The following is a 72089-nucleotide window of genomic DNA, read 5'->3' on the forward strand; positions in this document are numbered from 1 at the left end:
TTGGTGCGTTTTTTATACTGAAATTCAAGGGGATTGGTCAAAAAACCTACAATACTACAGTGATTATTTGACATCATTCCCAAGAACAAATCCCTGATCCCCATTGTTCCCATCAACTAATTAATGATGACCATTTTTCTTACTGACCGAACTCTGATCACTTTATTCTTTGCTTTTAAATGCTCTTCTTGCATACATTAACACAAAACTAAAAGTTATTCAATTCCTAACAATTTTCCTCACTACTTTCTACCAGTACTTTATTTTGTCTGCTTTCTTATAGCTGAATTAAATATATTTTGTGTAAATAAAGTGTAAATAAATGATTTGACAGTAGGCTACTTTTTATATAAGAAAAAAATAAATACATTATAATATACTACTAAGCTCTATTCTAATAAAACTATGTGTCCTCAGAAAGTGTCTTCCACTGTATGTGGCACAGCTGAGCACGAGCATTCTGGGAAAAGAAAAATATCAATTTATCAGTACAATAAACATTAATTCAACAGTCTTTTGTTTTTTTGGTATATAAAATGCTCGTTGGGAGCACTTATAAACAGTTGTAAACAAATAAAATAGGGAAAATCCGCCATGCTCTGTGTGGCAGTGCGCGCGTTCACACTGGTTGAAGCTGGCCGTGCGCGCGGAATCCGGATGTGATGAAAAAAGAAGAAGAAAAAAAAGTTTCGATTCGAATTTTCTTCAACTAACTCACGACTCCGAATCGACTCAGAGCAGTGCAGCTCACTGGAAATGTTTGTTTTAACGGAGTTTTCGTTTATCCTGAAAAGATCCTGAGCTGTTTTCTATCTATTTTTTGAACGGGGGATGAGATTTATTTTGTCACAGGATGATAAACAGGAGGCACCGTTGAAATGAAGCGGTGGAGTTTAAAACGTGTTTAAAAGGTAACTTTTTTAATGTATCATTCGTTTAAAGTAGCTTTGTGCGAAATGTTGTTAACTTGTTAACTATTTCGGCTGTTTGAGTGAGTGAATCGGCTACATGTTTAGCTTAAAGAAGTTGGGGGGGGGGGGGCAAAAAAATTTCCACTTGAGTTTAACGACGTCTTGCTGGCTGACGTCACTTTTCTCCTCAAAAGAGCACGAACGCTGAAGCTCTATGGCAATGTTTCATCTGTGGACACGCTTTACTTGTTTGCGTCTTTTCTGACAGGGTTGACGGCTGATACAAAAGGGTGGCTTGTGTATTTGTTTCGGGTGTGTTCAGTATCTCAACAAGAGGTCTGGCTCATGTCCGCGGAGACAGTGTTACCTCCGGAGGGGCCTGTAGGTCCGGACAAGCAACAGCATGAGACGAGTCTTCTGCTGGCTAACTCCCAAGGTGAGGGATGGCTGATTCACTGCTACTGACAGCTTTTCCATCAGCTTTTATTTACACACCTTCTAACAGAGATCAAACCTCATCTCTGCACTTTGCACATTCCGTCGCCCTTTCAAAAGCATGGACTGACATAGCAGAAGTAGGCCATAACATGTTGGCTGTATTCATGCACATTGTGTCAATTGTGTATCTATAGATTGTGTGTCTATAGTTAAGCTTTGTGCCTATAGATATAACAGAAGTTAAGCTTTCGTTATGCAAAGTACACAATGCTCATCCTTATAAGTGAAATGATCCTGAAGCTGTAGGAGCTGAAAGCAGTCGTAGAAGACAACTTTCTACTGTTTCTATTCGACTGAAGTGCCTTTCTGCTTTAAATAAACACTTTTTTTTAATTATTCTTTAATTGTGCAGTTACCTCAGAAGTATAATAGAGATCCCTAAGAAATGAGTTTTATATTATATAAACTGTGTATGGCCAAATGTATTTGGACACCTGACCATCACAGACGCACATGATTCTTCACCAAACCGAAAAAGTTGGAAGGAACACGATTGTATACGTTTTCTACAAACGTCTTTGTAGCTGTATGTAACATTAGGATTTACCCTCATTGGAACTAAGGGTCCCGATCCTGTTTCAGCATGACTGTGGTCATTTACACAAAGCGAGGTCTGTGAAAACATGGCTTGTTAAAGTTTAAGTGGACGAACTCGAGTGTCCTCCAGAAAACTCTAAACTCAAATCTATGGGATGAACTGGAACATTAACTGTACGTCAAACATCCTCACCTGACATCAGTGCCTGAACTTACTAACAGCTCTTACTGTAGCAGAGTGTACAAATCTATTGGAAAACCTTTCCAGAACATGAACATGGAGTGAAGGTCAGGTACCCGCATACTTATATAATATTTAATGTGACACACTATATAATCGCTGTCACTTTAAAATCTGAATATTCAGTGCTACTGCAAGTGTGCCCTAAATCAGTTATAGCTGTGCTAGATACGTAGCTACTGTAGGTAGCCACTGTATGGTACAACTGCCAGGGATTTCTCAGTTTAGCTGAAGTTTGTTGTTTTATCTGATATCGATTTATCCTCCCTATAATTTTTAATCTGATAAAACACACTGGGATTTTTTACATAGGCAAATGGGGTGTGTATAAGATAAATACCTGTATTAATGTTTTCTCCTGTTGTGTTTAGACTTTAACTGGTTTTAGCAATTTTGGGAAAGGATTAGTGACTGTTTCATCAAATTGAAAACTCGATTTTAGCTACATTTGTGTCATGCAGGAAACCAGAAATTCACTTCCAAATATATTATTATTATTATTATTATTATTATTATTATTATTATTATTATTATTATTATTATTATTATTATATATACTTAATAGGGGTTTCCATTAAGAATGCTAATGTTTTCATTCTTTTTCAAATTAAGGCTTGAGGGAGTGTTTCCAGGAACCACTACCAATTATAGTTTTTAATTAATTTCTAGTTGCTGGTGAGATGATCACATATAAAATAAGCTTTGTCTCATTTTTTTAGCCACTGAACCGTTAACCAGTCTATTTATAAAAAAGCATCATTGCATTACTGTCAAAAATAGCAAAGTAGGACAAAGTAAGCAATCACAGGCTTAGCCTGCAAATGGATAATCACAGGACCTTGAAAGCCTCACAGCTAACACTGGATTTCCCTTTTAGGTGTAGAGAATGGAACAATTTATTTCCAACTGTAATCACTAAATACTGTGATGCATTACAAGCTGGCCATATTGCAAGTGTGCATCGATTCATGAAATCATTGTCTGAATAAAGGCTTCCCATAAATCAGCTCTAGGCGCTGGTAACACCATATTCATTTACCTTAGTCTTGTATAATAAGCAGAACTCTGGGAAACACAGAACTAAAAAAAAAGTTGATGTTCCAGGAAAGGAGACATGTGCTCCTGATGACTCATACTGCATTCTCCGCACTGGGAGCTTTACATATGTGTCCATAATCTGAAACTCAAGAGAAATGGGAGCATCTCCAGAATATATGTGATGTAGTTTTAAAGTTAAAGTAATGAGGAATTGTCTCAGAATAGTGGGATTATAATTTAATATACGAGCCTACTTTTTTGTTGACGAACAGTTATTCTGAATAATCAGACATTTCTAGTTTCCGTGTTAAAATATGTAAACATTTAAGCAAGTCATTAGGTTCAATGTCATGTCAATGTTATGCTATTCGGGAAGGTGTATAAAAATGTAAAATTCACTTGTTCCTTTTATATTACAGTCGGTCATGGTTTTTGCTGACTTTTTGCTTGTGTTTTTCCTAGTTTAGATGAATACTGTCTTCATGCCTTTAAAAACTTTGGCAGGTATTGCATGCCTTGGAGCAAAGTTGAGAAAATTGGATCCAGAGGTCTGGCTTGGGCTTTAACTCATCGCCTACAATGTTGTGCAACAGTTCATCAAATAAATCTATTTTATCTGGCAATTTTATGTGGATTTTTTTTTGTATTCCTGATTCTGAAACAAATCATTGTTCATCTGTTTTTTGCTACTTTGGCTACCTTAAAAAGGGTGGATATAAGTTTAATGTGTTTTCAGATGGATTGTATGGAAGTCTCTGTAATATATTTTTTGTTTGTTTACGTAGACACATGCCAAACTGATGCCAAAGGATTGTCTGATACCACAGAAAAGAGCACAAATCCATCTCCCAGAGACCGCTGTATTGATGTGCAGGAGGACATGAGCACAGAGAGCCCTGCTCATGGTGACCCTATAAGAAGTAAGTGTTCATTTGTCGATTAAACACTGAGGTAGCAAATACAGTGCAAAATATTGCAACATTTACCTGCTTTCAGTCAGTTTTCTAAGTAAAAACTGCATTGGTGCATTGTTTTATTTTAACTTATATTGTAGCCCATGTGAACTGTAGTGGTGGAGAAACTGATTCAACCTTGCTGGAAAGATAAAGAGGTAGTAAAATGTGCAGTTATCTGCTGACTATTTAAACAACTCTCACTATTTCTTTTTTTTTACATTTGCAGCCATACATTGTATTCTGTTTGTCATACATTGTATTCTGTCATCACTTGCATCATAATGACTGTAATGGGGTCTGCTGCTTCACCCCCAACCTCTCAGCCTTCGCGAACTCACCTGTCAGTTAGACTCCTGAAACCGACACTCCCAATTAAAACGTTTCTCATTCTTTTCTCTTGATTTCTATTCTTGTCTATGATAGCAATTAACATCAAATTAAAATGGACATTATCATTTTTGGAATTGCTATTTTTCACTTGTATGTCTTTACCAACACATTTTATTTATTTTTATTTTCTGATGATTTATGTGTTGAATCACGTTGTTCTAGCTTTATTAAAAGTTATTAAAAATTCTTCACATACAATAGCGTAGTACATAATAGTGCTGCTTAAACAATAGGTTTAATTTCACATTGTGACAAAATTTATTATGATATCAAATATTATTTAGTCATATATTCCAGAACTAAATGTGTTTCTGATACAAAAACACACAGTTATGGGTAACGCCCTTGTCATGCAGTGAGATGAAATGATCACGCAGACAAAATACATCCTAAATATCGTGAGCAACAAAAAGCATGTACAGTAGTCTGATTAAGTGCTTCAGTTTGATTTATAGTCCATGCAAGCGTAATAGGACTGTTCATGGCTCTCTTTGACACTCTCTGAATAAATCACCATACCAGTCTTTTTAGGTGCTTTGTTTTATTAGTTCCTTTGTAAAGATCAGTGACATGTTTTAGCTCCTTGATGATCCTTCTGATGTGTCTGTCAAGGTTTTTGGTCACCTGGTGTCTTACTGTATTAATGTCACAATTTTGGTTTGAAAAAAGGTTTCCAGGAAAAGCAAATGCATATTTTATGTATCCCAGTCTCTGATCAATAGTGCACATAGCTTTTCTTCTATATATTCCTCAAATAACTTGTTGCAAAAATGTAGTTCAGGAGGAACACTTTAATCGTTATGCCTTGAGGAAGAAAAGTCAAGACTGGGATTACAAACATTGCACTGAGAAACAAGACAAGAAAGACCGGCAGACACAGAGATAGACAGGCAAAGAACAATATTATTATTATATACAAATAATTATTTTTTGACTAAATTGACATATAAACAACTTTTATACAAAATTGTATGATGTGTATATGGAATTGTATAAATGTATAAATATAGCTTCATGAATTGCATCTAGTCAAAATAAAGGCTAACCTTTTGTCTTGTTGCTAGGTTAAAGGCAGAAGTAAGTGTATGTCACACCTCCTTTAGTTCATTTGATGTAGTTTATTTTTATTATAATAGTATAATATAATTTAAAGTGATGGTGTGCTTCTTCCTTAAATGATGTGTATGATATATATCTAGATTGATAGGAGGCAAAATTCACTGCTAAAGCTACAGTGTTTTAGATCGAACTTATTCAATAAACTTATACAATACTATTTTAGTATTGAAAACAAAATGGTGTCTTTTTTTAATTTAACACTGCATTTCTAATGCATTGATTGATTGGATAAATTAATGAATCAGTTTGCAAGTTTATGTGGTGTTTAAAATCTTTTTTTAGATGCATAGACAGAGAAATGTTTTATAATTAATCAGATACACAATATTCAGCAGACTCTGATAAGCGATACTGCAGCATAAACTACAAAGCCTATAAAGCGTGCATGCTTAGAGCACATCTTGTAAAGAATCATTAGCATGTATATTAAGGTTTCTCAGAATCCATACACCGAATCCTATCACTACACATTAAATTAGTTGTAATTGTTACACTGTTTGCTGACAAACATTTTTGCATATATTCACTTCAACTCTGATATTCTTGTCTGTTATCTGCAGCGCTTAAGTTTAATTATGCAAATGGTGGATGTGAGTTAAGCGCCATAGTCTTTATGAGTAAAATGGTTGCAAAAAGAATGGCCTAATTCTTTATACAAAAAAAATCGGATGAAATTCGTAAGCAATTGATTTGAAGTTAATGTTTTTCTATATACAGCAATTTAATTGTATCATGCTTGATCATTTTAGATGTGGTTTCCTTTGCAAAGCCTCCTCTTTGAGAGCTGTATGAGTCAGGAAATCCCATTGTGGTTTGACATTGGCTTTGGCTGCCCTGGATCTGGGAAATACAGCTAAGGATTTGAGCTTGGTGAATTCAAAAGCCTTTCACATTGAGTAGCAATGATATGTTAAATAAAACCCAGTGTGCTCAGAGCCTGATAGTTTATGTGTGGTATGTAAAGTTGTATGTCGATTTTCTACCAATGAATTCACATCGATAAGTTTGGATGGAAAAGATGTTTAATTCCTGAATTCCCCTGCACTAGTAGGAAATAATTATGGAAAGAGATTTGAAACAGAGGTTGTGATTGGAAATTTCTCAACACTTGTTTATGGAGGGGAAAATTACTAACACACCCTCTTCCTACAGTTCCATTGTGTGGAGTACAAAAAAAATAGTTTGAAGAGTTTTTTTGCTGGATGTCGTCTAAAGCACTATTCGGACGGGACTAGTTTTACGTGGGGACGTGGAGTAATGCAATTTTACCTCAGGACGTCTGTAATATTAATTGGCCAATTCGCACGGGACAAGACATCTCAGTAAAACTAGCAGAAGTGGGAGGGGTAACTCGCTTTATGCACCACAGTAACCTCCTTGTCGTCATGTGCGTATGACGTTGCTTCCTGTTTCAAGCGCCTCCATGCTTGCAAAATGCGCCAAAAACTACTTTTAAACAGGAAATGACGGAATTTTACCGTACATATTTACAGCGGGTCTTTTCGGACGGGATTAGTATTACCTGAGGTAATTTTTCCGGACCTTTTTACAGAAGGTAAAAGTCGGCGTAATCTTTACTGACATTGTCCGTAATAATTACCGAGATGGCACATTCGGACGGGACTAAAATCACGAGAAGCTCTGGTAATAATTACTTTATCCCCACGTCCCCACGTAAAACTAGTCCCGTCCGAATAGTGCTTTAGAGAGTGTCTCTCTTTTCCTCTCTCTCTCTCTCTCTCTCTCTCTCTCTCTCTCTCTTGCACACGCAGACGCACACACACGCCAAAAGCATAATCTACAGTATACATCATCAGTATTATGTGACATATCCCCAAGATTTGTGTTATAGTTTTTAGATATAAAACTCAGTTGTTCACAGCACATGGCTAAGATTTTATATATATAATAGAACAGAACAGTTTAGGCTCACTAACAGCAATGAATTGCTTTCTTCTGACAAAATAGTTCATTACTTTGTATTATCATCTGCTCAACTGCACGTCTTTCTAAAACATGTTTTTATTAATAAACCTTTTACGACTGAAAGTTATGACTTAACTGTGCTGGCTCATCAAAGTGTGAAGTATTGAAGCAATATTCAGGCTAAAGTAAAGCTAAAGTCTTCCTGGGAAATTGGAGTTATTATTAAACCTGTGACAGACAAGTGTTATTGTGTCAAAATGAATTAGAGTCTATCATGTCCTAAAATAATCTGGGCCATGCAGATTGTGGGTGTGTGTAGGACACGTGGAATTTCTAAGCTTTGATTATTGGAAGCGGTGTATTTTTGTCAATTGCTTTGTTGCATTAGCTTTGCTGTATTAAAAGGTAGAGATTTTGCATATGTTTTCTGTCGTGTGATGAAATTTTTGTGACAGTGATATTTTAGCATTCTAGCATTTTATAAAATCTAAATTTTGTTTAATGTGCAGTGGGTTTGGGGCGAATGACAATAGCAGCGGGAAATAGGCTCATGTTGGCTATCGGGTCAGGTATTTTCAAATGTCTGTGGGGAGAATATAGTGTCTGCAGCTTTAAGATTGATGATTAATTTAAATTTGTTGCATTCAATTATGCGTTTCTTTTTGTCTGTATTATATCCTATACGAATCTTAACCTGCTGTCTGTCTTTGGAGCAGAGCAAAAAACATCTTTCTGTGCTGCATCTTATATTCCTGTGTCTGTGCTGTCAAACAGATAAAGCTGAGACTCTCAAATCAGGAACAGGGTTGAAAAAATAACGGTGTTTTCAATAGTTTCATTTAGAGCCACTTCACTAGACAAGTATCACATATATACACACATAGATACACACACACATGCATACATCATACATAAATTTACACATACAACCATACATACATACACACATACATACAACCATGCATACATACAACCATACAACCACACATACACACATACATACATACATGCATACATACATACAACCATACATGCACACTGGGCGATATGGCCTAAAATAAAAATCCCCTATTTTTTCACAAAAAATTTGATTTACGATTCGGATGGATTTTTCCTGTATTTACATATACACACCTGAGACAGATTCCAAGGGACCATCTGCAAAGTGCAAAATCCGAAAGGCGAATACTATAAAAACAGTCGTTAACTTCACTGTAATACACTGTACTGACACCAAATTCAGCTCACACACCACTGATATCCTGATAGTTATACTACAACACATATTTGGGGGGAATGTCTTTTTGTAAAATAATTTTTATGATTATTCATATAAACAAAACAGTACAGTGTATTACAGTGAAGTTATTGACTGTTTTTAAAGTATTAAAAACTTTGTGGTGTTCGCACATAGAAACTTGTGTATTTTGTCCAACGCGGAGGAAAGCTGATTTTGAGGAAAATTGGGTTGTAGCTGCCTCTCTACATTACTACGATAAAAAAGAGGTGTTATTTATGTAATAAGAGCGTTTAGCTCAGGAGTTATTGACTCGGGAATCTCGAATCTGTGAATATGTGGCCAACTTTACTTAAGTCGCAATACACAACATAAAGTATAATGTTTGTTGATGCGTATAACAGGAATTCACTGCATCCATGATCGCTTTCCAATGGGCCCCCTTCTTAGCATACTGGATACAGTTTGTAAATGTTTCTAAGACGGTAGGTTGTTTTTTGGCGCAGTGCTTGTGCTGCCGTGGTCTTTTTCATTTCGCAGGGCAGTGGGAAATTTGCTCCCACTCGACAGCATGCCTCTGTTTAAAGTGCTGCAGTAAATTAGTCATACTGCTACCTTTGCAAGCAACAGACTTTAAACACACTTTGCAGCGGGGTGTTTGTTTGTTCTGCCTCTGACGCCGCAAAACCGAACCAATTCCATATGACCGATGACACCGTGCCTTTCTTGGTAACGAGTTCTTCCCTGCTTGCTGCCATGTTGTTTGTGTATCCCTATGGCAAACGCGTGGGGGGAGGGCTGAGCCCATTCGAAACTACGGGAGCCCGGGGGGGAGTGACAGCGGATGTTAAAGAAAAAAACGATTTTCATTCAAACAAATCGATATAAACTACACATTTGAGTTAATTTATCACCCAGCCCTAGCACACATACAACCATACATGCACACATACAACCATACATACATACAGTACGTAACTCTTCAGCTGTTCAACACTGAGCATGTTCATATGTAGATTTTTCAAGCAATTCATAAAGTTGATACAGAAATCACTGGTTAAGGTAGTTAAGTGGGAATCTCACTTCTAGACTACTTTTTGACATTTCAGTCATGATAGAAGGCACATTTTTATAAAAGGTAAAGAGAGCTGTCAGACAAATTGATTGTGATTGAAATGGCTCTTTTCTGTCATGGTGCCCGATGTACAAAGACTGAGAGAAGTAGAGAGGCAGACACTGCACTGATTGGTGTAGAAACTGCATCAGTCAGTCTGCAGGATCAAATGCCCATTTGTATTAACTAATATTTAATGAGAAACACTACACTTTCTTTACTGACATTACAAGCCATTTAATGCAAAAGTTTTTAAAGCTTTTGCTTCTTTTAATCATGCCTGTGTATGACGTTAACAAATAACACCGCAGTTAAGTAATGCATTAAATGTTTAAGTGCCAGGTCATGGACAGCTTTACATATCAGAACATTTATAGTTCCCATATTTAACACATAAAAGCAGGATTTTCTTATGTTGCCTTTCATAAGGATTGTATTTAAGCGTGTATCAGGATAAAAACATGAACAAAAGCTGATAGATAGCTGATAGATAGATAGTTCTAAAACATACTTAATTTAGCATGTTTTAGAACTCTTAAGCACACCGAGATGTTTCTTAGTTTTCATAGCAAACATGCTGTCAGGCATGTTCTATCGTTTCATTAGAAAATTCTCATTTCATAATGTGTTTATTGCTGGTTTGAAAAGAAACAAGAGCAGTGTATGAAACTGTTGTTCACATGATTTTATGGTCTCCTGAATACCAGCTAGAAATAACTATGCTTCGGTGGTTATCCTCACAAGGTTACATCATTCTCCTGATAATTGTGCAATGGCTCTGGTTATGTATGTTATGTGTTTTTCACTTCATTATCAGGAATACTGCTGAATAAAAATAGTTAGAGATAGAATCAAATGTACATTGGTTGGTGTTTATGATTTCTGTGGTTATGAAAGAATGAAGTGGACTAAAATTTAATCTCGAGAACACGAATTTGATACATGTGTACTTTTGATGGTGCACTCCTTTTGGAAAAAGAAACAGCAGTCTAATGGACCTGATGAGACCTCAATATGGTGCTCATGACTACTTAAGCTCCGATTGCGTACAAAATGTATTCATTTGACAACCCATTTTCATCGCATAAATGGCAGGCACTAATCTTTTAGGATCTTTGTGGTTATTTTTTTCATTTCTTCACGCTAAGAAAGGTAATTGTAAAGAATTTGGTTTAAAAAAGAAACGAAAGACTATAGCAGCATATGTTTTACTCACACCTGCGTGTTCTAATTACTTTAGTTTTAAAGAATGGTTTCATATCTTTCACGTTACACAGAATGCTAATTTGGTCTGATCACATGTCTCCAATGCAAGGGCCCATTAGAACAGAAGGCTAATTTTCAAGTGATTACTTCACAGTGGGTCATGAAATCAAAGCGGTATAAATAGGGTGAAATGCTAGCACAGAGGTTGATTAAAATGGCCATTGTGATTCTACCTCTGTGATAATTATTTCCTCATTGTCTTGGGTGTAGATACATTCATATGGAAAATTTCAAGCATTTTAATTAGCATTCTGCCAATGCCCAAGGCCTTTGAAAGAATTTATGTGCGTTCGATTTAGTCCAATTATCTCATGCATGCATCCATTTCTTACCATGTAATCATAGTGTGTTTGACTTTTCTTAACTTTACAATAACATTGTCATTGCGCTGAAAAAAAATAAAGAACCTCAACCTTCTTACACAAGGTAAGCTTGTTTTAAAAGGAAAGTTTACATATGGAAATATACAGTGGATATCATGGCCACTGTGGGGTTTGCCATCTACAGAAAGCCAGTATTCTGTGTGAGAATTGTGAGCTATTTTACAGCAACACAGAACAAGGCCTGCCTTAGAAGCATCCATATCAAGAAATGGTGCTTTTCAGCAAGGGGGAGGGAAAAAAACACTTCAAATGATAGTAGAGCAGTGGGATTACTGGCCTTCTAACAGGGTTTTGGCTTCAACATTAAGGTTAAACCCCTTTTCTATTACAGAGCTCTCTGGTGATGTGGCCCCCTCTGGCCCTGCATGTTTGCAGGTTCACTGGCTCTGTAGTAGGTCATTCCGTCAGGCCTCTGATCACTCAGGGGTGACCAGGGAGCCGAAGTGCACACAGCGCTAAAATCGATACAGCCGTCTCCCTTTAAATAGCCACTCAGACACACGAGCTCCTCTGTCTTTTAACCCGATTTTTAGGCTTAAGGTCTTGATTGGCACCCTAAAGCCAGAGCTCACTGACCCACAGCTGTCATATTAGTGCTGTTAATGTTAGAGATTGATACCGAGCAAATAAAGGAACCATGTCTATAGATATTTTTATGAACTGTCCAGTCTCAAGTGGATTGGAGAGAAGTGCTTCTTTCCCAGATCCCATTGTCTCTTTTTTTGGCCACTGATACAAGACACATTGTACTTGTGTCTGTTTGTAAAGCTGATATGCAGTATCATGCTATCGAACTCTTCAGCTAGTTTTTTGACGAGTCCTCAGCACTGGATGATTTTTTATTTTACTTTGTTGGAATCTGAGAGTCATCTGCTTAACTGAAACTGAAAATATATTCAATTTTCCATCCTGCACCATTCACCACTGTGTTGTTGAGTTTTTGTTTGGAGTTGTTTAGGAGGCTGGGTGGAGCATGTTGGTGCTGGCAGCTGCCTCAGCTGCCTGGTCTGAGTCATGTCATAAGTGATCATTCTGAGAAAATGTGGTAGCTGAGTAAAAAGGCTAAATCTGTACAAGATGTGCATTTTACTGCTGCACTTTTTGGTAAAGTTTTGTATTTATTGCATTTTTCTCTTTTCCCGGAGTAGACACAGATTATAAGAAAAAATGCCTTAGAGATTAGTTTAGAAAAAAGAGAAACCTACACATCATTTATTTTTAATTTTACAAGCATTATCCCAGTGTGGTAGTTGAGTCTCTACAGTTTGCATTGTCATGATGATGGCACAACAAAAAAGAGACTTTGGAGCCTGGATTCAAGTTCTTGAAAAGTGAATACGATTTTTCTCAGTGCATGTCATTTGACACAAATTGTCTCTCACTGAATGAGGTAATGATTTCTATAGCAGTCAGACATGTTAATCGCCGTAAATACAATTTTGAAATCAAAGAATGATTGATGATTGCCTTTGCTGTCCCTGGAGCTGCAAAAGATTTTTTCCATAACACTCCCCACTCTTGTCTTTCAAGTTGCCTTCTCCACTGTAAAATGTAATTAAGCAGAACAAGGTCCGAAGGGGCTGTTTTTTTCCACTCAATCAGCAGCCAAATTACCAAATTTGAAATTAGTAATTCCCAGATGCCTGGCTTTCCTAGTCATTATTAAAGAAGGAAAACGAGAGAGGCAGACACACAAGTGGATAAGTGTGAATGGGGGTGATTTGGAGTATCAAACACTTGTCAAGAGTCTGGTTTATACAGCAGGTGTATATAGCACCTCCACATTATGGGCAATTTATTTGAAATTTTTATCAGTTTATTTGACGGGATAAATTTCAATGATTGTCACAAAATATAAAAAGGTAGTATGACAAAACAATTAGGAAATTTGGCCTTGTTTCATTGTCTGACTCAATGTTGGAGGCACTTTATTTTGATCATGCACAGAAAAATACAAAAGGTGTACAAATCGATAGTGCAAGAAAATCTTGGTAATGATTTTCGTTTTTAGAGTGACCATGCAAATTTAATAAAACACTCGATAGATTATTTTTGAGAGAGTTGGAGTAGATTAGCAACCGTCACCAGAATAAAGCAGTTACTCCCAGTTTACGCACACCAGGCATAACATACGTACTTGCTTAGGTGTCCAAATGCTTTCGTGTGGCTTTTTTTTTTATTTGCTTCATTTCAGCTTCATATCTGATATCCCACTTTATGATTTCCCACTATGTTCTGCATTACCTTAAGTTTAATGCCCACCTCCAATGTGATCTGAGAACACTATTTTTAAACCCCAGTAGTCAGTAAAGGAAGTCCTTGCAGTAGAGTTGGAAGGTCAGCTCATGTATTAGCTTTGATGTGCCAAAAGAAATTTGAAGCCTCAATCCTTTGTAATAATATTCATTATAAAATATTTTTTTATTATTTACATAATCCCATTGTTTTCGAGTTTGAAAACAATGGGATTATCTATAGTTTTATAGAATCTATAGTTTTTAATGAAAATAATGTTGCTGTGGATGGAATAGAATGAGCACGTGGAATGTTTGGAGGAAATAATGCCCCTCCAGGCTGTTTTTATAGAGGACAGAAGCTTGGCTAGTAAGTCACTGCATATTTGCAATTGAGACTTTCATTTGTGGGCAGATGCAGGAAGATAAAGTATTTCTATTTGGTTATATTATGGAAAAGAGATCATGATAAATTATATAGAAATTAGAAAATGAAAATTTGTGTTGGTTTATTTGATTTATCCTTAATATACAGCACTTCAGTCAGGAGAAATTAAGGGACTGTACATACAGTTTTAGTTAGAGATTCTAGAAATACATGCAGCATTGTGTATATTTTCCGTTGGTAGAGCCTTAATTGTTGCTACACATTTTTAGGAGACAATTAGATATTTGTTATTTGTTTGTTTATTTAGCTAGATGACTTCAGTGAGGTGACTGATGATTTACTGAATATTAACGATGGAATTTTCTGTAAACAAATCTAAATACAGGATAGAAATCTAATGCTATTTGTCATTTGTATATGTGTGTGTACCTGTTGGTGCCTTAATGCTCACCCACAACCTCCCACATGACACTTTTTTCTTTTTTTTTCTTCTTTTTTAAAAGCAGTCTTTGTTTGTGTTGATCCTAGTCATTGATATTCACACACGTTTTGTTCTTGGGAGGTCTGTGATGCTCTGGCTCTGTGTCTTTGGGGTACAATTTTAAATTCTTTCAATGGAGCCATTTTCTGCGACACAAAAACGGTGGTGTTTATATACAGTTTTACATAGAGAGCGGCACAGCAGCAGTGCCGGTTCACTCCAGGCACCTTCCGCACGGTCCCTGTGTGGGGTATTCGCCAAACACATGGTGACAAATGGCAATTATATTTGTGTGTTCTTCATGAATCCATCAAACATTGGCCTTTTAAAAATGCTCCCAAGATATTTCAGCCTGTCAGATGCAGGGGACCAAATTGGGATGCTGCTTAGACAGTCAAGAAGCACTCGCCCCCAGTTTGCCCGTGATGTGTTTGACAGAGTGAGCAGAGGAATACCATGTATTATTCAACTACAAATGTACACTCTCAACAGTTGTTGATGTGTTTGAAGCAGAGCAGTTAGAAGTCCAATTTGAGCTGTCCCCCCATTCCCTTTTCTGAACATGTTGTTATAATGCATCTTGTCAGCTTGCATACAACAGTAGTCAGTATGTTTTTCTGTTTACCTGCATCTGTTTGAGTTAGCCATGTTTAGGGCTCTTTACTTTGCGTTTGGATGTTGTAAACGCAATACTGTCCTGCATTAGACTACGTCCTTTGCTGCTGTTCAAAATTCTTTTGAGTATTTTGACTAACTCTGCTAAAGCTGAGTCTGTGTCCATTTTGACTTCTGAAGAATTGAAAATGTAACCTGACATTTTTTTCTTTTCTTTTTTTTTTTCCCACGGCTTCCTTATAGTGGTAAGGAATGTGCCTTATCTGGAATGGAAAACATCTTAGATGGCAACAAAACAAAAGTTGACTTAAGTCCATAATAATGTTGGCTCATGCACACATACAGTACATACATACATACATAATAATGTTGGCTTATACCTCCTAAAATGTACAATATATATTTTTGTGATGCTCTGTGTTAATAAGATCCTGGTTGCAGCCATGGTGCTATCTGAAGAATATTCTATTGAGAATTTAGTATTATTTCTCAGTTTTTTTTTATTGTGCTCCCAATTCATTAACACTCGGAAGTTCATTTAAAATTTGACTAACAGCTGTGTGGACTAATAGGCAGGAGCTTATTGGGCATGCCTGCTGTTGGATAGCTCTGCTATGAAGATGCATGTAGATGGTTGGCCCTCAAATGTCTATACTTGTTTAGGAGTACTTGCATGTAGATTGGCGAGAAGATAAAGATCCAGGCTCGGCCTGAGTTTAATTGCATTGTTTTACATTTGCATTCCTGTCAGAGATCTCCCTCGGTGATGTGTTGTTAAAAAGCAGTGGGCTGCATTATTTTGCCCCCTCTTGTTAACCGTAATTGCACTTGTTGGTGTTCTGATGATTCAGAAAATACAAGGAAAAAGCTCTTCCCTGGCTGACTTCATTGAAAATTTCAGTTGTATTTCAAATCAATGTTTTGATGCAAGCTGTCAAAAAAAGTTGCCTTATGATTACTGCTGTGTAGACTTGCACAAAGAAAATGCAAAGTGAAATTCCAGAATGTACAGGAGCAAAAGAAGATGAATAATTCAGAGCTCAATAAGTGTCTGTGGTGTGACTCCTTCACTGATACAAATAGTGAGGAAGGCAGAGCTCCCAGGAGAGCTAAATACACAGGAGATCTTCCTGCTGAAGATGCTCCTGTTTCATCAGGTAGATCAGCTCATTCCAGCACCTACTTATGCCTGTAACACATGTGTAGGCTGTAAGTAAATGAACATCATGGCAGCGTGGACCTTATTATGAGCAGAGACAGCATGAAACTCACATTCTCAGTCACACATTCTCAGGCTGCTGTTCTGGATTAACAGACCTCTGATAATGGATCACAGCGAGTGTTTTCTTTACCCGGACAAATCCAAATTTTGTGTTTTTTAAGCTGACACAAGTAGAATAAGCTTTTTCTCTATTACAGTAGCACCTCTTCACAAATGGGCTGCGTCACCCAAATATTGACTTGGAAACGGCTCATTTGAGGTTTGCTGAAGTTTACACCTGAATGCTTTTTTTAATCATGTATTCCAGTGTATATACCAATATATGCCATTTTTAGGTCTAGGCCATCACAAAAAGAGCTCTAGATGTGTTAATTAGGGACTGAAGTTAGGGATTGAATCATTTGTTTTGGCTTGTTAACCACTACATTGATTTTGACGAAGCTTAGAGCATTAGGTGTGAAATTAGCACATGCTACTGTGTTTGCTAATAAGAGGCCAAATGGGTAAAATATTTTGAATATTTAATAGCTGAAATGTCTTTAGATATAAGGCCAAGGACGCTAATATACATGGTACAGTATATGATATACACATTCTTGTATCTGCAATTTGACACCCACAGTCTAATTTTTTTTTGTATTATTATCTCTCTCTCTCTCCCTCTCTCTCTCTCACCCTCCTATATGTGCACACGTGTTTGTGTGCATGTGTGCAGCCCAGCCTCAGCCCAGTGATGGAGAGGCCACACGGCTGCACAATGGCCTCCACCCAGGCATGAGCAATGGCCATAGGACTCCACCAGGAGCCACACAGCCTGCAGCCCCTTCTGCCTCCTTTTCTGAGATGAGGAAACCACCACCTCCTGTGTCTCAGCGTGTGCAGAAAAAACTGCGCTCTAGCCTGTCCGTCAACAGTGACAGCAGCAGGAGGAGCAAAGGCAGTTCCACAGGCTCCCACAAACCTGGCTCCTCTCCAGAAGGTAAGCAATACTATACACAGACATTCTCTCTCTGTCTTGTGCACACATGCGCACACACATACATGTTTATAAGATTAGAAACTTTGGATAATTATTGCACAACCCCTTCTTGCTTCTAATTGGACTTGAAAACTAACCACAACCATAAATAACTATTTTTTTTTGAGTCATTGCTCACAAAGCTAAAATTGTGCAAGGTCTTTGATAAGCCAAAAAAGCAGCTAGCACCTTGTCAGGTCAGATGATGATTTGAATGCAGTAATGAAGGAGCTCACCAGTGCATTAGTAATGGTCACCAAGGTGTGACCTTTTAACAAGGCCTGGGAAAGTGGGGGGTCTGCCATATGTCAGCTCCACCTCTGCATGGGCCCTCGCTCTCCTCTCTCACAGTGTCCTCTCATTAAGATCTGCTTTGTGGCTCTGCAACACACACCTCAACTCTCTCTCTCTCTTTCTCTCTCTCTCTCTCTCTCCCCCCGTCTCTCACACACACTTTACTGTCTCACACACCCCCACTTTGGCTCAGTGCTCTTCCATGCTATACTAACATTTCTTATAAAGCACATGTCCATAGTGTAGTTAAATGTGGCATCAGCTCAAGTTGAAAACAGTGATTTAGTTTACCTTAAAAAAAAAAAGTATTTTGTTGTGCTTTTATTAAATATGAACGGTGCCACATGCTTTTTTTTTTTAATAGTTCGATTACGGTAGAGGAAGATTGCGGCATAGATTTTTTTTTTTTTGTCGCTGCCGATTTGACAGAAGTGTCTGTTTTTAATAGCATCATACCATCAACTTGTTAATTGGTGAGAGAGAAAAAAGCCACTTCAATAAGTCTCATTACTGCTTTTGTGTCTGTTATTTGTAGCATTGTGGTCTAAATCAATATGCTCACTCAAGTATCTATTTCCCTCTGGAGAACAGCAATCTGTTGTGTTTTAATGTTTACATGGATTACCATAATCTGTTTGCATGGGAAATTAGCTACTAAACAGGTGGGAAAGCAGAAGAATAAAGCCTTACCAGGAGCCACTCAGGGGATTTTGCTTTTTTGCATTCTTGGCTTGTATGTCTTGGCACTAATATTCAGCTGTGATAACATCAACCCTGTTGCAATTAATTGAGAGCTGCTTTGTTTTGTGAATAGGTTAGAAACTTTACTGATCGTACATTTCTCTCGTAAGCATTTACTCATTTCTACAAATCTAATAAGTGCAACAGAATCTACTAGAAAGCTGCTATTCGATATTTGATATTTCTATATTTCTGTCTTGTGTGTCCCCTCAGATTAGCCAAGAAACTTCTTACTTTTTTAGAGCTTATCCTTGGCTGTGCACTGTGCTATCACAAATGTTTAACATCTAGCAATACGTGCATGACACGTGAGTTTTTTGTGGTGTCCTATCAGCAGTTATCTGATGTTTGCCATCGTCCTGCTGGTGCAGCTTTAAATTTGATCCAGTTGTCAGTACATTATAAGTCTCTCTCCTCTTGTCTTTTGCTTCCACTGTCATTCAGGGTCTGAGGCAGAAGATGAAGTCTTTCTTCATTTCAGTGTTCCTACACAATTCACTGTTCTGTGCCAGATCTATCTTGTTTTATGTCAGGCTGCCCCTCTTTTTGATGTTAGCCTCTGGGTTCTTCCAGATGTCTCATACTGTTTCCTCTGCAGCGCTCAGACTAGTTTCGTTTTTCTTAAACTCTGAGCTTTTTCAGCTACAGCTGACATTAAGCATAACATGTTCCTAGGAGTGATGTCAGTTTTGCAGGGCTGCCTGTCTCCTGCGTATATTACCCAGCCTCTCATTCCTTAAGATTCATAATAATCACTGCTGATAAATTATGCATCCAAGAGAATGGATAAAGCACTGTATCACATTAATCTATGTCTAGAAACTACCAATAAAGACCTGAGAAAAAGTTATGAACTTTAAATATGAAGTTGAAGAGTGTTTCATCAGTACTTTGTTATTACATTTTCATTCATTGTAAACAGTCAGTTTAATTGATAAGTCACAATTAAGGACAGTGTCATGGTTTTAGGTTATTACACCTGTCTATTGAAACCCATGTGCATGCGAGTAAGGTTATTGTTCTACCACGTGACTTCTCCTTTAAAAAAAAAAATCACTTTGATTAAACAAACATGAGTATTCAGGGGTCTTGAGGCTGAGCTTTACTCTTTATTCTTCATATAGTAGCTCCAGTCAGTCTGAGTATTCTCCCTGACAGCTCACCATGAACCGATGAAAGCCATGCAAATGTAGTGTTTTTTGGAATGACACCATCAAGTCCATTTCTCTAAAATATGTATCAAATCCAATTACTTGGCTCATAGTTGGAAGAAGTATAACCAGCAGGGTGCTGTTAGTCTCTTAAACACTAGCTCTATATCCCTGTGTGATGTGCCTCTAATGAAAATTAACTTTGTGAATTTTTGTTCAGAAAGCTTTAAAATCTCCAGTTTTTTAGTTACAGATCAGTCTTGCTGTTAGAATTGCCCGAAGTGGTTATACTAGGAAGCATTTAAGTTTTAAACTTGGGTAGGTAGACATAATAGCATATTTATTCTACCGACCTAGTGAATAAAACTGCATCTACTATGTCATTTATGTTATTTGTCATTTATGTGAACACCTTCAGCTGACCATTGTCAGAAAAAATGACCCAAAAACCTGTCATCTTGCACATCTGTAATTTGAAATGATGTGCTGCATCCCTATAAGAGGCCAGTAGAGAGGTCAAATGTTAATCAGGGATGAGAGAAATGGTAGCATTAGGGCAATTTGTGAGGGAAAATCTCGGACACTGCTAATCAGCTTTACGTGATCAGGCCTGTGCTTTTGCATGATGATAACCCCATTATTTCCAAAGCTACTAATCATCCCTAAAGTGGAATTCATTCCTTCGAATTTCCTTGATTTCTTTCCTCTTTCCTCCCTGCTTAGCTGGAATCCTCCCTACTCTCACACAGCCATAGCCCCACACATTTATGTTGAGAAGTCAGTTAATTATGCATTTCCAGTGCATTTTATCTGCAGGGTTTGAAGCACATGTAGTACACTGTTGATGTCCTGCAGGTTTACTATATAAAATTGATGATTATGCTGCACATTTTGGTTTACTGATGTTTTTTCCTTTGCTTATTGAACTGTTTTCTCATAACTGGCCGGTGGGAGCAGACTGTTGTGTGCACTGCATCCTAGCCTGCCTGTTCTGCGAGTTTCTCAACCTGTGCAACATGGTGGTGGCTCAGGCATCATGCGGCGCCTGCACATCAGAGGCTTGCTGCTGCTGCTGCTGTGCAGACGACCTGGGAGACGACTGTAACTGCCCCTGTGACATGGACTGTGGCATTATGGATGCCTGCTGCGAGTCCTCTGACTGTCTCGAGATCTGCATGGAGTGCTGTGGCATCTGCTTCCCCACATAAAAGCTCTGTTTGCCAGTAGGTATCACATGGAGACAGAGACATTCCTGTGTGTGAAAGTACATGTGCCTGTATGTATGTATCGTGTTCTTGAAAGTATGCATGCATGTACACACTCTTACATGAAAGATACAAGTCTGGCCTCCATCCAGCTGAGCAAACAGATGCTTCATCAGTTTAAACAGATTATACATGTTCTGTTTTTTTTTGTTTGTTTTTTGTGTATATATAAAGTTTAAAGTAAAATCATGACTGTCAGTTACTACATTATCTCTAACTAAGACATACTTATTTTGCTCCAGAATTGTTGAAAACTTTAAAAAAAACATAGGCAAATCTTACTTTCTGAGATAATTATTACACCCAGCGATTTAAAATGAATTGTAGAAACTGCTTACACTACTTTAACCAGTGTACCTTTGACAAGCACACTGTTCAAGATTGAATTCAAGCTTATAACACATTCCAGTGCAGAATTTGAGAGCGTGATCGTGATTATTGCATGAAGAGTCATGTGTCTTTCTCAGATGACATGTTTTTGGTGAAGGGAAAAAAGGGAACTGTATTCAAGGAAAAGAGAACAATCCCATAGTAAAATATGTTATGACTTTTACTAAACTCTAGGATATTAACGTCCAAATCAGCACTGAAGATTATTGCTATCTGATCGCACATTTGACCGCTGTTGAAAATCTTTTTGTCTGAATTAAAAAAGGAAAGTCCACATGCGCAAACCTGGGAATATAAAGGTTTCAACAACTTTAATAGGCTTTAGAGAAAGATGCTCTGTGCTGTAATTTTCTTTGTAGTAGGCTTTACCAAAAATATTTATTTCATACCAAATAATTGCTTTTTATTAAAGCTGAAAAGAATTCCCATATGAGAGGGAGAGAGAGAGATATAGATATAGATCTATAGATGTATAGATATAGATATATAGCCGGAGAATCCCATTCACTGCATGTGTCATTCAGAATATATTTATATTTGCTCATGTTCATAAATCATGTCAATAATTCTGGAGATGTCCTTTCTTGACAAGGTCCAACAGTGGTGTTTCGTGTCTTACCTACTAGTTTAACTCAGTTTAAACCATGATTTTATATTTCTTGTGTTACTCTAGATCACATTAGAGTAGGCTTCTAACTACTATGCTCTAAATCAACACTGTAATTTCCACAGATTCACGTCTCTTTTATATATGGCAGAGGGCAAGGCTCTGCACATGTTTCATGGGTATTTCTGTCTGTTTGGAAAGCTTTCTTAAAGCATTGTCTACTGTATCTTGATTCATTACAGGTCTATACTTTTGAGTGTGATGGAAAGACGTTAGGAAGGAATAATGAACGATGATTCAATTGTGGAGGAAATAAATGTACTGTAGATAGTTCTTTGTACTTAACAACATCAAATCCTGTTCATACTCAATTTCTCTTTATTTCACTCAGTCTCGAACTTCACTACAATCTAAACTTTCTTTTTAACTCCTGTTAATGTAAATGCATAGTAGATTCTTGTCTTAAATACTGGACATATTATTCAAAACAATAAACATTCCTGAACCAGCGTTTTTGAGGTTGGTTGTACATGTAGTCATTAATCTAGATGAAATGATTGAATTGATTTTATATGAACAGTTACATTTTATAGTCCTAATGGCCCTTATTTATTATCGTTGCTTACAGTGTTCAGACTCGCGTCTAATCAGAGTGTGTGGGGAAAATATTTGAACATTCCACTTTACCAATGTTTGGTTTGTAGTTAAATCATCAATTAAAATATTATTATAATGAAGATTATCATCAATAATTCTATTTAATAAGTAGAATGGTATAAGTAGTAACAAAAAAAAAATCAAATCAGAATTGCGATTATGGGATCCTTGTACACTAATAGAGGTAATAGGTTTTAGTATCGCTACACGTATGAAACTGATTTATCATTTGTGCTCTTTTTGATATTGTTCATTATTTCCCTGGATCTGACAAAATTCCATTCAACAATCTTTATACTCTCATCTGTGCTCATTTCTTTTTAACTTTGATGGATAAGGGCTATTCCTTTGTGTTGATATGTTTTGGTACGGCTTTTTTTTACGGTGTTTTTGTGAAAACTGACTCATCTCTTCAATGTAAAAGACATACTTGCTTAACTGCACTTTTCCAAGAGGGATATGATTGGAATTAGTAAATAGCAACGTTGGATGCACTAAACTGCTTTTTTTAATCTCAAGACTCTCAGAGCACAAGCAAAACTATTTTTTTTATATATGTATATATTTTAGCTCTGAGCCACTGCAGGGTAAATGTGTGTGTTTGGTGTACGACAATTTGGTAAATACATTTTGTAGACTGATTATTAACCCTAAATGTACCAGTAGTTTGTTTGGTGTATGAAATGCTTGAAATAACAGGGCACTTCTTCAGCAAACTGTATCTGTACTTGTGTTGTTTTTTTTGTTTGTTTAATTCTTTAAAAAAAAACAAAAACTAATAAACCCATTTTTATGTTTTAAGTGCCAAATTTATTAAATATGACAAAATGTGAATAATTTTTTTTAGCTTTTGCATATTTATCCTTTGGCATTTGGTATGTACAAGCAGGGTCCAGTTTTCCAGAAACGTTATAATGTCACGTTTTAACCTTATGTATGTTATGTTTTCTTTATTAGATTCTTCAGTGATATTGTTTGTCAGCATTTATTGTACTGCATTCTTTTGGAAATCATTTTATTTGATCTTTCTCTTCCTGTAGTCATCTTAACTGCAACTTTTTTTTGTCATACAATATAAGACGCTTCGCTTGCTTTTGACACACTAGACACTATCTTTTTATTTGTTTAAAAATGTTTTGTTTAACAAAAATATGTTTTGTTTGATCTTTTTTTTTTTTTTTTTTAAATAATAAAACTGTATTTGAGCCCCAACTCTTAATTGTAAGTAGATACTTGAGATGTATTTGGTCCTTTGTTTCCTACCTACAGTCCTGTTCAGTATTTGCTATTGATCTACCCATTATTCTACATTATAAGGACAAAAGCTTGTGGACCTGACTATCAAATTAGTCTTGTCACAGATTTTGTGATCTCCTTGCACTGGAACTAAGGTGCCCACAAAAGTTTTATTTAAATTTTCGGATTTTTGTTTCATGAGGTTAGAGTAAAGCCTAAGATAATAATCTGCTAGACATCACACAGCTTGTGTTAGTCTAAGTATCCCTTTGTCAGTGATAAAAAGTGACCAATCATGTGGATCTCTCACACACACACACTGAATCACAACACGGTATAGACTCTCTGTTGTATGAGGGCTCTATTTGCCCGTTGCATCTCCGTACTTAGCCCTTTGCATCTCCGTAACTTAATTAAGCCCAGAATTGTCCCCTTCACTGTTTTTTGCACAGATACAACTCTAATCACTATAAAGGATTTTTGTTCTGTTTTTCCAAATGCTCTTACTTGTACCATGACTACCAGTGCTTCCTTGAATTGTGTTTTTGTGCTTTTCTCAGGTTGTTTCCTTTACCCTATTGAACAGATCTTTAGAGACCACCCAGTGTCTTTGTTCTCACTAGCAAATAAATGTCAGTCACTGCCCTCTAGCACAAATTGCAGCTTTTTTCACTATTCTTGCATCACAGGCAAAATCGTCACTAGTGTGTTTGGCTATAAGGTTAATATTTGCCCCAGTTGCATAATACAGCGATTTGAGTTACTAATGCCTTAATGCCGGGAAATAATGACCAGGCTTTTACCCTTTTCTACTACTAAAGGCTGTGAAGCTGCGTGTTCCGAGTGTGTGTAATAGATAATCACTTATACACTATATAATTTAGTTTATTACTAATCCAAATATCAATATCTGTATTTGTTACTTATACAGAATACGTACTCTCACTGTCCACATCATTAGGGACATCTGTACACCTGCACAATCATTCAGATACAGGTCAAGAGCTTCAGTTAATGTTCAGTGAAAAAGTGTGATCTCTGACCTGAAGCGTAGCATGGTTGTTGGTCTAGACAAGCTGTTTTAAGGCTTTCAGTACCTGATAATCTCCTGGGAATTTCACACACAACAGTCAGTAGTTGAATTGTACACAGAATGGTACAACAAACAAAAAACTGGTCTGCAGGCTGACAATAAAGGTGACTTGACTTGACACATTTTGTTGATAAGAAGTCTATGGTTACTACAATAAGCATTTATAATACAGAAATGACAAAAATGCATATTAGAACATAAAAATCATCACACCTTGTGGTGGTTGAGCAGTGACTTCTGTTAGGCAAGAACAGAAATCTGAGGCTATCATAGGCACAAACTCATCTAAACATGTCCAGGTCTTATCTAAGCTGTCCGATTTTAGTGAGCTTTCTGTGTAAACTTTAGGAGTCTGCTGTGTGTGAAAATCCCAGGAGGTCAGCAGTTTCTGAAATACCCGAAACAGTAGATCTGGGTTACAGTAACAGAGACCACAGCTTTTACTGCAGCATTTTATTCCTTGATGTGAGCAATAACACTTCACCTGTATCTACACCATTTTATGTATTATGCAACATAACGATTGGATAATTGCACAAATGAGCAGATTTCCAGGTGTTCCTGTTAAAGTGGCTGTTAAAAATACACAACTTTGACAGTCTTTTCAACACCATTTCTTTCCATCAGCTGTCTAAACCTAGGCTCAAGTGACCACAAAGGAAGGAAGTCTTCAGCTAACACCTATGCATAATGTATTACTCTGTGCTTGCATACGTGCCAAAGTTTGATGGACCTCCGACATGCTCTTATAGATAGTATAGTATAAGAAATTACAGGTGACAGGTCCATCAGCACAGTAAGTTTAGCAAAGACAAGAAGGAAAAAATAGAGTTCAAGTAATGTCACTGTCAATTAATCTCTCCAGGTTTGTATGAAAATAAAATGATAAGGGTGAAGATCTTAATGAAGAACAAGAAGTTTATTCCAGTATAGCAGTGACAAAATACACGAAGTATTTTGGGTTCATCGGAGTCAGTAAGAACCCAGAGCAAATCCTGCTCAAGCATTTTATACTGTTTTCCCTTTTTGTACTTTAAATGAGGTTCCGCTTTGAATGTGTATAGAGCATAAGAACTGAGCTTCTCCCAAATGGCTGGGATACACCTTGTTGTCTAGCCGGATGTCTTTAAATGTTAATCATGGTAATGTACACCTTGTATTGGTATTGTTACAATTGGTATCAACCAAATAATCACTTTAAATGGTAATCGCGGTCACGTAGACCCTTTGTTAGTGGCAATTCTTGATGTCCTTCTGCTGCCCCCGCTACTAATGATTGAATCAAATTAATTTATTAAGAGTTCTAAACGTATTACCTTATGATATGTAAGCATTTTTAGGAATGAGCTCTTTTCGATGTGTATCTTGAAGTGAAATCTGATTACATTTATCTGTAATTTCTTACAGTTTCCTCATAATGCCTGCATGCATACAGACAATTTTACAAAGCTATCTGGGTCATTATCCGAGTAGATTAACTGACTGACAAGGAACCTGAGTGGGTTTTTTCTGCTTCGTGTTTATTTGTAATTCATTTTGAAAATCTGAATTGAAATCTTTATCCACAAACATTACGTATACTAAATAAAACAGCGTATGTATACCATCGTTCCCGTTCAGAAAGTCATACGAAAATAAGTCCACAGCCTCTGTTTAATAACACTTTTACAGAATGTAATGTAAGTGGGATTCCAGGCAGAGTTATCCAAGCTTGCTCACTGAAGACATCTTATGGCAAACAACCATAGTGTTTGTTCATTTATTCTGACTTCTAACAGGAAATTTAGAGTTTAGAAATGATTAACTGAAACAAACAGAGCAAATGAAATGCAAATGATACATCCAGGTTGCAGATTTGTGTCTCGCTGTCACAGCAGTGTGTTACTGTATTCACTCCTTAAATATTTAAAGACCCTTTCCACAAAATCTGTGCTGCTTTATGAGAGCACAGTGTAATATGTAATCTTACTTTAGCAGGGAGCAGCACCACAGAGATGTAATGACAGCAGTCGGCACTGAGTGAGATCAGGAAAGAAAAAACACCATCCACAGACGAGGCACAGAGCGATTTTTAAAGTTTTTAGCCTTTTGAAGTCTAGCACTTTGAGACAGAAAGAGCAGCAGATTCTGATATATGCTGAACATAGTTTTTCTTTTCATGCAGTCTTCCTTAAAGGTGCTGCTGTATTATAATTCTCAGCACATGCATATGCGTGAATGTTGGAAGCTTGGATGCTGAAAGAATGCATGGATCAGTATTGTGTGTGTGTGTTTAAGGAATAATGGATGTATGAGGCAGAGGAGATCGTCCATTCTATTAGTAAAACATTAGGTCACAGTTACACCTTCAACTTTTTTCTCTCTTTGTAAATTCTTTGCTTCATTGGAGAGGCAAATTGGACAGGACATGTGAAGCGGAAGTCCCTGTTTATTTACTTGTATGCAGCCCTTGAGCTATAAATTAGATGTCAGCTTCACTTTTTGTCATTCGCTTATACAGAGGTGTTGTGGAAACCAAAGCAGTGGTTTGATTGTTTGCTCTTAACATCACTTAAATGAAGGGCTTGGACAGCCTCGGGTCATTCTGAGGGACGGAAACGACTATTTAAGTCAAATCACTGCTATACTATACTACAGATAGACCAGATAGACAGTGTGATCAGTGTAACATACTGTACTTTGTATAGAATGTACTTTTGAACCGTAGACACTGTTAATGAGCTATTGTGTCAGTTGTATAGCAGAGTTAAGACATTTTAGTATTTTTTACTGTAACTTCATTCATTTAGTGTAAAGTTACATGTGGAAGCAGTGACTTGTGGAAATAAGACTAAATTTTTGAATGTGAATTAGAAGCATGTTAGATTAGGTATAGATTAGCTTAATGAACTTATTGAGGAAGACTTCTTCCCACATGAACACATGAATTATGCTGGGGAATAAAATAGTGCTGAGGAATATGACAAAACAACATGATATTGTGATTTAACTCTCGCAGGTATCCTCAATTTTATAGCTGTCAGGAAGCAAAAACTTTCTCTTTCCTGTAATAATATAACCGTGACAATAATAAATAAAAAGAAAGCATGCTGAAAAAAATTAAAATAAGATGCCGTGATATGACACATATGCAATATTTTTTCCTCATTCCACAGCACCGTTGAACTCTCAGTTCTGATTGGTCAGAAGGTGTTAGTCAATGTTGAGTCATTCCTTCTTCTACATTACAGTAATCTGCTCATTCTGAAACATGACTGTATTTATGCCGTAGTTGTATGAGACTTGTAGGAAAGATGCTCCACATCAGTGAGAAAAGTGAAATTGATGACATAAAGTTTTCTGTGGAGATGTGTTTATTACAAATTTATGGAAAGAGTCTCCAGTGTCAGTTACAGTGCTTTGTAACAACCTTTAGTACTTTTTACACCACACGAAGGGCTTCCAGTGAGATGACTTTCATTTTTTTTTTTGTGCCTCTTTGTAAATTGGCAAGTTGCATATTTCTGTCTTATTAAAATCAAGAGAGGTTGGTGAAAGAACGGCTTTTTATAGCTGCTATAACGTAAGTGATTGCTTATTCTGTAAATGTCCGGATTGCAGTGGTGTTTACAAGAAAAATAATCAGCTTCGAGCTAGTAGCAATAATTCCACTTCACGCTGGGTTGCATCACACCAAACCTTTTGATGATTATTTTTTTATAACAGCATGCCTGTCATGTTTTATTCCTTACATATCGCCCACTGCGAGTACAGTATGTTAGATCTGCTTATCAAATTCTACAATACTGTTAACTAAAGCCTACTAACATTCACAGACAGTTATATTCTCAGTAGAGCCGCGCTGCAAGGATAAATAAATAAGAATAGCAATTACCACGAGTAGCACCCACAGCCATAATAACGTTACGTGTTCTATTAATTTATTAGCTTGTCGCGCTTGTTTCTTCAGACAATAGGCTCATCTGTTTTTTTGTGTCCCTGTTTGTCTTGTGTACTCAGCATTCAAAAGCAGTCTGTTGTACTGACAAGTGTGTTGCAGCTGGAAGGCAGTGTATTATTTATGTTCAGGGCTAAGCATTGCATCTCTGTGCAAAATGAAGAGCGTACACAAGAAACTTCACAGGTGCAGAGGAGAGGAACCTGTAGAGTCGTCTCCTAGGAATAACTCTTCTTGTCCTGATACCTTAGGAGTGCAGCCCATACAAATTATGTAGCTTTATTCTGTCTCAAAACACTCCTCTACACATGCTAGTCGAGGGTGTCTGAGAACATCTATATCCACAACGTAGCATACAAACACTGTTTTCATTATACGTTATTCATTAGAACATCCTATTTACATTATACTTGTTCGACTTCTACGACTAATAATAATAGTTTCACCCGATATTTCATTAACCATTCTGTATATGAAAGTGTTATTTGCCCTGCAAGAATACAGGCCCTGCAGGAGATATAGTAGTTGTGACTTTTCTTCTTCTCCCTCTCACTGTCTTATGAATCAAAAGTGACTAACAAAGAGAAGTGCTTGGCTGCCTGAGGAATATTCATGATCTTACTTCCAGGTTAAAAATGTATATGCAAATTCACTACATTAGAGCATGCACAGGTTGTTAATAAATTAACACGTGGCAGAAATAATTCAGCTTAGCGGGTTGATTCTCTGTGCAAGCTGTCAGCTGTCGCATTGTTCTGGATAGTAAGTGACGCTGATATGGCAACACAGGCAGTGAACTGTGATGTCTCAGTGCAGAGACTATCAGCTCTCAGGGCACTGGCACCATCTTGCTGTTTTGTGTGTGTCGGGGGGAAAAAATGCCGATACAGAACTTGCAGAAAGATTGAAGGGATGCTCCATCGAATTTATATTCTATATCCATTTATCACTATTTTTGGAAATATTTAGAATGCACTATGATGTTATAGCCAAGCATTAGTACACTTTAATACTGTACAGTATATAATACAAACCAGAAGGTGTGTCATGATTTCAAGCAATTTATCATAAGAATTCATGTTTCAGATTAGTTTAATTACCTAAAGTAAAATGTTCTTGTTCCAACATTTAGATTGTCTAGTTCGGATGATAGCCTTCTTGTTTTGGGTAGACTTGATGTGTCCTTCTGTAGTTGCTGCTCATCCACCTCAAGGTGTTGTGTTTTCTGATATTCTTTTTCAGCTCACTGATTGTTCTATGTTTATGAATGTTGTGTGCGAAAATCTCATAAAGCTAACGGTTTCTGAAATACCAAATACAGTCCATCTCTCACCAACAGCCATGTAACGGGTAAAGTCACCGACACCTGATTTTTCCTCATTCGGATGTTTGCTGTAACACTAACTAAATTGTTCTGCTGCTGCGTTTCAACTGGCTGATTGTACAGGTATTCCTAATAAAGTGGCTGGTGAGTCTACATGCAAACTTGCTTTATGTTCAGTATAAAGTACGTCCCAGGATAATCCGAAAAATGTATCATACGCGATTAGTTCATTTGTTCGTTGTATCATAAGAGGTTTGTTAATTCGATAATTGTTAAGCTGGTAACACTGAATTAATGACAGCGGTGCTGGCGGAGGTTAAAGAGTGTGCGTGGGTGTGTTTTTGTTTCAGTAATTGACGTAGCTTAGGTGCTGCTTTTGTAAGCATTTACATCCTGTGGTGCCAGCTGTTGACGTGTGGTACTTCTCCTCGCTGTCTCCAGAATATTAGCATAGATGGGTTCAGGGAGCGCCACAGCCTGACAATCTGTTTGTGTAGCTCTAGGTACAGCTATGTTAAGTGTCAAGTGACTCACAGTAAGTTTTAATAAGCACCATTTGTTCAGTCTCCTGTTTAAACACTCTGCCTTAGCATATTGTTAAAGACTGTGCCCTATCTTTTAATTAACTCCTGAGCTAATGTGGCTCTTAACTGACTAATCAGGAGATTTTGTTTTCTCTAATTTAGTGGAAAAACCAGCAGCGCTTAAGCTTTTTACTATGAGTGTGAGCGGAATAGCGAACACTGGCCATCTATTAGAAAAGGGGACGTAGTTTTATTCTTTCTCTTTTCTTTTTTTTTGTTTGGTGAAAAGAGTTGGAATAGTAATATACTGTGCTCTCTGTATACTTTTAGTTGTCACCAAGAGTGTAAAGATGGGGTGAAATATCCGGGTTGCGGAGGTAAAGAAATCTACTGTAGCAGGAGGAAGAAAAGGCTGATTAAGGAGTAACTTTTTCCAGCATCAGTGCCAGATTTTGGGAGAGCGTTCCGTTTTTTTTTAGAGGTGCGTATGGCAGCGGGATTTATTTGATATATGAAGTCATTGATAGGGCTGTAAAATGGGCTGTCCTGAACAGTCCCTGACATTCATGTGGTGTGAAGTTTCCTTTCCAGCAATGAATGTTTGTGGCTTCTTACTTCTCTGAAGGAAATCTACTGTTTGTTTTTCTCCAGCTTTGATTTCATGAGAAACATCTCCAGAAACGGAGAGTTGAGCCTCAGGGTGAGAGGTTTACCGTGTTCCATGTGTGTGTCAAGCTGCCACATGCACACATCCTGATTGAATGGAAAAGTGGCATCAGAGAGGCCTGATAGGACAGCAGAGTCTCAAGGCGTGTAAACAGTGTGTCATCACTGTGTGGAAGGAGGAAGAGCCATGTCCTGTCTGAGCCACACACAGGAAAAAAAACAGCTTACACACACACACGCACGCACGCACGCACGCACGCACGCACGCACGCACGCACGCACGCACACACACACACACACACACACACACACACACACACAAAGTCTGACCTAGGTTTCTTTACTGGAAAATATCAGTATAATAGCGTGTTCAAAATATGTTTGTCAGCATATTTATCATAACTATATGAATATTGCTTTCATTTGATTTTAGACACCAGATGCATAGATGTGATGCTTTTTGTTTCAGCTCCATTTAAATGTGTATTATGTCCAAGTGATCTATTATATAGTGAAGAACAATAAACACACATACAGTTAGCGATTACCACTTGCTGGCATTCGTTCTCAAATATGCATATAACTTCAAATATACTTTAGGGTATATGTGATTATGCATGCATCCAGTACAAACAGGAAACACAAACATACGGACAAAAAAAAAGCAAGATAATAATTAAACCTCTTGTGGCAGACTGCAGAGCTACGGTGATACATTAATTGGGCAAAATTAGCATGAATTAAAGCAAATAACTGTAACGTGTAATTTATTACTTATCAAGCATAGTTTAGCGGTGGAAGGCTTCGATTTCCCAAAAGATTGCTTTAACAGCTATAATGCATTTCTTAATTTACTCTGTGGAAAATCAATTTTTTTCAGAGTTCATTAAGCATCAATATGTTACAATGCCGTTCCCCAGAGCACAGGGCTACAAAAAACATTATGCAAATTGCTGCCAGTGCATTTTCAGTATGTAAATAGATACTAACACCAGTGTCAAGTCTCAGTGGAAAGCTTTGTTAGTGAAAGCTTTTGTTTCACTGGCTTTCCCTGACATTGAAGATGAAAACAGTTTGCACAAGCTGCTTTATTGTTTTTGGTTGTTTTGTTTTTTTGTTTGTTTTTTTTTGCACCTACAGGCATGTTAGACCAAAATTGTTTGATACTTCTTTATTTGTTCTACTTCATTATTAACCCCATATCTTTATCTTCTCTGTTGTTTGTGACATTATCGTATTGCGTCTTTGTTTCCGTTTTTTCAGACTACTTAACTCATTCGTGTTTGGATCTAGAAGTGTGAAAACACTCGTGGGATGAACGAGGGCTGCTGCCATCATCTGTTTAAAGCCGATTAGCTGTTTACCCACAGATACGTTTTCTACCTCACAACACACAGCTTCTTGATTTCTTTTTCTCTTAACACCTCATCACCAGACTGCAGTTTCACAACAAGCTGTGTCTCTGAAGAGCTTTTTCTAGACAGTCGAGTCATACAAATAATACACTTCACAAGGGCTCTCATTGCTGGACCTCATTTGATGCGGCCTAAATGGTCTTGTAGCGCAATCTTCTTAACTATGAGTCTCTTTTAGGGCTGTTTGTACTTGTCAGATCACAGACAAGTAGTGTCTAGAGTTTAGTTTCACATATGTTACAGAATGACACAGAGCTCTGTAGAAGTTTATACATTTTGCACAAACAGTGATGATTGGTGTAGGGCAACACAGAGTTGTGTGTGTTATGGTAGCATTGACTCCCCAATCATTCAACAGTGGCATAGAACAGAGTACCACCTCTTCCTTATTTACTGTGACCATTGAGCATAGATGTTGTATTGTATGACCTCCTTCACACACCTGAATCCCCTTGTCTTCTAAATAAAAAGGGAAGACTTGAGATATCATCATTTTGTTCTGAATAACCATTTTTTACTGAACCTGTTTAAGCCATCTTTGTACTGTACATCTTATCCTACACAGGATCTTTGGGAAACTGGAGCCTATCCCAGGGGATGCCCTGGACAAAGTGCCAACACCATGCAAGGACTAACCTCTCTCTTCCTCACACACACACACACGCACACACACACACAATGGGATTTTTGGATATGTCAGTAATCCTACATTGTTTGTCTTTGAACATGCTTCTTGTTTTCTCGAACCCTTGATCCTGGAAATTTACATCAACTGTGCTAACCACAAAACTCCTATGTCCTCTCTTACCATACTGTATGTTAAATTGGTCATTAAACTATTAAACAGCTATTAAACAATGACTACATCTATAACCTGAATGAACAAACTGGAGCCAGGGTTGCACGTGCTGTCTCACTTAAGTATAGAACTTGTTTATTAAGACTGATTTTCACACAAAAGTGGTGCACAAGTTCCTGTTGGCACATAAATAGGATTTAAGATTTATACTAAGTAACAGCTGCTTTTACAGAGAGGTTCCGCCTAGTGCAATAGAAATGGGCTACTAATTCAGTTTCTAGTTAATTCCTGTTTCAAGCAATCATGCAGCTCTAACTTGTATTGATCTCACAACCGTAGAGCTATGAATATTGTTGTGATTTCTGTGTTTACTGGTTAAACACTGTTTAGAAGAGTTTCATGGAGATACATGTGTAAGTGATTTTCATTTGCTATTTACACAGGATTGTTTTGTGCTCAACTGACTGCAGTGATTATTTGAGTTAGTTAAAGTTAAGGAACCATGTGCTTCCTGGTGGATGGAAAGGGGAAGTTCTGAGATCCTCTTTCTGTGTGTGGTGTGTTTAAGTGAATGCCAGGATGTCGCGGCTACTTTGCTTTCTCTTCCTTTAAGCCGTGTGTGTGTGTGTGTGTGTGAGAGAGAGAGAGAGAGAGAGAGAGAGAGAGAGTGTGTAAGAGTGTGGCAGTAGAATTTTTGTGATGTTTATCTTCTCCTTTTCAAAGACTTGTCAGCCCCATATGTCTTAAATATGCCTTCTTCTTTTTATAGTCATTAATTAGATGCATGGCAGATTATTAGATGCAAGGCGTATTCTTTCTAGCTGACTGTATTGTCAGTACTGAGTTTCATTCTGATGACTTTAAGGGGTTGGTACTTAGGTTTAGCCCTTTCTTTGCTTCTGTGCTATAAATGTTAGCTCAGCCTTGAGCCAGGATCATATCATAATAGATGTCAGATGAGAACCGGCCAACTAGGATAAGCAGCAGAAAGGTTAGACATGTAGGAGAACTCTGCCATTGTGACTACATGCCCCATTAAAAGCACTTCAGGTGTGGGTGGCTTTGTGTGTGTGTGTGTGTGTGTGTGTGTGTGTGTGTGTGTGTGTGTGTGTGTGTGTGTGTGTGTGTGTGTGTGTGTGTGTGCCGGACCTCAGCTGTTAGCCGAGCAGCACAATTGTCTCGGGGTTGACAGGTAGTCACGTGGTAAGAGGTGAGCTGTGGGAGTGTGAGTGTGTTTAAGCCCCAAGGCTAAAGCCACTCAACCCAATGGGAGATCACACGACTCGCCAGCACTACCAGTCAGGCAACGGGGCATCTTATGCTGTTCTCCATGGCAGTTGTCCACATTAATAAAACATGCATTGTAAAATGGTGCCAAGATTTCGGCCTAACATTTGACAATAAGCTGTCACCGTGATATCAGGAGCATGACCTATGAACACACTCCAGCAGTGCGCTCGTCCATACTTACCCCTTCTCCATACACATGGACACATAGAGTTATCTGGTCTTCTGGGATGGAAAACAAACCTGATTTCTTCTCTTCTGTTTTGTTTGAATTATCTACAATTTAAAAAAAAAAAGTTCTGAGACGCTCTCTGTTTAGATTTGCTGCAGTTTCAGAGGACTGTGTTACGTGTCATGCTCCTTTAGCTGATTTATCCTAGTTTATTTCTCTAGGTGGTTTTTCCACTGCTTTTTTTTCATCTTGGCACGCTGACAAATTCACCTGAACGATTTGCATAAATGGTCGTTTCCCGTGAAGTATTTCCTCTTTAGCGGTTTTCACCCACAAATGTTTGTAATTTACCCCTTAGCAACAGTGAATGGTTGTTTGTTTCCATTTCTCCTCGTTTGTGAGATTTGGCTCTGTTTCAGCTTGTAAAATTCTGTTAAATTCAGGATTTCAGAACAAGCTGTTTTTTGTGTCTAGTCTAAACTCTCTCTTCCTCCCAATCTCTCTCTCTCTCTCTCTCTCTCTCTCTCTCTCTCTCTCTCTCTCTCTCTCTCTCTCTCTCTCTCTCTCTCTCTCTCTCTCTCTCTCTCTCTCTCTCTCTCTCTCTCTCTCTCTCTCTCTCCAACATCCACCTTCTGTCCTTTGGAGTAATATGGAAATGCTGTCTTTTCCTCCTTGTCCCTGGCCCCTATGCTGTAGCTGTCTGTTTTGCCTAATTGCACTAGCAGTAGCCTGCATGCTAATTGCACCGGGCCCCCTGTCGTCACATCATTTACATGGCCAGCTTGATTCTGAATTTAATCTGCTTGAAGGGTTTGTATTTCATGCTCACATTAAATTCAAACACCCTGTGAGATTTAATAAAGTGTGTGTGACAAAGACAAAGGAAAATAGTCCGTGTTGTGATGGTGAATATGCTCTGTTTATGTTTTGGTTGCATAATTTATATACTAGTTTCCCCAGCATTATGTTTGCCTATGAGTTTACTGAAGAATTTCAATAGGGAGATTTATTATGTAGGATACAAAGAGTGAGTCACTTCATATGTACATACTGATGGAAAAATGGAATATTTCATATTCATCAAGGTAAAAAGCCTGGAGAGTTTGTAGGCTTGATTCTATGTTATTTGTAGGTAAAGCAGTGCAGAAATAATATATGATATGAAACACACTCTGTAATACATCCTTTTATGATGGCCAGTTAATCCGGGTTCTACAGAACAGCTTCTGAAAAGATGTTAAAAAGTAGTTTTAATGATGAAAATAAAATACACATGTTATACACTCAAGTAGTGGAAATGAATGATAAAAAGTCATGTAATAGAATGCACAAGGATAAAATAAATTGTACAATATCAGAAAACACAAAGAAACCTGACATTTCAGACTAAAAGTCCTTCATCAGCTGTGTGTTTCAGTGGAGGTACCCAAAATATGGTAGAACATAAACTACATTGTAAATATTCTCAGTGTATATATATGTATATAAAATATGCTGCAGAAGTCGCATGTCTAGCATTATAGAGTTCATGCATATTTTGACCAATTCCAGTGTATTTTAGGTGGAGCAAATCCAAATAAAAAATCCAAATACTCAGGAAATGTCTAAATAAGAACTTTTGTTTGAAATTTAAAAACTATTTGTAGTTGTCGTGCTGGATCTGTGGGACACCCTGCTTAATATTGTATGAAAATAAACTCAAATCAATTAAATACATTTGGAGTAATATCATAAAAAGAAACCAAACAGATGAAGTGATTTCAATTACATGCTGAACTGCATAATATCGTTTTTCGGTCATTGTTACAATCTGGAGATGTAAAGTCCAGTTCAAATTCATCATCCTGCAGAGACGTATTGGTGATTTATTGTATCTGAGATTTGGTTTCTCTTTCACAGGGAAATGTTTGTGGCAAAAGAAGGTGCTTTCTTCTGTAGTCGAGTGCTCTCTCTCTCTCTCTCTCTCTCTCTCTCTCTCTCCCACCTTATTTCTCTCTCTGCCTTTTCTTCCTCCCTCTCGCAGCTCTGTGCATAGTGGTAGAGGTAGACAGGGCAGCTGACAGCTGTTCACAGCAAGCTCACAGCAGGCTCAGCCACAGCAGAATAATGAAGCCATTGTGGCTACGTCCAAATTCCTCACCCTTTGCAGACGTACAGAAGAATACTGCCCACTGTTTAGAGCCCTGCCCTGCTGCAGTGTTCAGCGAGGGTACGAACTCTTTTACAGTGCAGGGATATTGATGTTGGATGACTCTGTAGAGGTTGGATAGAGGGAACGAAGAGGGAGTTGCCCCCGTCAGGCTCTGTATACTTTAGTGCTTATGTAAGACACGCAAGAACGTGAGCTCATTGGCCAGTATATCCAGCCATAATGCCTGTTCCTTAGCATTCCCAGGAATGTTTCAGTGTCCAAATTCACAACCTCTGTCCTCCTCTTCTGTCACTTCCCTTTATAGAGTGCTGGAAAGCTTATGTTGACTTTCACCTGAACCTATGGAACGCTGCTCAGTCCGCTGAGGACAGTGCGCATCAACACTGACAGCTCAAAACTGAAATAGCTACACTCATTAACTCCTGGGAGAAAAAAAAGTGGCAGCGCTCAGAAGCCTGGCTTATTTATTGCAGCCCTGTGCCATCTGCATGCCATATTGTGCTCCAAGATTTTAGAGTTCTCTGTCTGTCTTTCTGCCTTCCTTAGTTCAATAGATGCAGTTGGCAACAGTGGGCTGCCAATATCAACCCAATTATAAATATTTATAATCTGCACATTAAAAAAATCCTGTCAATCACAAAGACAAGGACAGATAAGCTTAGAGTATATCCGGGAGGCAATTTGCATGCCACAGAACTTGTGATGCATTCTGTTTTTCAGTACTTTTTATGCAAGCTCCTTTTTTCTTCTTCTCCCAGATTAAATATAGAAGTTTTGTTCCCAGAGAGCCTGACTTATTTTCTTGTTCTCCGAATGTTGATGCCATGCTGGTGGTGATTCATTATTGAAGGAGAGAATCATTTTTAACATGGCTTTAGTTTGTTATGTGTGCTTTGCTCTTGTCATCCATTTTGCATGGCTCTGTTGTCAGTGCTGTGAAATGGCCTCATGTTGAGTTTGTAGGAGTAACCGTCCTCAAACGAGGGCTTTACTTTGAATGTGAAGTCGCTGGAAGAGAGAATGGTGATAAAATTTCAGGCCACTAGATGATAGAATGAAAGAATACCGGATTAGTAGTTTTCAGTAGTCAGTAGCATGGAAGTTCAAGCGGCTTACATGCACACATAAATAAGATCAGTGTTACAGACTCAATGTTACAGAATTAATGATGAACATAAGCAACTGAAGTGATATATATATATATATATCCCCACCTTACATCCAATGTTCTGCAAATCCACCCGGATCCTGACCTGACCAGGATAAAACGTTTAGTGATGATGAATGTTTTTTTGCATTTACCAACTATGATGATCTGTGTGCCTGAGTAAAAATTCACACAGGCCTATTATAACTGAAGACTGATATCAGGGTCTGGCTCTGGTGTACAATAATGTGATGGTAAACACACTCCTGTACATCCACTACACGGGAGTTTAAATGCATTTAGAGCTTGATATATGAGTGGCGGTGGCAGAAGTGACTCTTGTTGGTGCATTCGGTGATGATTTCATGCTTTAGCAATGAAAAACTAGGCCCCTGTGCGTTGCTGAATAAAGCTGTGAGGGGGGGCTGTTATTGCCTCAGGACACTCCACCCCAACAACAAGAAAACTAGAGCGAAGGAAACGAAGGAGCCGCCTGCTAATGCACTCTAAACAAGATGATGAGTGCATGGAATCCCCTTGTGGAGCTTCTGCTAGCTTCAAAAACATCTTTAGAGTTTGTCTTTCTTATTCTCCTCTCGCTACTCTTATGGAGTGTTGTAAACCACAGATATGTGTCTGTCTTTTTAAACAGGCTCCAAGCATTTCCAGTGCCTCTGTGGTGATTTGACTGGCATGTCATTTGCATTCGCTTTGGCCAATGAAGCACTAAGGATAAAGTACTTAAAATACTTCAGGCACTTCTGTTCAATTGCTTAGATGTTTTGGAAATGTGTGTGTGTGTGTGTGTGTGTGTGTGTGTGTGTGTGTGTGTGTGTGTGTGTGTGTGTGTGTGTGTGTGTGTGTGTGTGAAGAGTGTTAGAAAGTTATGAAATCTGTATGTCTATGTAAGTATTTGCCATAGAGGTATATTTAAAGCACATGTATACTGTATACATACATGTGACATATAGATGAATCAACATAAGGTGTCGGGCCACCACAAGTCACCGCACCAGCTTCAGTACCCCTTGGTATACACTCTACAATTCTCTGGAAATGTACTGAAAGGATGAACGTCATTTTTCTTAAGATACATATTTGATGATTGCTGTCTAAACTGTCAGTCCAAAATTTCCCATAGGTGTTCATTCAAGTTGAGATCTGGTCACGGTGAAGGACATAACATATGATTTACATATTTTTTTACTCCCCAAACCGTTCAGTAAGCCCTCCTGCCTTGAAAACTGGGGGTGGGGACATTCTGGTACAGACCCCTCCCATCAGGATAAAACTGTTTGATCATATGTTACATTGCTGTCACTGTTCCTTTTTAAGGCCCAATCAGGTATGGTTGTTGATATATGCAGAAAATGCTAGATCTGAAATCTTACTGATTTGTAAAGTAACAACAATCTAAGGTGAACCGTGTGATAACTTTAGCTAAGACTTCAAACAAACACTGTTAAAAGTATACAGGATAATGTAAAGCTGATTTCGCTTGCTTATGTAAGTAGGTTGTGGTTGGTAGATTACTCTGTCAGTCACTTGTAAAGATTCCGATGCCACACTCTCCTCAGATTCCCATGGTAATGGTACCCTATACTGTTAAAGAGAATGGTTTTAATGGCAGGTGAAAACTGCATTGCCGAAAGAATACCTGTTATCGTAGGGGCTTTGCTGTTTTCTATGCTAGATATATGGGTACTTGCATACTCTTTTACCATATTTATTCCTTGCTGCAGTGAACAGGAAATACAGAAGAGCAAATCTGTATCTTAAACTGACGGTACAGTCTGTTGAGGGTATGTTGCACTATTTACCTGCTATAACTATGGGGATTAGCATTTTAAAGTAATCTGCAGGCTAGCATATCTTATCGTCTGAATTAGATTGACTTTACTAATTTCTGATTTTTTTTTTAGTATTTCTCATCTCTAGTGGATTAACTGTGCAAACATGTTCCAGCATGACAATGTGAGGACCATTAAGACATGGTTTGCCAGTGTTGATGCAGAAGAACTTGAGTCAGTGCTTGACCCCACTATTGCACACTGCCACGCTCTGAAATATAATGGAACGCTTTCAAAGAAGAGCAGAGAGTAAAAAGTACACATACTTTTGGCCCTATAGTGTGCCATAATGCTTTCAAACTATGTACTATGCAAATTGAATATAAACCCATAGAAATCTACCTTTAAATCTACGTTTAATATACAGTATAGTGGTGAACCGCAGAAGTGCTTCAAACCAATCTGTCTGTATCATTCAGTGCCTTGATACAGGATTATTTTCAGGATTATTTAATAATCAACTAATATATTGTAATCTAGTTATTTGATGCAGCAGACCTTCATTGGAGTTATGGATCTTTGTCAAAAATCTAACAAATTTTAGTACTGTTAAAGTTCACAGCTTGACAGGAGGATGAACGTAGAGTGAACTCGCTCGTTAATATCTATGACCTTACAACTGTCCATACCGTCGCTTGACCTAGACTCAGCTAACCACTCTGTTTTTTATACGGAGTTTTTAGTCTTCTAGTGGTGTGTGTGTGCGTGTCTGTGTGTGTGAGTGTGTGTGCGTGTGTGTGTGTGTGTGTGTGAGTGTGTGTGTGTGTGTGTGTGTGTGCACTGTGTCACATTCATTTGCACAACCACTGCTGCTTACGGCATCTCACACAGCAATGGAGGAGCGCAGGAAGGAGAGAGAAAGTTGTGAAGTGAAGCACTGGCCTGTCATAGCGGCTCAGAGTCTGTCAGAGTCCTTCCACTGGCTTACTCTCTCTCTCTCTCTCTCTCTCTCTCTCTCTCTCTCTCTCTCTCTCTCTCTCTCTCTCTCTGCTTTTTACTTTGTCTGTCTCTGCATCCTGAAGATAACGGCCATTATACACCTCAAACAGGTCTCCACATCCTTGGTAAGAAAGGAATAATGACTGGTGGTGTGATAGCGCCTCTCCATCTCCCTTTCTCCCTTTCCAAGTGTCTCACCTTCATTACATTTGTGCATGGACTGCTGGACTTGTAGTAGAGCTGCTCAATCACTTACCTTACTGGTGATTTCTCCTTACTACTGCACATGTTCTCTTAGCACGTGGTGAATTACTTACTTATGCACAGACAGACACACACGTTGTATGAATATGTCATGTACTTATTTATGTTATTTACAATAAATATAATATGTAAAATGATAGATGTTTACTTTTTTTTTGATTCGCCAGATGAGAGAAAAATACTACCTTGAATAAAAAAAAAGCTAATTTCCTGTTGGAGACCATTTCTAACTCCACTAGGAGGTAAAAAAGTTATTTTGTGTAAAACGCCTGAAAAGTTCCCGGTGTTGATGGAAAGTCATTTCTAACCCTGTGAAATACTGACTAACTCTCTTAATAGATCTCTATTCATTTTCAAATGAGTTGATTAGCCAGCACAATGTCAGTGGATTCAGGGGCCCATTACACATTTATGACAGTCAATTACAGTACATTTACAATCCAAATGAAATTTCATGAGGGTTGATATTTAAAAAAGCCTTGTGTGCATCTGGTGCTCTTGACTCCTCCTTATGCGCTGTGACAAATGCATCACATCAGCGCCCCCTGTGGTCAGAAATGGTGTTGCAGCAAGGAAGGTGTCTGAGCTGTCAGGGTGTGTGGACTGTAACTGTCTCTAACTCAAAGTTTGTTTCTAAGTCATGTCTTTGCGTGCATGTAAGTATCCATTCTGCTTAAATTCATATTACAAGGTTGTGCAGCAGGAAAATTGCAGTTTGTTGTTAGCTTGTGGTTGTGTTGTTGGCATTGTTTAAAGTCATGTCTGAGTTAGGGTGTTTATGTGAGCTGTAAAGTATTCCACCTGAGGGTTAGTTCAGTATGGGTAGTAGAAGATTTCTCTGTGACACTAACTAATTTCTGAATCTCCCCCATAATGCCCCTTGATATGGGCTTATTTAGTCATATATTTATTTATTTTTTCTTGAGTGTAATCCGATCTTTAAGTGGAGACGTGAAGCAACTCAGCCTCATGTTCCGTCTGCTCTTCCCACAGCCCTCTACCTCTAAATTATTCATCATCCAATCAATCATCTTCTCTTTGTTTTGGACCCCAGTGCATGAGATGAAACGTCAGGCTGCCAAACCTGTTTTTCTTTATCTGAGCTCTGGAAAACATAACCTGCCCAGATTACACTCTCCCCCAAAACACACATCATCACTTCTCACAAGAAACCAAGAGTAGACACGTGCATTCACTGACCACAAAAATACACTTGTAATGACATATGCACACATGCAGTTTCTCATCTCTTTAAGGTTCTTATACGTAAATCCTTAATTAAACATTGTGGCATTTCTGCAGGCTTCTTTGTTAAAGTCTCCCAAAAAAAAAACTAGAATGAAGACCAGGTATCTGATATGCTGGGAATTTTATCTCATATTGCATTAGGGTGGTCAAATCTCCTTACATTCAAACTTTTATTTCTTAAAATAATAATTAGACATTATATGCTGCCACAGACAAAGCATACATTAACAGTTACAGTATGAAGACTATGCCTTCTGTTCTGCCACAGAATATTTTTTGTCTTGAATAGAGGTAAAAAAGAAAAAAAAGAAAAAGTAGTAGACCAGACCACCTTTAATCAGGGCTTTAAGCCTGGAAAAAAAAGAAATTAGGTCATTTTTTTTTACCTTTGCTGTCATCTATAATACAGTGTAACATAAAAGCAAGAGATGCTTACAAAAAAAACCATACAAATAATCAAACGTGATATGAAATTGTCTAATATAATCTTATGGTAATCTAAAACAAATCACTCCTAATGTTACTTAATAATAAAGTCACATCAATATGGCTACTACAACCATTTATTTATTTGTTTGTTTGTTTATTTATTTATTTATTTATTTATTTATTTATTTATTTATTAGAAATTTTCATATAATAAAATTCATTTTTTGAGGTAAGCAATGATTAAGATGCTGCCTCCTGGCTTAAAAAATACCACAAAAAACTTTCCTTCTTTTTGAAATTTTATATTTGAAGCAAGGCAGTGGAAAACAAAATACAGTATGCAGTTCTAAATTGCTTAATCATCTAGTAAGAGAAGATGCTGCCAAATAAATAGACAAAATGATATGAGCATGTGTGAAGCAGACATCCGGGTTCCTGTACTATACACCCCCTTTGGCAGCAACTCGTACCTCCAGCGTTCAGTTAATTGTCATTTCTCTGTGAGAGTTCTCTGTTTTTTTCTCCAAAGATTTTGGGCACGTATATCATATACGTCTAAACTGGGCCTTGAATGTCTTTTACTTTGCATGATGTCTCATTCTCAGCATGCACTTTTTTCAGGTCACGGTCACAAGGAGCAGGAGCTTACATGCTGGATAGTACACTAGTTCATAACAGTGCACTATGCGCACACTCATTCACACCTAGGTGCAGCGTATGTGAGCCAGTTCACCTAATCCATGGTTTTGGGAGGTGGGAGAATTTGTCTCAGGATTGATCTGTGCCGGATTGAGCTATGAAGAAGACAGCAAAGCAAAGCAAAAAAAAAAGGTCTGCTTGGTAAATCCACATTATTCTTTTCCCTGTTTCTTTTTGTCTAGTTCAGTAAAGAATGTGCCTTGAAAATGCCTCCCCACCACCTGTGGGACTGCACTATTGACTTACTTCCAATACCTCACCTCCAAAAAGTCATATTTACCCCTTTTCTATGCCCAGAGCTCAGGCCATGGAGGACTACATTGAGGAAGCATCAGGGTTCATCTCATCCGCAGCTGCAGGATTCTTCTTTATGGAAAAACAGGATGGTGGTCTATGGCCTTGAACTGACTACAGTACCTTACCCTCTGCCACAAGTCTCTTGGGCTTTGGAACAACTTTGTGAGGCATGTTTTTTTCCAGGTTGGATTAACAAATTGCATATAATCTCATCAGAATATGTGAACAAGATGAATGGAAAACGGCCTTCCGCACCAAGAGGGGTACTATGAGTAATTGTTAATGCCTTATGGCCTAACCAAGGCTCAATCCTTTTTAGAGATCTCCTCAATTGATGTCTTATAGTGTATGTACATCACATTTTAATATACTCCAAGACCACTGAGGGCCATGTTCAACCAACCTGACCTTAAGATATCATTCATGGTAGATTTGGTCAAATGGTGGTATCGGAGTCGTGCTATCAGCATCTTGGTATCTTGGTGTGCCTTTTTTAATGTACAATGACTAACTAACTATGATGTCGGGAACAGAGAACTACTGTGCATCAAGGCAGCATTAGAACAGTGGTATCACTGGTTTGAACCCCCCCCCTGTCCCTTTTATATAATCACTGACCATAAAAACCCTGAGTTTCTTAAAAGTGCCAAGTGACTCAATTAACGTCAGACCCGAGGGGCTGAGGCTCTTTTCTTCACTCGTTTACAGTTACCTATTGTCCTGGGTCAAAGAAAAAGTAAAGCTGATGCCCTCTCATGCCACCATGACACAATATAGAAATTTTCTCATCTCTGAAACCATCCTCCCTCCCTCCATTATTATAGCACTTTTTTTTCTGAGAAATTATGGAGGAAATTAGGCAGGACCAACAGCCATAGCCCCCACCCTCTGAGCGCCCTTCCGCCAAACAGTACACCCACAGTAAACCCAGCTCCGGACTCCTTTGCATTCTACACCAGTCCTTTTGGTGGCCCACACTAAGCTGGGACGTAGCACAATATGTTTAGGCTTGCACTCAATCCAAGTCACCTCGACAAGTACTAGAACCACTCCATGTGCCACGACACCTCTGTTCTCACATCTCCATTGACTTTGTCACAGGTTTACCAATTTCTCATGCTTACACCACTATCCTTGTCATTGTCCATTGTTTCTTCAAAGCCTGCAGGCTAGTGCCCTTCAAGGACCTTCACACAGCCATGGAGACAGAGAAATCACTTTTCCACAATGTATTCCACATCTACAGCCTACACGAAAAAATAGTATCAGAGCACGTAAAGAGGGTCTTTTCTGAACTGTTGGGAGCCTCATGTCTGGGTATCAACCGCAGACAAACAGAACGTCTGAAACAATAGCTGGGCTATTATCTGCGAACGCATCGCGCTGGTACAGTAGAGTGTCTTCCTCTGAGGGAAGACCTGACTGGTCTGAGTATGCTCCATGATTCACTCTTCCAAAAGGTCTTACGTGTTTCCACTGTTGTTCACCTGGTCTGGGGAACCATCTGATGTGCTGGCTGTAGATGATTGGTTTTGTCTGAGACAGACAGTGTTTGAGTGCCCATATGCACCTACAGAAGTGCCAAAATGCACCATCCGGCACCATTCTAATGATGTTTCTAACAGTGCTATGCAAAGTATTGTTAGTTCAGCTACATATCAAGCCATTTTATTGTTTTTTATTTGCCTTCCTGTGTTCTGACCCATGTCTTGTTATCCTGATTTATGTTGGTTTTGTGATTTTGTACTGTTGTTACTGTCTTTCCTGTATTTTGGTATATTATTTTTGCTTATTTTTTGTTTTTGGTCTTTTTTTTATTTATTAAAGGCTCTGGTTCTTTAATAAACCCTATTCATGTATTGTACACCACCTGCTCCTGCAAATTCCTAACAGTAACCAATATGGAATTACTCATAAAGAATATTCCTGCCGATAGCAAATATGTGGCGTTAACAATGCCGGCTCCAGTTATTACACTGTGGTATTAAAATGTATACCTCCGTCCACAGCTGAATCACCGAACATGATTTCTGTCAGACAAATAAATCCTCTTATCCTCTCAGCTCACCTTGTGTGTGCTCCTGCTCTCAGTGGCAGACAGACGATCAGTAGCACACTCCTGTTTGTTAGCTGTGTATTAGCATTGGTTTCTTTCACCATGTTAAATCGTGAGGCCCTTTTTTCTCCTTTCAGCGCTTTAAATGGCATGTCACTGCAGGCTATTCGAAAAGCAGCACAGGCCTCTGATCTCCCAGCTGTAACATCGTGGCTCGCTTAGCTTCTGTGAAGGGCTTGTCTCTGCCTCTAAGCTTGTGCAGGAGTGGAGCTCTAATAGGGGGAAATGTCTTGGACAACTGATTTGAAGATATTTTGCTTCATGCGCTGAGAGCACGGCAGGTGATGCGGCGTCTCTCTCTTTTGATGTACAACAACACAGAGGCACTACTTATGATAGCTACAGAACACGCAAGAGTGAGATCTTCTTATTCTGCCTCCTGTTCCAGCTACATCATAGGGGCTGACATCTATTACGGTAAAGAAAGACAAGTGTTTGAAACTGAATTCAAGTGCGCGTGGAAGTGTCAGGATTTACAGCAGGCCCATTTTTCCTGTCCCCCGCCTTTCTTCCCCCTTCTCATTTTTTTTAATAAGATGGTTTAAACCAAGCATGTCTATATGAACTCCGCAGGAGGAAGCATGAAAGGATGCTGCCAGGCCATAATGAAAATATTTTACTCTTAAAGCCTGGTTAGTTCTCAGTGTCTCGAAGTGTGTGTGTGTGTGTTTGTGTGTCCTTTTGTAGATTTTTAGTGATGGACTGGAAGCATGAGAAGAACTGGAAATTCACATTTCTACTAATTACTACTTATTTATTTACTTTTCTTACTCATTACTAATTTTTTCAAATGAGTGCATGTGGTTGGCATGGCTAAAAGATCATATCCCTGTGTATCATGAAATCCACGATTAACAAAGAAGTAAAGAATTAAATAAAACCTTAGAAATATGTAGTATCAGTATTTATAATTATTTAATGTCGGAAGAACAAAGTACATGGAAAACAGTGCTAATTTTAAGTGTAATTTTAAGTGTTTTTACTTTTGTAAAGAAATGTTCATCATACCTTTTTTATCTGTTTGTGGTTATTTGTTTATGTAGTGCAATGTATGAGAAGCAGTTCAGTTCAGATTTTTCTGTCTCAAAAATGCAGCTTGTCATGTTAAAGAAGAAAAACCTAAAAGTAAGCCCAAAGTGCTTTCTCCTGAAGACTCATCTGTGGCAGAAAACAGACTATTACAGTTGACCCAGGAGTCTTAAAGAATGGTTAAACAAACCTCTCACAGAAAACGTCATCATTTCAACAGTTAAATATCAGCATGTTTTTTTTAAATTGGTTTATTATTATCGTTACATCATACGGCCTGCCAGCTATACAAATCGCTGTGTATGAGTGGTTACTATAGAAACAATGATGCGTTCAAATTCCAGCCGCACTACTGTCAAAGCTGCAGTTATAGAAAATTAATCAACAGCAATCAGGTCAATCTGATTCAAGAATACAACAGCACTGTGGTGTAATAAATGTTTAATGAAATACTTCCCCTTCCCACGACATACTCCGAAAAGTATATTCCACCATAAAATGATTCAAGGTTCTTTATTTCTATAAAAGTCACATACATATTGCATACATGTGATGTAATGTAGTGAAATGTTTTTTTCTTAGTTCCTCGTCCCACAGTGAGAGCGGAACAGAAGAAAAAGGATATACACACAATAAAAAAAAGAAGATAACATAATTGGCATGTAATGAAATATAGTGGACTATAGAGAAATGAAGTAAACTATTATAGAATATGTAGTATATTGTATACAGAAACTATACCATGTGAAAAAAATGTTCTCAGTATCATGTTGCATCATTGCAGAGCCTTGCACCACTTCTTGTCTGCCTTCCACATTAACTCTCTCCACAGGTGCAGGATGGACAGTGCTGCACTGAAATATTGTCCTCAGAGCAAACCGGATGTCTGGTGGCTGATAAATAGCAGCAGTGGTAAGGACACATTAACCATAAACGGTACAGGCAGCTGTAAAAAGAAAAACAGCTTTATTTCCTCTGCCCTGGCAGATACATTACTGTGACGGACACAGCACTCGGAGTAAATAAAATACAGGGAAACATAAAGCCATGGCAGAGAGGCAGCACACAGGGGGATAGAGAAGAGAAAACTGTGTCAGATGGAGAGCTGAAGCATCACCCTGAGCACCGTAATCATGCCCCCTAGGGCTCTGCGCCAAACGCTTCCTGTGTGAATGAGCAAGTTCCCTCACCCTACCGTTTGTCATTCACCAACACCTCCCTCTCACCTACACACAAACACTCACAGTGACAGTCTACAGCGCAGTACTGTACACAGAGCAGTACTTTCACCTCAGCTTGTTCAGAGTGTATGGGGGAACTCACCCTTGTGAGGTGCTATGTTGGCTTCAGATCAAGTGTGTGTTTGAGAGAGCGAGAGAGAGATAAAGCTTAGCCCCGAAAATAAAAGTAGAATAAGGAGTGGTGTGATGTGAAGTGGAGGTTGATTATTTTCCTCATAACACCATTTGTTCTAGTTGTTTTATTCCCCTTACACCACAGCAAATTGCCAATTAATTTTCGTTTATTAAAAAAACAACGATGAATATATTTTATCTGTTTATTGTTACACTCTTGTGGAACATACAGTAGTCCATTTTAGCTCAAACAGTTGTAAACAGTCAATATTTCATACAGTACAGTGCATCATGCCATGTGAAGAAGCAAACACACAGCGCAAAGTCTGTGTCGTCTGTGACTGGGGCAGTTTTTATGATAATTGAGATTTAACAATGGAAAATATTTCCTCAGTGAATGTGAATTTGAACATAAACGGATATTAGAAGCCTTGATTTTGTTAGAATTTCATCAGCTCCGTTTTAATTAACCTTTTTTTGTATAATCAAACGCAGGCTACCAAATGAAGCAAATAATTAAGGTGCTGGCTTAATTTGCAATTTGGCCAATTTCTACCTTTACTCTCACATGTTTCTCACTTGGAAAAACATTTAACAGTAATGACCTTAATGAACAGGAGCCAGTGCACAGTGAGTGGAGTTCTGTGTAGGAAGCGTGTGCAGTGAGTGAGCACAGACATGGCGGTGTGTGTCCCAGTGGAGCCCTCAGTCTGAGTGTGTCTGGGTGTGTGTGTGTGTGTGTGTGTGTGTGTGTGTCTGGAGCTCTCTCCGAGGAGGGGCTGATAGGGCTCGCGGGAGCACCATGGTGAATCTCCACATTGCAAGGCCTGCCCCAGTGCACACTCGCATTGAGAAGTCAGTCGGTGCTGAATGTCATTACTGAACAGGGACTGCCCGTGCTAGAGGAATACTTTATTTTCAGGAGATACTTCTCATCCCTCACCTCACTAGTGAAATCGTGTCTAAGCTATGTTGGGGTCAAGCTCACTGATATGTAGAGTGGCCATCATTTTAAGACATTTGGCTGACATGTGAGCGTACGTATAACCGCACAGATGTACAGGGTTTATAGGGCGTAATACACCTATCAGATGGTATTTAATAATCTTTGGTGTACAGGACAGACACCATCTGGCTCAGTGGCTCATTTGACCCCAGTGTGAGATCTCATTTGGTAGTATCTCTCTCTGTCTCTCTCTCTCACACTCTCTCTCCCTCTCTCTCTCTCTCTCTCTCTCTCTCTCTCTCTCTCTCTCTCTCTCTCTCTCTCTCTCTCTCTCTCTCTCTCACACACACACACTCTCCCTCTCGCTCTCTTTTTAACTTCATCATAGGTCTCGTGGGCTCTGCTCCTCAGGACAGACGTTTCACTGCCACAAAACTGAACGCCTCACTGCTTTCTCAATCATTCATGTGACAGTTAGCAGCCTACGGTGCCTAATGATTTTCTGTCATGTTCGACCCAGAGACTAACCGAGTATTAAATAGCAGCACAGGATGGACACATCATCTACAAAAATGTTCTCCTTACCAGATCCATCATGGCACAACTGATATCTCAAACTATAGTAATTATATTGGCAATCTCTCTCTTGTAAATCTAAATGATTTTTTAAAATAAAAATCTCTCCTGCTCACACTGATGATGCTTTGATTTAGTGCAGTGTACTGATTTACAGAGCACTCCTTCATATTCTGGACTGTGTTACAAATGATATCTTTTACCAGAAATATAATTATAAAAAGTTTGAGGTATTTGGTAGGAAACTTTGGAATCAGAGTGACATTACTTGCCCCCAGAGGAACCTTACTGGATTATTAAGGCAAAGCCCAAGCCTGCAAGAAACAGCATCACCCAAAGCAATGCACTAAGCATTGAAGTCCCTGTATACCTTATTCATTCCAGCACAGACTGCACGAGAAGCTTCCTGCACATCAACATTGTTTTCTGGGCGCGTGTCTCTACAGGCACAGTGCCGCTGGAGTGGCATGAGTATTTATTATTCAAACACCTGTGTTCCTGTATTCTGTTTTTGGAGCCGGGGAGGTGCAGAGGTCTGTGTTTGGTGTTTGGACATGCTCAGCTGTCTCTCTGTCACTGACAGCTTCACATCAAACCTGCCAGGGCCAGGAATTCCCCCATTAGCCCTAGAGCTGTATGGTGCAGCGCACTACACTGTGCAGAACAAAACTTCTGTTTGCATGTGCAACTCGTCTGCTCTAGAGAGGGCCTTGATTATAGAAGCAATTAAACAGAGAGTGTAATCACATTTCGGGGATTGTGTTTTTGTTAGGGGAAGAAAGGAGCGGATTATTGCTTATCTTGGCAAAAAGCTGTCCAGGGGCTGTCACGCAGCTACAGGGGAATAACAACAGTTACGGCTGAAAAATATGTCACTCTCTGGCTGTTTTTCTTCTCATTCTGTCTAAGACACACACACACACACACACACACACACACACACACACACACACACACACACACACACACACAAACACTATAAAACCCAGCTTTCTTTTCAGCACACATGCCTCCATCCTCTACCCTGTGATTCAGGGAGGTAAAGCTTCACTTCACTTTGTATGCAATATTCATCTGGTGTCTGGAAATGAGGCTTAAAGGTCTGGTCACCTGAAAGTCTTGGCAATCAGTGATCACCTCTTGTCCATATCCACGCTAGGAGTCGGCTGCGAATGTGACTTTGATGAGTGACAGTCTCAGTCATCCGGATGTGTTTTATGTGTGGAGCTTGTTAATAAATAAGAGAGAGAGGTAGAGAGAGAGAAAGACTCTGACAGAGAATTTAAATATATTTTTATATTTATATATAAATGTGTGTTTGTATGGAACTTTGTGCCTTTACAAATATCAGGTGCAATTTTGCAAGCGTGATCTTGTGAAAACTTTTTTTTTCAGTCACACTATATAGTAGCTGTTTAGTGTTACCTGTGATCTTGACTTCTGACATGTGCGTTTGTGTAGATGTGTGATAAATAACTCGGAAGTGATAGAGCGATAAGCCGTGAAAGCATCTTCACAGTAATTTCATAAATAGAAAGAAAAAATTGTTAGCTTCTCATGGGAAGAGAACATAAGCATTATTAAAAACAGTGTATACTATAAGGAAATTCAGCATACTTTCTATCTTTATCTTCTCCTGTATATAATTTGTTTGTTAACCTTTTTGAAAACCATCTGCTTATAATTATATCAGTGCTAAATGAGTAAATAATTTTTTTTAATTTTTATTTTTTTGGCGTGTTTAAGAACAGCTTAACAAGGATAGTTCTTGTGTGTGTGTGTGTGTGTGTGTGTGTGTGTGTGTGTGTGTGTGTGTGTGTGTGTGTGTGTGTGTGTGGTGAATGTCATAGATAAAAGCACACTATTGTTGTTCAGTTTAATCTGTAACATGACCGATTACCAGAAAACTGTTTATTTTAAAGTGCCTGTTCTAATGTAGTATCGTCCCAGCTCATTCACAGGGATGGCAGATGCTCCTGAAGTCTAAATTTAATGATAAGTGGATTAAAAACAAACAAGAAAATAGCAAAATAGACAGAGAGAGAGAGAGAGAGAGAGAGAGAGAGAGAGAGAGAGAGAGAGAGAGAGAGAGAGAGCAGTTGTTTTAGGTGTTATACGAAAAGAAATAAAGGGATCTAACTTGATTTCCAGACAGTACACAAGATAAAATGTAGCTAGAATTTGATAAATGTTGACATTCCCTGCTTTATCCTGGTTAGAGCAGTGGATCTCAGGTGAAATCTAATGGACTAGTGTGTCACTCTGTTTAATGAAAGGTCTATCCCAGTAACAACAAGTGCCTGGAGGATGAATTCATTCTGGTGTGTGTGACTCCAGTGCACACATACATTCACACACATATTAACCTAGAAATTAAGTTCAGGAGTTCAGGAGTAAAGCAGGATCCCTGGAACTTTGAGGGTGCAACGTTACCCACTTCAATACAATGCGGCACATATATATAGTATACATAGGCACATATATAGTATATACAGTGTGGTTCTTTAAGGGGAATAAAATACGGTCAAGGTTGGGGATTCAATTCCCATCTCCATGTGTGAAGTTGCTTGTTCTCCCCATGCCTCTGAGCTTTCCTCTGGGTACTCTAGAGCACACTGGTTTCTTCCCCTCAGCCCCCCAAAAAACTTGTGTGTGTGATTATTCCCTGAAATAGTCATCAAGTACTTTGTTCACTCTGGATAAGGGTGTCTGCCAAATGTTGTAAATGTCTGTCATTCTGTCCAGGGTGTACCCTGCCTTGTGGATAGTCTGGGATCCCGTTCAAGATGTACCCCGTATTGTGGATCTTGACTCTTACTGTACACTCCTGGCCAAGTTGTCCTCAGATGTGACTTGTGCCAAGACTTCCTTCTACAAGGAAAAGCTTGAAGCTTCGGCACAAGACCCTCGTAAGCTCCACAACATTATCTCTTCTCTAATCAACCCCCTGACTCCACCTGCTTCATCCTCTCTGACTGCAGAAAACGTTGCATCTTTCTACCACGAGAAGATTGAGAAAATCTGCAGGACCTTCATTTCTGCCCCTACATCTCACAGTCAGGATTCCTCTACTCCTTCGTTGTCGCATTTCTCAGCAGAAGAAATTTTACAACTCATCCGGTCTTGCAATCCTACCATCTGCCCATTGGATCCACTCCCTAACTTTCACTATGCTCCAGACCATCTCGCAAGAACTTCGGCCCTTCATCACCAGTATCATCAATGGATCCATAACATCTGGTTACCCTCTGAAGTTACAACTACCCTCAGAAGATTCTTCATATTCCCATCCTGAAGAAATCTGCTCTGGATCCATCAGACATCAGTAACTACAGGTTTATCACTTTTCTTTCAAAAATTCTTAAAACATTGTCTATAATCAAAATCTCTCACAGAACAACCTCCAAGATCCCAAACAGTCTGTCTTTAAAGCAGCACATTCGACAGAGACAGCCCTTTTGGATGTCTCTGAGAAACTACATGCTTCTAGATCAGCCAAGCTGTCATATGTTCTCAGCCTCCTCTAACTTTCGGCAGCGTTTGATACGGTCAACCACAAGATTCTCTTGTCCACCCTCAGGAATCTTGGATTTGCGGATCAGCATGGGAATGGTTTGCTTCCTAGCTGGAAGGACACTCATATTAGGTAACATGGAGGGGAGTGACATCCGCAGACTCTCCACTGGTGTCCCACAGGGCTCAGTACTTGGTCCTCTTCTTTTCTCCCTGTATACTCACTCTCTTGGTGATGTTATTTCCTCACATGAGTTCTCTTATCACTGCTTTGAAGATGATACACAACTTATCTTCTCTTTCCTAACCTCAGATACCTCTGCTTCTGCTCGGATCTCAGCATGTCTGGCAGATATACAGTATCATTGCAGATGTCAGCTTATCAGTTGAAGCTCAATCCTAGCAAAACTGAACTGCTGAGTCACTGGCTATTTTCAAACGTACATTGTAGACCTACTTCATGAAACACCTCAACTAGCGCTTTCTTCCCTGTTTGTTGTATGTGTGTATTGTATAAAAATTTGTAACAAAAAACTTTGAACAGTGATTTAGGCTCACCCTATCTTAAGTCTCTAGCCTAGTAACCCAGAGATCATGCATTCAATGAAAGAGACTGAATCACTTTTGTACATTGTTCTGTATAAGGGCATCTGCCAAATGCTGTAAATGTAAATGAATAGAAATGCATTATGTCCATGGTGTACCTTGTCTTGTGGAAAACAGGCATCCCTTCCATGGTGTACTGTACACTGCATTGCGGATAGAAATGCATCCTCTCCAGGGTGTACCCTAAATTTTGGATAGACTAGCATCCTGTGTAAGGTGTATCGAACCTTGTGGATAGACAGGCATTCTGTCCAGGGTGTTCCCTGCATTGTGGATAGACTGACATTCTGTGTAAGTTGTATCCTGGCTTTTGGATAGATAGGTATCCCTTGTCACATCCACGTCTGCTACAAACTCCAACTTCCATGATCCTCAGAGAGTTCCTGAAACCTGTTCACCATGACACTTGCGAGACTTTTCAAACCAGATGCATCCATGTTGCACATCAATAACAGTCATACACAGACAGTCTTGTGATGCCTCAGAACTGTTTGTATTCTCTGGTTAATGTTATTGATATGACCTCCACTTGTTTCCTGATTACTCACTACCTGTCCTAGTTCTGCTTCCTGTTTTCCAGTTGTTTTTTAATTGCCTGGTCTCTTTGGCATGTCTTCAGTACATCTACTTTCTAAAAGGCATAATGCAGTGGGGTTCTCCAGGGGAGATTTGCATCATTTTCAATCAGCACAAGATAAATATTTTTTCTTCATAAATTCTTTAAGCCCACAAGCCATAAATCATAAGTCTCCAGCTAATCTTTCTGATCTGAGGAAAACCACTAATGGACTAGTGTGTCACTCTGTTTAGTGAATAATTAACAGTTACTTTGTGTGCATTATTGATCTCTTGGTTGTATTTGACTGCTCCTCTAGAGTGTCTTCAGTTAATAAATCAGTGCTTGCTAAGTACTGTTTATTTCAGCATTTGCCTTTACAGTAGCTCTTAATGTTTGCTCTTTCTTCTAAGAATTTTCTTGTCTGTCACTCTTACAAACACTAATTCAAAAATACATTTTATCATAGATCGAAGAAAGTTTGTGGAAGAGCACTCTTGAAATTCAAATATCTGGGATGATTTTGCAGTAATTGTTTGGTGTGAACTGTATAGCTCTTGAAATTTAATAGACAATGTCTATTATTGACAGTGTCTGCTTCTGGTAACAGCGCTAGTCACAGAGTTGTGTCCCACCCACTTACTGTGTTTATGAAAGGTCAGGTGGTCAGCATTTGCTTAACATTCTAGCTTGCAGGAATGTGGTTGCGAATTGGACTACCAATCGGAAGGTTGTGAGTTCAATTCAATTCAATTCAATTGAAGTTTATTTGTACAGCGCTTGTAACAATAATAGACATTGTCTCAAAGCAGCTTTACAGAACATAAACATAGAGCAGAAGGTAAACATAAGGAATAATAAAAGAAATAAGGAATAATAAAAGAAAAAGAATTAACAGAATAAAAATTCAAGATTATTAGTTTGAATCCCAGGTCCACCAAGCTGCCACTGTGGGGTCCATGAGCATGACCCTTAACCCTCAATTGCTCAGTTGGTTGCTCTGGATAAGGGCATCTGCCAAATGCCATAAATGTAAGTGTAAAATGCATACTAACATTGTCTCACGTAAAATTTGTTGGTACAAAAAGTCATTCTGATGCCCTACTTCTGGCTGGAGATTCATCACTTGGAGGCTGCTTACTGCTGCTGAGGATGACCCCATATGGACAGCCTGGAGATAGTACCACCTATGATGATAGAGATGGCTTTGGACTGCAATTGCAATGATCAATTTTGCACTCATGTCTTCATCGTTTAACATTTTATAACTTCAAAGGAAAAAGCTTCATTTTAAAGCTAGAATGAATTCAGAAATTGTGCTGATGCTTATATTCATTAGTTGCCCAGAAGCTCCTGGTTACACAATTGTAATTCCATATAGAACACAGTTACAGAGAAGAAAGTATTTATAATCACACTCCCTGGTGTCACCTAGATGATACATTTTTATATTACTGGAGTCTATATAGAATCTTGACTCTTTTTATTAGAGGTAAAGAAAAAAAAATAGAATTTGCAGCTGTTTTGTTGTGCCCAAATTCAGCATAGAATTTCTTACTCCACAGTGGTGCATAATGGCTTTATGAAATTAAACACTTAGGGCTTGAATACTTAGTAGTTTTTCATAGCATTTATACACTATTTTAATCTAGACTACTAGGAGCAACATATTCACAGAACAGAAAAAAAAATTTTTTTCCTCACAGATGTTTCTATCCACAAAGTAAATGAAGATATCAAAATGGATTTCTGCTCTCAGAAGCCCCAAGTGCTTGTTCATAAGAATCTAAAATTTGAAGCCGTTATCTTCAACCTTTAAAATTCTGTGTAAGTTTATCCCAACAGAGGTCTTACTCTGAAAGCCAACAGTGTCCTGACTAATTTTATATTAGATTTGTGGCCTAAAATTGATTTATTTGTTCATACTGATTGAAAATGTCCATTGAAAATTTTTATTCTACCGGTTGAATATAATGTCAGTAAACTGGTAAAAAGTTAATCATCGGTATGATGTTTATGGTTAATCTTACAGCTAAGGCAGTGTGGTTCTGTGCCACCTCATAAACATACTTCATATATCTCTAGCTACATCTTTGTACACTTTGGGTGTGTGTCACTTAAACACAAGCACAGTCTATGTCCCCATACGCAGTAGGAGCCAGAGTCTGCATTTGGGTTGCTTAATGGGGGAAAAAAGTGCAAAATGATTTTTTTTTCGCCTACCAATCTTGGCACTGAGACAAAGACATCCTTTTCCTCACGCATAGTTAACCTTTTCATTAAACCACATTGCATAATTATTGTGAGGACTGCCAGCATCCTCTTTTGTTGTTTAATTAGCCAGTTAATGTTGTTAGACTGTGCTGCAAACCATTCATTTGTCTTGCTTAAGGAGCCTCTCTTGCCATAACAGAAGGAAATTGAGTTTGTTATTTACTGTGAAACAGCGACTGTGTGATGGTTATTAAATTTTAATAAGCTCCATTTTACACTGTTGTATGTTAGATGACAGCAAAGACACACCAGTGAGCACTGACCAGCAAACCCATGAATTTGTTTTTTCATCAGCTTATTTTAAAGACTTTCTCACATATTACACAAACGTGTGCCTGCGCTGTGGCATTTTGTGCATCACTTTATTGGAAGATGTAGTAGGATGGTACAGCAGGTCATATGTGAAGTTGCAGTCACTTATTGATCTTAGCAATATTCCTCAGCACTTAACCTTTACTCTAGCTGAACAGAATATGAAGTCCCTTATAGAATGTGTACTTTTATGTTCTCCATTTGTGACAGTCCTAATCGATAGCTTCTCTCCTTCATTAGTTAGCCGAGCTCTAAGACTGCTGAAATTTATCTGCTTATGTCAAAAGAAGAACCAGGTACTTGGCTTTTGCCATATGGATTTGTCCCTGATTGCTGTTTTCCATCTGAAAACATCGAGAGAATTAATCGTTCAAAACCGGAATCAGGAAAGTGAGCATTTCAGATATCAGGAGAGTTGCAGGAGGACATACAACCATAACAATCATACAGGTTATTATTATTATTATTATTATTATTATTATTATTATTATTATTATTATTATTATTATTATTATTATTACTACTACTCTGTAGGCCTGTTTTATCTTTTTCAAAAATCTTCATCCTTTGTTTTGGAGCTGAGGGCACATGAGATGGACGAAGGAAGCAGGGCGTCCAGGAAGTGTTTGTTAATATAATTAATACTGGACACATGAAAACACTTGCTCAGATGTTTATTGGTTCGTCTCCTGTTGTATTAGTGAGATAAGCACTGCTGTTTTGGTGAAGTTTTGTAGAGGAGTCCCTGCAGGTATGCTTGGGTGCATGTGCTGTTTTTATGCACGAGTAAAGTTTGCTATTTGCTATTTTCCGCTGTGTCCCATGTAGATGTTACAAGTCTCAGAGGTCCATGATGAAGAGTAGGCTTTATTTTCCCAGGCATTAAGTGTGCTTGGGATCTGCCATGACACTGTTTTTGTGTTTTTTTTCTTCATTTTTTATTCCCCTTATGCAAGCAAGATGTTGTTGGCTATGTGCTATTAATCACTTCTGTCTACATCTGTTCGCTTGTACACCTCCACCTGTATTTCTACTACCTGGGCACGCTCCCACCAACCAAATTACATCCATCTTCACTGCACAATCGCCTGACAGATTATCTCATTAAAATGTACAAAGAAAACTCCTTCTCTTTATCTGCGATAATCTAATTAGCATCAGGCAGATGGTTTAATAAGCGATATCGCTGCCGTTTAGCCTCCCAGGCGCCCAGGTGGAGAGCTGCCGAGCCTCTTCCAGTCCTATCTCTTTTCCCTGTGAATGGCTCTCCAGGGCTCACATTATTGCTTCCTCTGCCTGAGGGTAGCACAACTCCCACTTTACAGAAGCGAATAAAGAACGGAAGGCAAAGGGATTAAAAACTAGACAGAATTCTAATGATTTCCCCTATTAACCAAGTCTAACTAGCTAACAGATGTTAGACTTTGCTTAGTGAATCCTAATTTTCATTTATAGCACTTTTTTGTTCGAGTGGGGGGTGGGATTGTTTGTCTAGTTCACGTTGTTATTGGGGATAATGGCACTTTTGGAATTGCCTACGGCTGAAAATCAATATCATATTATACAGCAGACTCTTTGGCCTTGCATTTTTCGGCTTTGACTCGTGACTGCAAAGAGCAGGGGAGCAGAGAAAGAGTCAGACCATCATTAAAAGGGGGAAATGTCCAGTGTCCAGATTATATTACAGCAACATTTTGCTTTTTTTTTTCTTTTTTCTGACAGTTCTGCTGGCTGATAATGAGGCCTTGCGCCCACTGTCCAGACATGAATGCTCAAGTGATGCCGCCACATCTGGAATTCTGGAATCTAGGCAAATATGAGCAGGGTTGGCTGTAAAGTGGAGGAGTAGATACGCTCAATTACCTCCCCAACTTTCAGCAGGGCTTTTCCTGCTGACTGACCGAGAGGAACTGTAATGAGAGTGGATTTAAAATAAAAAGATGTGCAAGATCTACAAAGAAAGCAGCCAGTGCAGCCAGACTGGGATTGACGTTTGGGAACAGCTGAGGTCAGAACTGTCGTGAAGCATCACCCCGATAAGCAGAGTTGCACTCTGACCCACAACCGGGCCTTTCCTCCACTTTGCTGGTGTCTTAACAAGGGCCTAATGGCTCTTCTTAACCTTTTAAAGCAGCAGTCACTATTATAATGCAGAACTGCTCGAATCACTCCGTACAGGTTAGACGTTGAGCAGGTTGTCCATGTTTATACTTCGGAGAAAAGCATAACACATACTAATTACATGGTCTGTGGTTGTGTTAATCAGTGTCTGAAAGTCTTTCAATGGAAAAATGATTATTTCTCCATCAACATCATTTAGAGGATCATTAAAGGAGGCCTGTGTAAGCGGCCTCGGGTTAAGGATTAGAATTAGTGCTCTTGCTGCCAAATCTACACCAGTGCCAGCATGATCTATGGGAACCCCTCTATGGTAATTGCACTCAGCTGTGAATTGGAACAATATCTAATTGTGTGCTGGATTAATTACTGGCATCTGCAGTGTGCATTTTTAGACAAGAATCCCATAAATAACAGCAGGTACATTCACACAGATGGGGATTCTTCCAGCAAGCCATCATTTTATCCTGGGAAAACCGAATGTCACCAGGTTCTGTAGCGTTCATGTTTTCACTCTCTCTTCCTGACTTTTGTTTTACTGCCTTAAATAATTACCGTCCAATTACCAGGATGTTTTTGGAACACGTAAATGTGTATAAAACACTGTTTATATATTAAACTCAAACCTTTCCTGAAATCATAAACGTAATTAAACCTCCAAACCATACAGGCAACCTTTAAATGTTTGTTTGTTCTGCTGAAACACTTTCTCCATGCTGTTTTACAATCAGGGGGAAAAAAAAAAGAAAACAGAGATTACGTGTCACTGCTTTTTAACAACTTTTCTCCTTTATGGTCCTTTATGCATTACGCACTTGCAGTAAATGCATACCAGGTGCTCGCAGGTGTGCCACACGTGACGCCATTACAGACCTTCGGTCAAAACTATGAGCATGTGTGCTTGAGGTTTGCATTCAAAATATTAATGCCCATATTAATTTTGTATTGACCTTTTTGGTCGGCTCCATCCATGCAGTCCAAACAGAGTGAGGGGCTGCTTTAATTCCCTGCCACTGAAGACACACACGGTGAGCCAGTGATGGCTAATGAAAAAGGCAGTCAAACAGTGAAGCTTTCACAACATATTAAAGCAGCAAGATCAATAGCTTACTTTATAATTATCATCAAACATTCCATACTCCCAGGCTGCTCATGTGCCAAGCAATAGTATTGCCGCTTTCTGCTTTCAGACTGGGTTAGGACTAAATTATGAAGGGAGAAAAAATAACAGTTTTTTTTAGCCATTATTAACGTTTTAAGTGAGAGAGAGCATTGCAAAAAACACGAGGAAGCTTTATGAGGAAGCATCGTAGTTAAATGCTGAATTCACGGATAACACAAGAAAGCCTTTCGATCTTCTTAAAAATATTATCAGCACATACTTTATACAGTGTCCTTATTGTAAAATACTGTACGTTTGTTATTGTAAATGATTTGCTTTAAAGCTCCTGCCTCCTGTGCTTAAAGTCTATTAAAAGCCCAATGTGGTGTTGTTGAAACATGAAAGGCAGGAGGGAAAAAAAAGAAGTGAAAAGGGAAGGCATTAACACTCACATTGTGTTTTTTGAAAGTTGACTCTGTGCGTAAAGATCACTCAAGAGAAATTACATTTCTGCTTTGATTTAATTAAAGCTAAATATTGGCCAATCATCAGTGGCCGGCCCAGTGGATGCTTGACACAATAATTATCTCCTGAGGTGCTTTGTCTTAACGCCTGCGCTGGAGCATGAAACCAATTCTAGTGCTCACTCATCAGGGGCGGCGTTTTTCGGCTCTGTTTGCTTGCGCTGTCCTTAAGTCGCTTTTTGAACTGTGTTCCTGGATAAAGGGCCTTGCATTGTGACTTGCACTGGTCAGAAATTCTGTATAAGTCGGTTATTAATGAGCAAAAGAGTCGCTTGGTTTGTTTGTCTGCGTTTCCTGTTCTCCAAATCACAATTAGTTCCATATCCGTTGGCGATGGCAGCTAGATGCAAATGTTAGCAGACGTGCCAAGAGGACAAGTATTGTATAGTGCTGATGTAAGCATTCAATGAAGCTTTTTGCTATATTGTAACTTGTACATGATGCACTGTGTTGCTTTTGATAACACAGCAATATGACAAGGAGCTGGTATCCATCCATATATACCATCTAGCATTCACCACTGACTTATCCGCTCTTGCTTTATTTCTTTTACTTTCTTGTGTTTTTTTTTTTTTTTTGAATTATTGAAGATTGTCACTGCAGTGACCCATTCCTTGTCAGCAATCTAGTACATGGAACTATGGCTATGGTAATAAGTGCTCTCTCTCTCTCTCTCTCTCTCTCTCTCTCTCTCTCTCTCTCTCTCTCTCTCTCTCTCTCTCTCTCTCTCTCTCTCTCTCTCTCTCTCCCTCCCTTCTGTAATTTGTGTTAGTGACGGCAGGTTGATGGCTGAACAGCACTGTGTGTGTGTGTGTGTGTGTGTGTGTGTGTGTGTGTGTGTGTGTGTGTGTGTGTGTGTGTGTGTGTGTGTGTGAGGAAGGGCCTTCTCTGTCACTGCCATGTCACTGTGAGGAGCCTGGAGGAGACAAGGCGAACGTTTCTTCGCCTGGCGCTCTGCAGCTCACAGCTGCGACTTGTCACATTAGTCAACTCAAATTTTAAGAAAATCAACTCTAAACTGAAATTCTCTCGACTCCCACGCCTGTTCCTGTACTGCTTCTAGGCCAACAGCACTCCCCCTCCCTCACACACGCCCTCATGAAACAGACTCCCAAGGGGCACAAGTCATCAATCTTAAATCACATCCTCCAAACTAATGGCAATCTACTGTGCTGGACTGCTAAATTGAATTATTAGTGGATTGTCAAAAGCTGTTTTATTTATTTATTTATTTATTTATTTGATTTGAAGTAGGTACTGAGTAGCTTAATTAAAGAAGATTGGTCCAAGTCGGTGTGTGCCAGTTGTGAAGTTTTGATGTGTCTGGTCATTTTCCAGAGAGCATCATCTCACTGTACTGTACATAACCGGCTCATAGGGACAGCTTTTGGTATGTTTTTATAAGCTGTGTGTGTGTGTGTGTGTGTGTGTGGGTGTGTGTGTGTGTGAGAGGGTGTGTGTTTGTGCGTGTGCGTTCGCGTTCATTCCAGTGTGCTGCTGTGTGCGCGACACTTGAAGGTGATGGATGAAAGTTGTCCTCTCCCCAGGCGTAGTGCTGAATAAAAGTAAAAGCTGCTGTTTATTCCCCTGTGCTCCAGCCTGCGAATGGCGTTTGTTAGCGATTGATTTAAGCCAAGGGGGGTCCCAGTGTGAGGAAAAAGCCTGCAATTTCCTCTTGATGGAAAAGATTATTAGATTTGTTTTGTCTCGCTATTCCTTTGCTCATGTCAGCAAATCAGATCAATGCTCTTCCTTGTCAACATGTGTTCCTTGTTGAGCAGTCAGAGCTAATTTGTCTGTGTGCCACTCGTTATTTTTCCCTTTTTTCTCCTCCTTTCTTGTGCACCGGTTACTTTTTTTTTTTTTTTTGGTAAGAAAAAACAATGTGAGAAATTTAAAATATAATCTCCTGTTCACTTGGAATTTGATTGGATTTGGAGCTGAAGGCCATGTCCCGATTGATGTGGAATTTGAAACAGGAATAGGAAAAACTTATTTCAATGCAATGTATAGAATTTAAGCCATTCACACCACCTCAACACCATTCACATTTAAAATATATTGTATTTACTGATACGTCTTCAGTAAGCGTATTAACTCGGGACCTGGGGAACGCTGAGCCTGTGGCGGGAATTCATTAAAGAGTTAAATATGTCTACAGTTCATCACTGTAGGTTCATAGCTACTGTATAGACCACAGAGATCTGATAGAAGTAAAATGAAGTGGTTAACCTGACCTCTCTCACATTTCTCCTCTGAGGGAAAGACCACAGTAATCTCTTAATATCATCTTTTGAGTTTCAGTAGCAATCTTAACAAACATCTCATGCTTTCTCAGATCTGCTAACATGATGATGTGTAAGGTTCATTCACATATTTTTTTTTTTTTTGCCAGACCTGTTGCATGCATCCTAATGTAATTACAGTTTCCTTCTGATATGCTGTTAAATCCTAAGGGAAGTATTGCAGTGTATATACATGAAATGTAACAATACGTAATAAGAAGTGCACTAGTATACATTTTATATGGTACATATATAAGTATACATAAAAAGAAGTGCACTAGTATACATTTTATATGGTACAAATATAAGTATACTGTATGTGATGTATTTGATGTATATGTAATTGTTCTTATTTAATATGCACATGATTTTTTTATTAGATTTTTTGTGTAAGGATGTTTTTATTAATAACTCTAACGCTAATCTGTTTATTATCTTTAACAATGAGTTTGAAATTATCTTTTTAAAACCCTATTTTACTGCGATTTGGGTTTTTTGGCCAGCACTCCAGTTAAAGCTTGATTTGATAATATGAACTATAAGTCAAACAATAACAGACAGAATAACAGACAGGAGAATGTCAGTGTTGATTTCTTTGTTCTTGTTGATTGTGTGGTGTCTCTTACAGTTCCTTATACTAATTCCCAAATAACATTCCTATATGAATCAACATACTTTATTAGCAATCATCATCCTCAGAATACTACTACTAATCAAAATCCTTTATACCTGACCACATGTCGTTTCTATCTCTCTGTAAATAAAACATTTTTTAATTGTTTTCTGAGACAAACTACTGAAGCTTTTTTTTTTCCTGCTCAACACTGCAGGAAATCGAGCTGCTTTTGCCTTGTAGCCATGAGACTCAGTTTTGTCAGTGAAGAGATCAAGGGTGCCAATGAAATTTGTAAACCGAAGACAGATTTGCGCTCGCCAGACATCTTTCTGTTCTTGACTGCACATCTTAAACCCCAAACACATGCCGGAGTCTTGTAGGATCACTGCCTGCTATCAGTCTATCATCAGTCTGTAGGCTTTGTAAACGAATCCAGCACTTTCCACAGGTCTTGCAAGCTCCCATAAGAGCTGGACATGGCGTTGGAGCTTAGCAAAGAAACAGTCTCATCATCATCATCATCTTTAGCTGACTTTTCCAGCAGGTGGCATAGGCAGACTAAAGTGTCCTTCCAGAAGCATGGTAAGTTTTTGGATCGTTACCAGTGTTTTTTTTTTTTAATTGATGGACCAAGCTTGATCTATGGCATCACAAGCCACAAACAGTAAAATATCATTTCTCCCTGGTGGGAAATAGACCAATTCTCTTTTGACAGAACGTTTGATCATCACACCTTGTAGTTTTAAATATATAGTAGATATAGTATAGTAAATATATAATATATAGTGGTAGAAGTTTTCAGCATCTGATGTATTAGAGCTAAGAGATTTACAGTGGTAGGAGAGTGAGAGAAACACTTTTAGCTGAGGTTTCTCTTATGTCACTGACATGAGCACTGTGAAACACAGAAAAATCTAACATATTTCTATAATAATAGATGTTTTATGTATCACTATTGGATGATCATCATGTTGTCCAATGCCCAATGATGTGTGTATGATATATAATTATAAAGTTTACATGTATACCCATCAAACGCAGACCGTATCACATGATTCCCCAGGCCAATATCTCTGCTCACCATCACTAGACTTCTGATCAGCCTTACCTGTTCAAACTTTATGAAATCTTACTTCAAGTTTAGCATTGATGGTACTGAGCCTGATTAATCCCTCTTAATATCATTTTTTTCTTTTTAATAGCATGCCTTTATGTTAGAGTAGCCCTAACCCAACAGTCACTTGCACTCCAGATTGTTAAAAAAGCTGCAGCTTGTGTGTCACCGGCTCACCAGAAAGTTTCAACTCTTCTGTCCTGAAGCCTCTCACATGAAACTCATTGAATGTTCAAATCTCTGTCACCGGAGACTTCTTCCATAAAGAAACTTGCATTAAAATATCCATTACTCTCACTGTGTTCGATGATATCTTTTTTGAATGCATTTATTTATTTATTTATTTATTATTAGAATTTATTATTAGACTTGTGAATGTGTTTTTACTATAGAAATGAGATCATATTAGACCTTCTAACAACTCAGTGGTAAAAATTCATGTAAATGTGTTTTTCACTTGTTTATTCCGGTTTCATTTGTTATTTTCCCATTTCTGCTTCTTGTTTGCCACGTGCTGTTTTTCACCTCTTAAATATGTAGAGAATTTGGATATAAGAGACATTAAACTGCATAATCCTAGTGTCTCGCTCAGTGGGTTGAATTTTCTGTTGCTGTTTCTGTCTCGATTCTAATTGGTGTAATGGGTAAAGTTGTATGGAAGTGTCTTTTTCTTGGCTCTGGAGAAGCGGGTTGTCAACTTCTTGCCTTTTGTGCTGGAGTTGTGTCTCCTGTGGGGAAAAAGGGCTTCTGAGTTGTTATTCATCACTGGTGGATCTGTTCCAGCTCGACAGTCTCCAATGGCAGCAGTCCATCTCACTATCATCCATCATTATCCCAAAGACGTCAAAGAGGGAGCTGGGTATACCCTTACATCAACATTGCAATTAAACCTGCTTGTTTCATACCAAGTTCTAATGCACATCATTTGTGTAAGTGGATCAAATATGGTGTCAGAAAAGTAAGAAATCCCCGGGTTTCCATGTGTCTGAATATAAAGTTGCTGAAAGACTGGAATGTGTCTTTCAGCGGACTCAGAACTGTTTGCAGTCTCTCCAGGCGAGGATGATCTGTCCAGGCTGTTTAGGACTCTTCCGCTGTCCTTCTCCTCACACTGCACAGGACAGAGAGAGTGGCATTGCCTATTACTGTGTGTAAACCTGTGTGTGCGGGCTGTCCACAGGAGACCTGTCAATACTCTGAGCCATATAGGTTCTGGCAGTCTTTCTTCAGGGACAACATTTGCCAAGAAGTACTGTCTTTCCTCATCTTCAATGTCAGCCTGCGGGTTAGAAGACAACATATGTTCTCTTCATGTCCTCCAGACATGGCTGAGCCACTCCATAGAGTGTTTTAGGACTCAAGCACTTTGTATCGCTTTCTTTTTTCCCTTAGTTAGAACAGATGGTGCAAATTACCATGGTGGCGATGCTCAAATGTACTTTGACAAACATAAAGCGGCACCCCTGTGTTGCAACGACAAATTCATTAATTGGATTTAGGTAAGCTGGTGATTTTTTTTTCAGAGTGTCTTTGCACAGCATGAAGGCCTGTCTGCAAATCACAGATGTAAAAGATTAATCTGTCGCCTTCAGGTAGGTGAGATGAAAATCAATACCTAGGATGAGTACCCCTTACTGTTTAGAGTTTTGAATTCTCTCCTCTTTAAAACGAGTCGAGAAAAAAAAAAGAGCAGGCAAAACCTACTTTGTCCTTGAATTGGACCGTGCGATGATGACTCCTCTGGCTACAGTAATTATGGCAGCTTGAGAAATGGCCTGTGACATAGTGATACATCTCACTCATCTACTCACCATATGAAGTCATTGATTTCACCACCCAGGAGATTCGCTAAATGCAATCAGTTTAAAAAGTTCCACTTCAGTGCAGATCAGGGCTTAAACTTTGTATTCGTGTTGACTAAGTTGGAGTGAATTTAGAGCATGGAGCAATAAATAAATTAATATATATATATGCATACTGTATATATTATTATTTACATAAATAATTACAGAAATATGTTTTTGCTTTCTTGACCAATTAAGATTAGCATTGTTTCATATTTAACCGCTGTGTGCAGGTTTCACAGCGGAAGCACTATGTAGGCCAGGCAGTTTTTCTGATTTGCGAATATTCTGGTGTTTAGCGGACGTTTGTTCGTTCATTTGTGATCCCGCTCACTCCTCACCCGTGTGCTGTCCTCTGCTCTCCTCACTATTCAGAATGAATCCCCACCTCAGCTCCGAGGGCACTACTAGATATTAACACAGCAATAAGAGGATGAATTTTTGATGGAAGGCATTCTAAAGCGTTAATATTAGACCATTATCAATAAGAGGTCAAATTAAAGTGATATGAGAATTTTTTTTCCAACTCGCCTCATAATCGGAAATGATTTATTTCCGTTTGTCTATACACACACACACACACACACACACACACTCACACACACACACACATATATATATATAGTCCGTTTAGTTGTAATAGCATTTGCATATAAATTGCACATGCACAGTAAATTACATATATAGCAAATTGATATATAATATTTCATTTTATACTTCATAATATGGATTTAATCTTTAATTAATTAAGTACATTGCAATATTATCAGAAACATATCTGACATATTAACCTTAACTAAAGGATTACACGTTCTTTCGTTGTCTTCTAAATATATAACAACCTTCTTCCATATTTTCTGTCTTCCTCTTCAAACTCTTTGCGTTCTCCTTCTTTTTTGTATTTTCTCTCCATTAATCTTTTACAGAGGTACTGATATCATCCATCTCCCTGGTTGTGGGTGATTCCCGTAGGGTAAATTACTCCAGAGGCCCACATGGCCTTGCTCTGTATCAGATTGACCTGCGTCTTGTTTGCCATTTTGTGTATGCTGCTGTTTATTTAACGAGCAGGAGAGTGAGAGGGCCTTGCAGAGATGCTCCTCTGATGGTAGCTTTGACACACTGCCTGAATAATAACCCTCATTATGGAACAGCTGACAGCTCCTGAAAAAGCTGATTTATGAATATGCTGAGAGCAGAAGCCCAGTGTCTTCCCCTGTTCTCTGTTCTTCTCTAACATACACGACCATGCAGCTTCTCTTCTCTTCTCTTCTCTCCTCTCCTCTCCTCTCCTCTCCTCTCCTCTCCTCTCCTCTTCTCTTCTCTTCTCTTCTCTTCTCTTCTCTTCTCTCTTTCTTCTCCTCTCTTTCTTCTCCTCTTCTCTTCTCCTTCTTCTCCTCTCCTCTCTTTCTTCTCCTCTCCTCTCTCCTCTCCTTTCCTCTCTTTCTTCTCCTCTCTTCTCCTTCTCCCTTTCTTCTCCTCTCCTCTCCTTCTCCTCTCCTTCTCCTCTCCTCTCTTTCTTCTCGTCTCTTTCTTCTCCTCTCCTGTCTCTCCACTGTCTCTCCTCTCCTCTCTCTCCTTCTCCTCTCCTCTCTTTCTTCTCCTCTCCTCTTCTCTCCTCTCCTCAAAACGGATTTGATTATTTGTAATTATTTTCACCATGTTAGTATTTTTTGCAAACACAGACTCACTTTGTCAGGTGTTTTTATTCACACGCTGACTTTTGGATTGCACAATGCTCAGAGGCAGCATTAGAGAGCAGTCTTTCTTTTACTTGCATTTTTTTGGTCAGTCCTCCATGAAATTTTAAACTTACCCATGAGATTAACCCAATACATATTAACCCTTTTTAGATATTGCCCATATCAAAGGGAGCTTAAATAAAAAATGAGATGTGTATTTCACTTTTTTGGGTGCCCCAGCAGAATCAATTAAGTGAGCGAGAGAGCGGCTCTGGTGGAAGGCTGAGCGCTCGGGCAAGGCCTTGACTTAAGCTGGGGGTTGAGAAGAGGGTTGTAATATTCATCTGCTGTGCATAAACAGTAGCCTAGATTAATCAAAAACAAACCTTCAGATAAAGCTATAGTGGCCTGTCAGCTTCCTGCCATGCTGCTGCTGCTGCTGACTAGCCCAGTGAGACTCTATGCCAAAGCCACTTCCTGACCAGTCTACTATACTAATGCATATGCAACGATTGCACAGACAAACTGTAATAAGGTGGTGTGGTGTGGCCTGAACCGCCTGTCGTTTCCTGTCTGCTGCACATTAGATGGAGGAAGTGTGTTTTTCTCCTCCATCTAATCTCCACCTCCTCACGCTGTTTTTGTCTAAATTACTTGTAGCACACAAGTTCATGTTGTAAAAATGCTCTTAGTTTTCTATCTATCTATCTATCTATCTATCTATCTATCTATCTATCTATCTATCTATCTATCTATCTATCTATCTATCTATCTATCTATCTATCTATCTATCTATCTATCCATTCATTCATCCACCCATCCATCCATCCATCCGTCCATCCATCCATCCATGGTTAGGACCTAAATATTTAGTATTTAGATTGATATCTTTATATTTATTTCAAATTAAAAATTATTCAATCATTTAAATTAATTCTTTACATGTATGTACATTTAAATATATAATTTAATTAAATGAATGCAATCATAAGTAACTAGTAACCACACCAGCAACCTCTAACCCTCCTTCTGGACACACACACACACACACACACACACACACACACACACACACACACACACACACACACACACACACACACACACAAAGTGATACAGTACATTTCAGTGCATAACTTTATTGCTCAGCGTGCTCTCAGATGTCCAGCAGCTGAAACTACTACTAGTCTTTTAACAATACATTTTATATTTTGAAAATCTAATACAAGCATTATTATTTTTTTATTTGGCTAATCAACAAAAAAACTGCAGCTTTACTCCTAACATCCAGCAGCAGTGAAAATCACTTTTCTTTTTGTGAGGATGTGTGTTGTAGAATGTGTGGCATGTGGCATGTTTTATTGCTAGTGTTATTTGCTGTTAATCGTAGCATATTAAGGGTATATTTCTTCAAGCTTTCCCGTCAACCCCAGTCTCTGCTTTAACTACATTGAAAGTGGCAGGCCAAATGAATAAACAGCATGTATTTACCCTGCATTATCACACTGTCAAGCGCACTGTTGTGCTAATGCCTGCCTCTCCTCTGCTGTATTTATGGCACTCATCTCGCGCCTGTTATTTATTATTAGCCTCATCGCTTTTATTATCTCACATCCTCTCACTAGCTCTTGATGCATGGGTCCTCCTTTGAATTTTAATTTCAGAAATGTGCGATTATTTCTGCCAGGCTCCTATCAGAGTCTGTCCTTCATGCTACACTCTCAATGATGGATTAACACTTGGCTGCCTAATGAATGGGCCTCATAAGATGTTAATGCTGTTTTAAGGTGCAATTTCTATTAATTTTCTACTCTGCGATGCCCCCTTCCCTGCCCCTTTTTTAATTTTTTTTTAAAATTCCAGCACTTATTTTTCTCACACATCATATTATCAGTTGTTTCAAAATCACTGCTTTTAATTTAGCACCTAAAGTGTGAGAATGTATTGCAGTTTGTATAAAAACCAGCGCTAGGCCTGTACAGAAAGAGATGTGAAAACATCTGAAGCATTGAACATTTTAAGAAGTAACAACCAACGCGTAAACTTTATGTTACACAACACAGACCAATTTCTGTGTTTTTGTTTGGTAAGCTTGCTTCTGGATTTGATTCCAGTGTGTGCATTGGAAACAGTTCATATGCAGGTCAGAGAAGCCTTGTAGCTATATGATATTCCAACGGAAAAGGTTTAACAAGCCCCTGTTATTTGTAAATACTGTAATCTTTTCATTCCAACAACAAATACCACCCATATTTAAGTTGTCTTGCCAATCCAGTGTGAATTACGGTACAGTGGGCTAAGCAAAAGCTCTGGTTATAAAGTGCCATGCTTCAGAACGCCCAGGCGTGATAGCTAAATTACTGCATGCACAAATCCAGGTGTCTGAATCCAGATCAGAGATGCACCGTCTTCCTGCTTCACTGGATAGATTATTCTCAAGACATCAGGAGCCAAAGAAGAGGATTATTATATTCCTGTGCAAATAGTTTTCAGTTTGGAAACTTCCCATGAAATCATGTTCATCTTGACAAATAATTGTAGGATCAGTGTTTCAGTGAGCTTGTATAGGCTAAGCAATCGCTCCCTAATGAAGAACCCTACCAGCTGAAGGTTAGCAAGGTCCTGTCGAAACTTTTACCCTCGTGTAGCACTCTGTATGCTTCGTCTCTCTCCTTTTTTAATAGCTTCCATCCTGATTGACCCCTCAGAGGCAAGTGATAATTGTATGCAATGTCCTCTTCCTCTGTCTATTAAAGAGGTCAAAAGTGTGAGTTAGGAGAGTAGCGTTGACCTCTGAACCAGCAGACTAAAGATAGACTCTATGCAGCGACCTGTTGTAGGCAAGAGCTCTTTTCACTTGTCTTATTGTGTTCACCTTTGCTCTACACTCGAGTGCCTTATATCCAGCGTTAATCTGGTGCTGAGCTAAATTTCCATCAGTGGGTTGTGTTGAGTGACTTTGAGTTGAGTAAATTTAATACTGAAATTGTATCCGTAACCTACTGAATTGTGTGAGGCTTCTTTTCCTTGCATGATATTGTTTTGTATCAAAGCCAGTGCTAGAGTTTAACAATTTGATGTAACTATACGGTACATACACTAAAAACCTATGGAATGCCATTTGAGTTTGATATCAACAAAGGAATGGTTACATTTATAAGGATGAATGCTATTTTTGATTAATCACACCTAAAATAAGCTGTAAGTGTATCAGCAGAGTGCTGAGTCAGCTTGCCCTTTAACCTATGGCCATGTTCTCTTTATAGAGAGAATACATCTGATTAATCAAAATAGCAAATTAAAAATGTGATAAAATCATGTTTAACCCTCACAAACAATATTATTTTATTATATTACATCTCTT

General features: G+C 38.6%; 1 protein-coding gene and 1 long non-coding RNA gene across 4 annotated transcripts; both read left to right on the forward strand.

Moving 5' to 3' along the window:
* Positions 1-619: 619 nt before the first annotated feature.
* On the forward strand, positions 620-33642 carry mdfic (MyoD family inhibitor domain containing). 3 transcript variants are annotated; one of them, XM_047804003.1, is made up of 5 exons: positions 620-911; positions 1180-1347; positions 4011-4145; positions 17272-17535; positions 33440-33642. In XM_047804003.1, exons 2-5 carry the CDS (start codon positions 1257-1259, stop codon positions 33625-33627), a joined length of 678 nt encoding a protein of 225 aa, XP_047659959.1. In that variant the 5' UTR covers positions 620-911; positions 1180-1256; the 3' UTR covers positions 33628-33642. The 3 variants fall into 3 exon arrangements, with proteins under 3 accessions (XP_047659959.1, XP_027007214.1, XP_027007213.1); XM_027151413.2 differs by lacking the exon at positions 33440-33642 and adding an exon at positions 19054-20681; XM_027151412.2 differs by lacking the exon at positions 33440-33642 and adding an exon at positions 20718-23891 and having other exon boundaries at positions 629-911.
* Positions 33643-41811: 8169 nt separating this feature from the next.
* Positions 41812-47141, forward strand: LOC113645680. Its single transcript, XR_003441279.2, has 3 exons — positions 41812-42140; positions 43783-43992; positions 44158-47141. It is a non-coding gene; the product is annotated as an uncharacterized LOC113645680 (long non-coding RNA).
* The last annotated feature ends 24948 nt before the right edge of the window (positions 47142-72089 follow it).

The sequence above is a fragment of the Tachysurus fulvidraco genome, chromosome 19, assembly GCF_022655615.1.
Source record: "Tachysurus fulvidraco isolate hzauxx_2018 chromosome 19, HZAU_PFXX_2.0, whole genome shotgun sequence".
In the NCBI taxonomy this organism is placed as follows: domain Eukaryota; kingdom Metazoa; phylum Chordata; class Actinopteri; order Siluriformes; family Bagridae; genus Tachysurus; species Tachysurus fulvidraco.

What these genes read in the sequence shown, in the direction of transcription:
- mdfic (XM_027151412.2), top strand. Translation starts at nt 1,257, where the DNA reads ATGTCCGCGGAGACAGTGTTACCTCCGGAGGGGCCTGTAGGTCCGGAC. An exon ending in TCTGCTGGCTAACTCCCAAG is followed by an intron (nt 1,348 to 4,010) that starts GTGAGGGATGGC and finishes TTGTTTACGTAG; the next exon opens with ACACATGCCAAACTGATGCC. An exon ending in TCATGGTGACCCTATAAGAA is followed by an intron (nt 4,146 to 17,271) that starts GTAAGTGTTCAT and finishes GCATGTGTGCAG; the next exon opens with CCCAGCCTCAGCCCAGTGAT.